Here is a 72,089-nt window from a genome sequence, read left to right on the forward strand (position 1 = left end):
GCAACAAGCAGTCTAAGAGAATATACCATGTATTTAAGCACCACTAAACTTGATTTTAAACATTTTTGCTGCTGTCGACTGTACTTTCTTAAGAAATTCAATGTCTTTGGCACATTATTTTCTAATTAATACTGTAGCACAGAATGACACTGTGTATATTATAGGATTCACATGTTCTCTCATTTCTCATTCGACTTAGAATTAGCAGTTGTATATTGATGCCGCCATTTTGTGTGAATGTTGTCAATATGTCTCTGATTTGCTTGATTGGATTTTTATTCACGTTTAAATAAAAATTTTTGTTGCTATTATATACATTAAGGGGTGTGTGTTTGATCTAGTATGCATTCAGTTTCATAGGTCTACTTGCACCCTGTTTTCATTGTTGCAAGGCAAGATTTGTATCCTGTTTCCAGTTGCAAAGACATACATAATCCCTCTACTTAGTATCATACACACTCACATCAGTATCCCCTCCTACACTGATGAAACACAACTCATTCTCTCCCTCACGGACAACACAACAACTATCTGGATCATATTCAATGCTTACATGACTGACATCACCCACTGGATGAAGCCTAGGGGCCTGATTACGACCTTGGCGGATGGAATACTCCATCACAAACGTGACGGATATCCCGTCCGCCTGATTACAAGTTCTATTATATCCAATGGAATTTGTAAAATGGCGGGTGGGATATCCACCACGTTTGTGACGGAGTATCCCATCCGCCAAGGTCGTAATGAAGCCCTAACTGTCTAAAGTTGAACAATGACAAGACCAAAATCATGATCTGTGGGAAGAGCACATCATAGTGGGACTCCACCTGGTGGCCAACAGAGCTAGGTCTGACAACTCCAACAACTCTGGATCATCAACACATCCATTTGTTTATCCAAGGAGTACTGGTGTTAAGCAGTGAAATGCTCACATCTGCATTTGTAGGGCTGTCTCTGCCCTCTCATCCAATGGGGTGCTTAATCCTAGTTTGCCTACAGGAAAAGAGGCAGAAAGTCAGGAACTACATTTTAGTTTGCATTTTTGCATTTTACAAGTCTGCCAGTTAGCAGTGTGACATATAATCCGGGCCACAGGAATTATGGGTTTGCTCAGCTGCAGCATTTGAGCATAATCATGGATTTTTCTCATTTGCTACATAATACGTCATTTGTTGTATAATTTGAATATTTCAACAAAAGTTTAACATTTTTCTAGGTCAGGCAGACCAAACATTGTTAAACAAATAGTTCTACGTGTAATTCTGAGAAGTGGCAGATCCTTTGTAAAGTTTAACCAGTCATCTTTCAGTTGCAAAGTTGTATGCAGGTGTTAAACTCGTACTAAGGTAGTGCAACTTTATCCAGACAATTTTAATAGCTGCTAAAATGACAAACTAAAAAATAGTCCTGCTAAAGATTGTGCCACATAATTGGCCTTTTCTAACTACATAATGTTGTCAACCACTGCAGCATAATCCCAGTGGCCCTTCATATTAATACCATCCTCCATTCCTAGCTGTCAACCCAACAGCATGATGCATGCTGGGCCTTTAGTTTAGAATGTAAAGCTGCATTGTGGGGTCAAAACCTTAGCATACAAAGAGTTATGGGTGACAATGCCAGGACTGGTCTAATGTATTATGCATGACATTAAGGCATTTATCATTTATGTTTTAAAGTTTTACAAAAGTGATCTAGTCCATTTCCAAAAACGGCTTCTTTTACACATAGCACCAAATATAAATTCTGCTCACATTTTGTAAGGGGTCACACTTTCATTTACATCATGTATTAAAAAATGCATTGGCAATGTGAATTGTGTTATCTTTTTTGCAGTGGGAAGTTTCATACTTTAATACTAAGCTTTACATCAGAACAATGGTACAGCACAGGTCTGCCCAAATCTAAATCCCATAGAAAATAATGGGATTTAGTTTTTGGCAGACAGGATATACATCACCGTTGTGACGGTGTAACCCTTCTGCCGAGATCTAATTCAGGCCCTAAAAGGCAATAACAAAAAAATGCCTCTATGCAGCTCTTTGGATCTCCCCTCTCAATTTCCCCTTCTTTCTTTCTATTTATTTTGAGGATTAAGTAGGCTAAGGGTAGAGTTTGTTCCAAAGCTATGACTGGATGGGTTTCTTGTTAGTTAAGTACCCTGCACGTTTTTCATATTTTGTTGGACCACTGCAAAACCTTAAACTTGAAATTTTGATTATTTCTGAAATATATGTTTTTAGGTGTGGCGTGTTTTTTGGTGCTGCGTGTATTTCTGATCCCTGTTTTTTATATCGTTAGTGGTCAGATGAAGTTGTATAAATTATGGGATTTTTTATGAATAATTGCTGCCCCTTGGAACCATCCTTGTAGTGAAAGGGATATACATTAATACATTTCGTGCAACAAAATCGAGGGATTAGCAGGCAGCAATATGTATAAGAGTTTTCTATAAACATAGTTACAAATTTTAGGGTGAATTGTACCTTTTTTATTGTTTCTAACTTCGTAGTTTTTATGGAATTGCTCGCACTATTAATAAAGGGCACTCACTCTGTATGTCGCTTTGTTGATTTTGACCAGAATAGTTATGTGATTTGTTTTAGAATAGTTAGAAGAGAAGTATTAATTTAATATGCCATTTTATTGATTTCAAGATTTTTTTAATTAAGAGAAATTATAAGGGGTTCAATTAATGTTGTATGTTTACGGACCACTGCCTACTCTTAAAAAATGAAAAGAAAGCTTTTCATTTTTCTTTTTTAAACGCATGCCGTTTTCTTTTAAGGAAAACGGGCTGCATTTAAAAAACATTTTTTTTAATAGATTGCTTTAATGAAAAGCATTCACAGACATGGTGGTCTGCTGAGCCCAGCAGGCCGCCATCCCTGTGATTGTGGTCATTCGCAATGGGTCGCAAATTGCAACCTACGTCATGAATATTAATGAGGTAGGTCCATTTGCAAGCTCTTGGGAATCGCTGAAATGAAACTCCTGGAGTTTCATACATTCCAATAGCGATTACTTAATTGTGATTCGCAAAAAACAAATCACAATTTGGTAATCGCTATTGAGAAACTTGATACATCTGGACCCAAATGGAGGAGGAGATGAGCAAAGGATGAAAAAAATAGTTCTCACTGGCACCTTTCACACAATCACATTAATGGGGCAATGCATGTCAACAGGATTATAGTGAACATAGAGTACTATAGTTATCAATTAATTTGTCATGCAGTTCAAAGTATTCACTCAAGTGGACATGTATAGATACACCCAAAAAGCAAATATCATTAATTAAGGATAAACACTCTACTAAGCAGAGCCAAGGCAAGACATGAAATCTTGTTGCAAAGCCTCAAGCACACTAAAGATTCCAAACTAGAACTATGTAAGTAATGATGAAATGTTATTGTGTAAGAAAAAGATCAGACTCCATTGTTTTCAGCAGAAACGTGTTAAGTAAAGGTGCCGGAAATGTGTGTTGTGCTACAGTGCAGAACTCCAGAGCGACAACCAGCACATGACCTATTGTTCCTGTGGGGCGCTTTGTGGACAACCTGCTTGCTGGAGATGGAAGCTCAGTGTCAATAGACAGAATGGACCAAGAAATAGAATCTGCAAAGTTAATGTGTCTCAGAGATACATATGGGTTAGAAATAAACAAAGTGCCTCCAAGTCAAAGTACAAATACCATGTGTTACTTATGCTTGGGCAATGGGCAAATCATTACAGGGAGTGCAGAATTATTAGGCAAGTTGTATTTTTGAGGATTAATTTTATTATTGAACAACAACCATGTTCTCAATGAACCCAAAAAACTCATTAATATCAAAGCTGAATATTTTTGGAAGTAGTTTGTAGTTTGTTTTTAGTTTTAGCTATGTTAGGGGGATATCTGTGTGTGCAGGTGACTATTACTGTGCATAATTATTAGGCAACTTAACAAAAAAAAATATATACCCATTTCAATTATTTATTATTACCAGTGAAACCAATATAACATCTCAACATTCACAAATATACATTTCTGACATTCAAAAACAAAACAAAAACAAATCAGTGACCAATATAGCCACCTTTCTTTGCAAGGACACTCAAAAGCCTGCCATCCATGGATTCTGTCAGTGTTTTGATCTGTTCACCATCAACATTGCGTGCAGCAGCAACCACAGCCTCCCAGACACTGTTCAGAGAGGTGTACTGTTTTCCCTCCTTGTAAATCTCACATTTGATGATGGACCACAGGTTCTCAATGGGGTTCAGATCAGGTGAACAAGGAGGCCATGTCATTAGATTTCCTTCTTTTATACCCTTTCTTGCCAGCCACGCTGTGGAGTACTTGGACGCGTGTGATGGAGCATTGTCCTGCATGAAAATCATGTTTTTCTTGAAGGATGCAGACTTCTTCCTGTACCACTGCTTGAAGAAGGTGTCTTCCAGGAACTGGCAGTAGGACTGGGAGTTGAGCTTGACTCCATCCTCAACCCGAAAAGGCCCCACAAGCTCATCTTTGATGATACCAGCCCAAACCAGTACTCCACCTCCACCTTGCTGGCGTCTGAGTCGGACTGGAGCTCTCTGCCCTTTACCAATCCAGCCACGGGCCCATCCATCTGGCCCATCAAGACTCACTCTCATTTCATCAGTCCATAAAACCTTAGAAAAATCAGTCTTGAGATATTTCTTGGCCCAGTCTTGACGTTTCAGCTTGTGTGTCTTGTTCAGTGGTGGTCGTCTTTCAGCCTTTCTTACCTTGGCCATGTCTCTGAGTATTGCACACCTTGTGCTTTTGGGCACTCCAGTGATGTTGCAGCTCTGAAATATGGCCAAACTGGTGGCAAGTGGCATCGTGGCAGCTGCACGCTTGACTTTTCTCAGTTCATGGGCAGTTATTTTGCGCCTTGGTTTTTCCACACGCTTCTTGCGACCCTGTTGACTATTTTGAATGAAACGCTTGATTGTTCGATGATCACGCTTCAGAAGCTTTGCAATTTTAAGAGTGCTGCATCCCTCTGCAAGATATCTCACTATTTTTGACTTTTCTGAGCCTGTCAAGTCCTTCTTTTGACCCATTTTGCCAAAGGAAAGGAAGTTGCCTAATAATTATGCACACCTGATATAGGGTGTTGATGTTATTAGACCACACCCCTTCTCATTACAGAGATGCACATCACCTAATATGCTTAATTGGTAGTAGGCTTTCGAGCCTATACAGCTTGGAGTAAGACAACATGCATAAAGAGGATGATGTGGTCAAAATACTCATTTGCCTAATAATTCTGCACTCCCTGTAGTTCCTGGAGAAAGTAACTGCATCTGACTCCTTTGGTTTGATTTGGACACGTCACTATTCATCCAAATCAGTCGGAACTGGTGCAGTTCTCGATGGTCTCTGTGTGTAGTAGTTTGTATTTCTCACCCAGTAAGTCACAATGCACAAAAGTAAAATTGGCAGAACTTGGCACTCTCAGAAGAGAGGGCAAAAAAAAGAGCAAGAAGGATCTTGCCTCTCAAAAAGCTATCAACTTTATGGGGTGTTTACTTCCATTTGCTCTGAACAAAGCAATTTTAACAGCTTCAAATACCACACCACCGACATTATGACATTCATGTCGACCGTATAGCTATTGAACGCATCTGATGGTAACACAACTCACCCCATTATGAGTGGCTGCAATCCTAAGGTAATAGCACATACAGTAATATTGCAAACCTTATTACTGACACGAGGGTTTCAGAAATATATTGGATTGTGATATTCGAGTAAACTGATCCCCTATTGGTCTTGAAGAAATTAGACATAAAATCACAAATCGGTAAGAAGTCTCTGATTTTCGCATGTAAATCTGTAATTCCAGATCTTTTTCTGAGCACTAATGGCCAGATGTACGAAAAGATTTTACCCATTCTGTGTCTATGGGAAAAAGCCTTCGTACATATGGCCCTAAGTACTTTAGGTTTAACCCAAAAAAAATGTCTTTGAAAATCAGAACATGAATACTGCGGGCTGATGACAATTGTTTTGGGGAAAAAAACATGCGTTTTCAACCTAAAGGTCTGTTTGACCAAACTCCGCCTAAAGAAAACTAGATAAAATAATGACCTATTGATTTTGAATTGTTCTATTTTATAACAAAACAATGTATTATTTTTGTTCTGAAACCAATATCAAATTCAACCTACTAGGGATTTCTTTTAATTTACTGTGGACAGTCTTACGGGCATTCAACCACTAGAGGGTAGTATAAGACTTTATGTAGCTTAGGCAAGGCACAGTCCTTCGAAAAACACCGCAAAATCTACAGATTTTAGGTAAATCAGCACTGTGCATTAACAGGAATAAACTCTTTATCCAGCCTCTTTCTCATTAAGTAAATAATGGCGGTCTCTCCAGGTAAACAGAGGGCTGTGACATAAACAAATTGTTATATTGTTCTTCGATTTCCTGAGTATTTTGGTCGTCACATACTTAAATATAATTTCTTCCGATTAGTTGTTCTTTTTAATGTGATTATACGGCGACTCTGGCTAGTTTTGACGGCACACTGGGGTGATGCGGTGCACAGATTGGGAACCGCTGTCCTATCTCTTTATTTTCCAAATAAAAAAATGTAAAAAAAAATTTTTTTCGTTTTGAGATGCATGTAACATTCTTCATAAAGGGTTGTTATCTTGAACTATCCTCAATGTGTCTGCTGAATTTCACCCTGCTTTTTGTGTACTCTATTACTCCTCCTGACCTTTCTATTAAGTGTCACTCCTAGGGAAACCCTTTCCTGCGCATGTCCTGACCGGCAGTCTAGAGATCATAGCTCCTGCCCTGAACTCCCTTTGCAATATCTTAGTTGCCTCATAAGTTCCTGTCAATGTCAAAACTAACAAATCTGTGGCTGTTTCTCTGCTCAAACTCAGCAGGCTCCAAACTTCTCTGCATCTTCTGACACCTCTTTGCTACACTTTTCTCGAATGTCCCATAATATTTTCATGTAAGAAGAAAAAAGCAGAAGCATGTTATGAGACCTCTTTTTGGGTCAGGGACAATAGGTGATTAATTGGCAGCATCTGTGGAGGATACTGTTGTTTATGATGGCTCTTTCAGAGCTGACTATTTCATTTGGTTAAGAGTTATTCCTTTTAGAAACTTGTCTACCAACTGTGACAATAGCGAGGAGTCAAAGCTTACTCCAGGAGGTGATGAAGGAGTCTGAGAATCTACGATTGACCGACAGGCCAATGACCAGGTTGTTTGCTGAGATGAGTTTATTAATGTAGATAACCTAGACTCCTTGCTTGGGCTGGCTTGACCGCTAGAGCACAACTCAAAAGGCTGCTGCAGCAGCCTTAAGGTTAGTGTGCACAGAGTCAGTCTGACTGTGCTCACAAAGCCAGCCGACTCATTGTCAGGTGCAGAATGACAATGGGCCGGCCTCAGCAAGTACAGTATGATGTGCAACTGGCTCCCAGTATAGCATTGGCTGTCTTTTTTCCCTGGTCACAAACAATTTTCCCTTTTTACCCATCTCCTCTGTAAATCTATAACTTAGTTTAGTTCTTTGCATCTGATAAAATTTAGTTTGCAAGTAATTGACCTGTTTAGGGGCTCAGTGTGTAGGTGTGGGCTAGCCTTTGGTGCTTCGTCCTGCAAATATATTAGCCACCCCCGTGTAACCTCTTCTTTTCACTTGGAATCTTCTTTCTATTTGCTGCAGCTCTTGCAGGCCACTCACTCGATGTAGCATTTATCTATTTGTGTTGATCCCTCATGCCTGCTGAAAACCAAATGCCTTATCTTCAACTTCACTGGTATAAAAAGAGCGCTGGGGAGTCACTTGAAGTCCCTCTGTATAATTCTGGGGCATCTGACTTGGAATTTTAATCATGCTGTAATCTGGAAACAATTAGTGAACAGCATAATATTCAGTTCAGTTCAGTTCAAAAACTTTATTCGGTTGCAAAGCAGCCATAAAAGTGCACACAAGCAATAAAAACATACATTATGATCCATATTTCCAGTACATTTTCAGCAATCAAACACAGTGCATAGATAATAACAGTCATCGTAAATATAATTTTTAAAAGGTGAAATATAACATTTAAAAAAGACTATTAATCGGGAGACATTGTGCCCCATAAGCGTACAGCGGTGCGTAAAAAAGAACTTCTAGAAAAACAAGCCCCATTATCAGGCAGCTGCTGTAAAAAAATGATACGTCTGGATGCAGTGCCTTAAATTTCTGGACTTCAAATAGGAAGTTAGAAACGATTTAGTAACTTTTCCTATAAAAGCCACCAAAAAACAATGTAACATGGATTGCCTTGAAATACCGTTACACGGGCACAAGCTAAATTCAAGAGTATTCTGAAAACCTAGTGGGAAGCTGAGCATGTATTTAATTGTGTCTGCCCTGAATCAGAATAATAAGGAGTGTTGGCCCCTAGCACTAAATAAATAGTTAGTGAAAAGGTTTTTGGGGCTCAACTGCAAATAGGCTCCCATAGTAGTTTTCGATGTTTCTGTTTAGAGTTTGACGAATAGGGTTAATTGTCACAAACGTGATGGATATCCCTTCTGCCATATTATGATCCCATTATATCCAATGGGAATCGTACTATGGCGGACAGAATATCTGTCACGCTTGTGGCAGAGTAACCTGTCCATCACACTCTAAATCAAGCCCTTAATCTCCTCACATGCTTTAGCAAGTAATACATTTTGGACATGATTCCTCCCTAAGTTGACAGTCAATGCTAGATTAGAGAAAACTTGGTGGAGGTAAATCTCATCAAAGGATTGCTTCACGAAGGCTACACATAGGATAGAGAGACCTCTGTCAAAGGCTAAGCAGTCGCTTATTATATCTCGGGGTAAGGAGGCCTCTTCAGTTTTCTAAACAGATACCCATAGCAATGGTGGATGGGATCGAATTAGATCACTCAAGTAGTTTAGGACTAGCCCCTTATGGCAAATAAAGTGGGAGGAGGATATGGAGTACAGGCAAACTTTTTCTGCAAAAATGAATTTCCTCTACTTGAATGGCTGAAGAATCCTCAATGCCCCAAATTTCTGCCCCACAAGATGTCACTGGGATGCACTGTGATTTATATATCTGTAGCAGCAATGCAAGGGCCCCACCTCCAGATGGAGATGAGAGGTTAGAGAGTGAGCCTACCTCCCTAGATACCTTCGCCCTTCGCTGACTTATACTCGGAGCCCATGTACCAGCTGCACTAAAAGTAATGCCCAGATAGGGGAAAGTGCTTGTGCTTAACAAACTATTAGTACCAACCACAAAACTTGAGAACTGAGTACTCTTATGGCCACATGTCATTGTAAATGATTTAGAAAAAATAGTTAATAAGTCAAGAGTGGCCATGAATTGCACAAATGAATGGGCTAACAAATGCAGAGCTTTAGGAGTATGGGCTATTAATACAGCATCATTCACATATAACAATATGGGAAGTGGGGGGCCTTTTATCCTAGGAACATCAAGGGTGCTGGAAGTCAGATACGAACTAAGGGGGTCGTTATGACCCTGGCGGTCCTGACCCATCACGCCGGCTGTGGCGGCCAGACCACCAAATTATGACACTGCAAGTGAACTGGCTGCATCACAGCCAGTTCACCACCTGTACCACCAGGGGGTGGGACCGCCTGGCCAAAGGTTGACCACCTTCGACCTGGCGGTCCACCTAACATGGCCCGTGGTATTTTTAGTATCCCTACCGCCAGGGATTCTGTGGGGGCAGCCCCGCCACGAAATCCCTGGCGGTAAGGATACTGGAGACCGGAATACTCATTCCTGTTGCTACTACAGGACTCCCCAACTCTCCCTCCATATAGAACCCACCCCCGACCCCATCAGAAGACCCCCACCCCCCAAGCAGTGATGCGACCCCCCACTCCCTTTCTGTACCCCGCACCCCATCCACACACACACACACACTTGCGTACATGCACGCACACACAACGCTCACTCATTCGCACACACATGCACACACGGCCTCGACACCCCCGCATACACACACACACATACTCCCCCACCCCCCGCATACACGCACACATTCTCCCCTCACCCCTGCATGCATGCATTCACACAAGCGCACAGACACTTGCACACACGCACAAAAACACACACAACACCCCCTCGTCCCCCTCCATTCACACACACACACCCATTCACGCACATGACACTCATCACCCCCCCCCCCTTTGTCGGTCAATTACCTTACCTGGTGGTTGCGGTGGTCATCCAGGAGGGAAGGGGTCCCATGGCGCTTGCTCCGCTGCCAGTGCCCCGCCAACACAACCCCCCCATGCCGTTTACAGTGCTGTAATACGGCGGACGGTGTTGTGGTCACCTGGCGATGGCGACGGAGCACGCTCCACTAGGCATCCAGTATGGCTGCTGGTGGCTTGCCCGCCAAATAGTGGCGGAGAGCAGCCAGCAGCCATAATGCGGCGGTCTGAAGACCGCCAACCCTGGCGGTCATGTGGCGGGTGTGACTTCGGGGGTTATAAGAAATAGACTGCCAAAGTCATGATGAGGGCCTTAGTTTATTAATATATGGAATAAACAGCAAGAGGGCAAGCACGCACCTTGTCGCACCCTACGCCCGATATAGATTTCCTTGGATACTTCACCTTTTTGGCCAAACCTAACCCTGGCCTTTGTGTTCTCATGCAGTGATGCCAAAAGATGGACAAAGGTCACGTCCAGCCCCATTTCCAATATTAGTGACGATCGTTTGGAGCGGTTGACGCAGTCAAAAGCCATGGGCAAGTCTATGAAGGCAAGGTAAGGTGGAGCCAGCTTACCTCTGTATATTTAGCTAGTATCAGATGTAAGTTGAAGCATTGCTCCACAATGTCTATTTAACTACGAAAACCTAATTGGCAGGCGTTTATAATATTATTTTCCTCCACCCTCTCAATAAGCCTATTAAATAGGACCCTTCCAAGAATCTTTTCCGGAATGTCTGTCAGTGAGATGGGCCAGTAACAGCTTGGCAGAGAGCACCCCCTCCCCTCCTTCTTAAAAATCGGTACAATAGTGGAAGTAGCCCAGAAGCTAGGTATGGGTGCATTTTTTCAGCTATTCAAAACATTAATCAGAAAAGGGGCCCAGAGGTTGATGTTACAATTAATTAGATCGATTGGCACACTGTCCGGGCCCACAGCTTTGCCCCTTGGGCTCTCTTGTATAGCTACTATAACTTCCTGCAAAATAACCTGCAAAGCAGGGTAAGGATCCATCCTCACAAAGTAAATTTGAGAAAAATGAGTCTCCCACGCCTTGCTGTTTTTGTGACAACTAATCAAGGTCACCATCAGTGTCCTTGTCGCTGCAGCCAGTAATGTTATTTTGAATTGCGACGGGTGGGATGAGTTTAATTAAACTAGCTATTTGAGCCTCCAGAGCAATAAGTCTCTCTTTGATAGGGATGAGTTGCTCATGCAGAAGGATAGAACATTTCTTACATATCTCCTCAGTATTTGGGAAAGCCATATTAACTTGGGCAATATTCTTCCAGGCTTTCGTCTGACTCTGTTGTAACTTAGGCTGAGGTACACAGCTACTGGTTTTTGCGCTTCACCACCTGTCCAGGAGAGTTTATATGTGCTGGGCTAGGTGACACCAGGCTCAAGTTTGCATTATCCTGGACAGCTATTGGGTTGGATTCAACATTGTCATTGCTGGGGCCCCTATGTCAGCCTTAGAAATTCAGTCTTCCCCAGAAGCTTGTTAGTTGCCCTAAGATTTACTGGGGGCATTAGATGAGGCCCCCTCCCTAATTCCATGGACTATGTCCGCTGTGTTAGGGCAATTTCATTGGTAACAATCCCTATGGCTCGTTCAAGCATAGTATCTATACTGGTCAACCTGCATGGACAGTAGTGCATCCAATAGCTTTGCGCTTGCCCATGGTGTATATAAAGTTTACAGTACTCACTCACAGCACTCCAAATGCTTAAAGAAGGCAGGAAAGTAATCCTCATCAGAGAGTGGGTCCAACCCAGCTGCAGCCGGCCACGGACAGGCACAGATGGGCCTGCTCTTGGCCCAGCCTTCACCGGGCTACTCACCTGGTCTAGTACCCAGGCATGTCCCATGCTGCAGGGCAGTAGCAGGCATTTATTAGCGCCTGACCTGTACTGTGACACGCCCCTGCCTCACCCACTCGCTGCTGCACTCTGGGGCATGTAGTCCTCAAATGCCCCTCCAAACAGAAAACTGTGCAAAATTCATCCTGCGCTGCGGGTAGTAGCAGGCCTTCAGTAGTGACCGACTGGCGCTGTGACACTCCCCGCCTCCCACCTCCACTCGCTGCCACACTCTTGGGTGTGCAGTCCTCAAATGCCCCTAAGGTAAAAAAACAGTGTGAAATGTGTTCCGCGCTGCGGGGTAGTAGGAGGCCTTTAGTAGCACCTGACTGGCACTGTGACACTCCCCCGCCTCCTCCACTCGCTGCTGCACTCTGGGGCGTGTAATCCTCAAATGCTCCTGCGGCCAGAAAACAGTGCAAGATGCGTCCCCATAATATTCCTATCAGTTCTGGAGAGGCCTAAGCCCAGCTTCTCCAGCCACTTTGATTAATGTAATTTATTGCTACGCAAAGCTGCTTTAAAATATATGTATATATTTCATTAGGATTATTCTGTAAATTTTTAGCCCTTTTTGTGATAGCCTCACTACATTAGTAGTTTCTTAGAAAGCGGCTTCAACAATGACAGAAAATTAATATTCAAGTATGTCACTTTCTAAACACAACTTGGAATGGCCTTGCATGTTCCTAGTCAGCCCAGAGTCCCACAAACCCCAGAACCGGTGCTGCTCAGTAACTATACTCTAGACAAGTACATAGGCATACATGCCCTCCTGATTCAGGTGGGAGACTGCCAATTTCAAGGCTAGTCTCCTGATTCCTACATGTAGAAACCCGATTTGGGGTTTTGTATAACTGCCAGAAATAAAATGCCATACACACTCTAGTCTCCCCTCCAAGAATTACCTCTGACATCAAAGATTAACGCTTTGTCCTTAAATCTTGGAGGGAGCGATTAGAGCATATAACAGGCTTCAGCATGTTATTTTTGGCAGTTTTACATAGCGCAAACAAAAAATGAGTTTAGAACTCTGTTTTTCTTTGTGATATGTTACTAAACTGCCAAAAATTAAATTCTGTTTGTCTGTCACCATAGATATCAATAGGCCCTATTCAGTCATATTGCCTCTGCTTCAATATGTCAGTGGGGAAAATGTAGATTTTCCTAGTAATTTAGGAAGGAAAGTCTTAATTTTATTAAAGACACGGAGTATTATGCTTTAGTCTTTTCTTTATTTTCAACAGCAGCTGCAGTCAAGAACAAAACTACTGATCCCATAAGGCTAAGGGAAAGTAGCCAATGAGGATCAAGGGGTAGTTCAAAGTAATGGACCAATCACTAACAATGCGTACTAATAATACCTATCTTGACTGGGAACAGCCCTCTTTTCTTGTGCAAGGTCAAACCGTAACAAACAATGGAATAATGAAACCACAAATACAAATAGCCAAGCAAAGTGCTAAAAGTTCTTGTAAAAGGAAAATCAGTCTTTGAACAAACCCTGGAAGGGTGTTCTGATCCGACGGTTAATTAATCATGATGGCAGGCGTGGCAAAGGGCGAAGTAGCCGTAGAAACCAAGGAATAATCCTTATGAAGCAGACTGTTGTCCTGATGTGGATGCTGTAAAGGGAGGGAAACAAAATAACAGAGTTAATCTTTGTAGAGGCGGGATAATACTCGCCTCCGTGTCTTTAATAAAATTAAGACTTTTCTTCATAAATTAATTATAAAAGACCAGAGGCTCCTATTATGCTATTTTAAAGCGTATTAATTACATTTAGAGAGGCTTGTTGAATCGGTTTGCAATAGAAAACCTTAAAAACATTGTCATTGGACCAGTCAGCTGACCTGAGAATATCCTCCAAGCGGGAACCGGCCCAAAAAGCTTTGGACGCCATGGCTCCCCTAGCCAAATGGGCCCCAAAGGCGGAGACTTCAATGCCAGCTAAAGACCTAACCCAACGGACCCAACGTGCTAAGGTTGGAGAGGACACAGGTTTGAAAGGTTTTCTGAAAGATATTAGGAGCTGGGTAGAGGAGGAATTCCTCAGACCGGCTGTCTGTTGTTCATAAACTTTTAAACATTGACCTATACAACGTTTAGGGTGATCTGGAAAAAAGCGATAAAAAAACTGAAGAAAGATTAGTTTTTGTACGCCTGAACACATTAAACACAACACCAGGGGGTGTAAACTGACGAGCTGTAATTTCCAAAGCTCTAACATCAGTTAAATGTTTGAAAGACACTAGACATAAAAGCATGGTCAGTTTAGCAGAAAGCTGTTTCAATGATAACAAAGTATTGTCCGGCCAAGACACAAACAGTTTTAGCACAGCATTAACATCCCATAACGAACTATATTTTGGTTTTGGAGGATTGGAAAATTTTACTCCCTTTAAAAGGCGACACACCAAGGGATGTTCTCCAATAGGTTTTCCCTGGAAAAAGGAATGTGATGAAGAAATAGCCGATCTATACAGGTTAATGGTACAGAAAGATTTACCTTTGCAGGCTTCTGCTGCCAGAAAATTAATAATCATTGTTATATTCACTGTAAAGGGATCAACCTGTTTTCCCACACACCAGCTATGCCAGAGAGCCCAGGCTGATCTATATGCTTTCCTTGTTCCTGGAGCTCTTGCCAAGTCCGAGAAATTTGAAGCTTCTGTCGAAATAGAAGCGCTAAGCTGGGATTCCCTGAGATTTTCCAGCATTCTGGAGTATTAGATTGTGGCATAGACTTTGAGGATTGGTTAAAAGGTCTGGGATCGGGGGAATCAAGAATGGAGGTTATATCGACAGTTCTAGGAGAGAGGGAAACCACACCTGGGAGTTCCAGAAGGGAACTATGAGTACTATTGAGGCCTGCTGGCGCCTGACCTGTGCCAGAACCCTGTAAATCAAAATGAAGGGAGGAAAGGCGTAATTGAGGGAGGATGACCAGTCTTGAGAGAAAGCTTCTAATCCTAGAGCTAGCGGATCTGGATGCCAGCTGAAGAATTTCGGGAGCTGTGCTTTGAGACGTGATGCAAAAAGATCTATGCCAAAGGGACCCCATTTGTGAAGTATGTTGTTGAAGACCTGCACATTGAGCATCCAGTCGCTGGAGTCCTGGAAATGGCAAGAGTACCAATCCGCAACAACATTGAGGTTGCCCGGTAAGTACTCCGCTTGAACGGAGATCCTGTTTTGGAGGCAGAATTCCCAGAACCCTTTCGCCAATTCTGCTAAAGGCTTGGATTTTGTGCCTCCCAAGCGATTGATGTAACGAATCGCGGAAATGTTGTCCATTCTGAGAAGAACTGAACAGGAAACTCTGTCTCTTGCGAGGCTTCTGATTGCAAAGGAGCCGGCAAGCATCTCTAAACAGTTCATGTGCAGTTTTGACTCCTCTCGAGACCATGAGCTTCCAGTTGAGATTGTACCACAACGGGCCCCCCAACCCAGAAGACTTGCATCTGATTCTAATACAAGATCTGGGGCTGATGCGAAGACAGTCCTGCTGTTCTAGGCATCTGAATGGTCTATCCACCATTGAAGTTCCGATCAAGAGTCCTGGTCTAGCGCTATGGAATCTGAATAAGCTAGCCCTCTTTGGAGATGACAAATTTTTAGTCTCTGCAAGGCACAGTAGTGGAGAGGACCCGGGAAAATAGCTTGGATTGAAGAAGAAAGGAGACCTACGACTCTTGCAAGGGATCTGAGGGAAAGTCGAGAATTGTGTAGAATGAGGAGAATTTCCGACTTTATAGTTTTTATCTTTGAAGATGGAAGAAGAAGAGTAGCCGAAACTGAATCTACCAGGAAACCTAGAAACTCGATCTTTTGGATCGGATCTAAAGAAGATTTTTTGTAGTTTATGATAAAGCCTAGATCTGAAAGAAGAGTGCAAGTGAAGTGCACCTGGGAAAGAAGAGAGGAGCGATTTTGATTCATGATCAGAATATCGTCCAAGTAGATAATTAATCTGACGCCTCGAGCCCTGAGAAAGGCTGCTACAGGTCTCATTGCCTTCGTGAAACACCACGGGGCGGAAGACAGACCGAAAGGAAGAGAAGTAAAACGGAAAGTCTGACCGGCCCATTGGAATTGAAGACATTTTTGGGAGTCCGGGTGTATAGGTACCGTGAGGTATGCGTCTTGTAGGTCTAACCTTACCATCCAATCTCCTTGGAGCAAGGTATCCCTGAGATGTAGGATGGTTTCCATCTTGAAGTGCCGATAAAGTACAAACTGGTTGAATTGTCTTAGGTTGATAACCGGCCGCATCATCTTGTTCTTTTTCTGGACCAGAAAAACTGAGCTGAGAAACCCTGAAGGGTCTAGAGAACAAGGGATTATCGCTTGTTTCTGTAGAAGAGATAGAATTTCTGAGGAAATTAAGTTCGTCATTTGGCGAGAGAATTGAGGGGGAGGAGGAAAAATTGTTTGAAAAGAGTTCTATAACATATCCCTGAACGGAATTTAGAACCCAGGGATCTGTCGTGAGTTCTTTCCATTTTGACAGGCATGCTGAAATACGACCCCCTAGAATAGGTAAAACAATCATTTGACTTACCGGCTTGTGAAGAGAATCTGGGATTCCGGTTCCCCTTGTTCCTGAAGCCCCTGCTCCTTTGGGGTTAGAATTGTGGCCTGTGTTGCTGTGTTGCCGTAGTAGCCACGGAAACCTTGGTTGGCATAGGTACAGCCGGCAAAGCGGTTCCTGCCTCTGCCGGCCCCGGCAAACACATGTGCTGAAAACATCTTTTTTTAAAGATTGCTGTGCTTTGTCGAGGGACGAAAAAGTAGCCACGTATTTGCTTAACTCTTTAATAAAAGAGTCACCAAAAAGCATACCCTCTGCTTTGACCCCCGGGTCTGTACCTGCCAGGTTGACCAGATTCGGATTCAGTTTGAGAAAGAGGCCCTTCCTATGCTCGTGCGTGATGGAGGAATTCGCATTTCCTAGTAAACAAATGGCCCGTTGGGCCCACGAGGAGAGTTCAGCTGGGTCAACCGAAGCTTGTTCCAAGCGAGCAGTTTCTGCTAAATCAAATATGCGGGTTAGGGGTCCCACAATGTCCAACAGTTTATCTTGGCAAGAAGACCAAGGTTTGTCGACACCCTTCCGTGGGTCCTTGCCATATTTGGTGAACAAGGTAATAAGGGAGGTGTCAATAGACAGAGTTGCAGTAATCTTAGAGGAAAGGGCGGGACGAGGACATTCAGATTTGAGCTTTGCTCGCACCTGTTTATCTAAGGGGGTGCGCAACCTGGCCGTCACATACTCTGCTACGTGGTCAGTAGGGAACCACTCCGTCGAATTAGGATGCTGGATGTTAGCCGGATCGAACATAGGCACCCCTTCAGCATCCAGTATTGTGCAAGAACCCGCAAAGTCTTGGGACCCAACTTTAGCTTTTTTGAGAGGAGGAGGGGAGATGACATCTCTGGACGGTCCCGACGAAAAGACGGCGGGTGAGGTGGTTGAGCTGGGGAAGGCGCGCGCTCCGGCAAAGGTGGCTGAGGAGCGGAGCTAGGATCTGTAGCGGGGGCGGTGAGAGGAGGAAGGCTGAACCCAAAGATTTACCCCTAGAGGGTCCTCAAATTGCCTCAAAGGGGGGCCTGGTAGGTCCTTCGGTGAAAAACATTAGTGAGCTCCCGATTACCAGATACTTCCAGAATACGACCCTTCCCCCGCAGGGCGCAGCAGACACTCGATCTTGTCTAGGTGGTCTGGGGTCAATTCAACAGCTCGCGGGTCCTGATAGTAACATGCTAGATCAAACAATTGAGGACTCTGTGGGACAAATGGAGGCCCCTTCTGCCATATCAATTTTGGCGGTAGCTGAGTCTACCCCTTCAGTCTCCCCTGTGACTCACAGCCCAGATGTACAGGAGTTGCTAATCTCTCTCACTAAAGAGATTAGGGAGAAGTTTGAAATCTCAGAAAACAATCAAGCCAAAATTCGGGAAGCTTGCGAGGTATTGGAGAGTAAAATTAACTTGTTGGCTGACAGACTGGGCAAGCTGGAAGCTGTGGTGGAGGACCAGGAGGAGCGGCTGTCGGTGCACACTAAGGATATCTCACAGCTAAAACTTGGAGAGAAAATGTTGCAGGATAAGTTGGAGTCGTTGGAGAACAATATGAGGAGGAACAGCATTAGGCTGCTGGGAGTTCCTGAGGGCTTGGAGGGGGAAGATGTTAAAGGGTATGCGATTTCACTGATTAGGGATGCTATTTCGAGTTTAGCCTATTTGAACTTGGAGGAGGACATCCAAAGAGTTCATCGGGATCCGTTTAGGAAGAGCCCCGGAAGGAAAACCCCCAGGAGGATTTTGATAAACTTTGCTACATATACAATTAAGGAGAAAATTTTGACTGAAGCCCTTAAAGTCGGAAGTTTTTCTAAAGGAGACTGGTCTCTTCGTGTAAGATCGGATGTGTCTAGAGCAACATTGGATAGGCAGTGGGAACTGGGGAATTTTATGCAAGAGCTTCGATCCCTTGGGGCCACAGTACAGTCAAGGTTCCCAGCTGCTTTACGTATTATGTGGAAAAATAAAATGTACAATATGAGAGATCCGGGGGAGGTTCGGACCTTTATAGAACAGATTAAGGCGTCTCAGTAGGAAATGGGAAGTTTTGCCAGACGGAGAGCTCAAATAGGGGTAACATGACGGTTATCCTAAAGGAAGTAGGGAGGGTTCCCCTTGGGTGGGGGTTTGGTTGGGTGGTTGGTTGTTGGGTGAAGGGGTGGTTTTGCACTGGGGGTGGGGGCATGTGGGTACAAAAAGATCAAAATAAGAGGGTCCTCATAATTTGTTTAGGTAGGAGGGAGGAGGGTAGTGCTCAGACTTTCTTTTTTGAAAATGGTTAAGTACGGAAGCTTACAGTTGAAGATTCTCTCATGGAATGTTAATGGTTTAAGGGTGATGCAAAGAAGGAGGAAGATTTTTGAGTATCTTAGATTTGCTGAGGAGGAGATTGTTATACTGCAGGAAACTTGTTTGCGGCGAGAAGATTGGGAGAGTTGGCTCAAGCAAATGAAATGGGTGATATATAGTGCGTGTTCTACTCAATCTTGTGTAGTCAAAGGAGTGGCAATCCTGTTTAAAAAGTCTATAGGGATGAAGGTAGGCAATGTGCAAGTAGACTCTAGGGGTAGATGGGTAGTGGTGAAAGTGTGTCTATATGGGTATTGGATCACAGTGGCAGGTTACTATGGCCCAAATATAGATGATCCGACACCGTTTCAAGAATTATATAATCTTCTACTTTTAGCTAGGTATCCGGTGGTGTTAGGAGGCGATTTCAATATATTGCTGGATCTCGCTCTAGATAAATCTACCCCTTGGGTACTGTTAACTCGCCTAAAACCCGGTCACAGGTGAAGCAGGCCATGTTAGATTTAGGATTGGTAGATATTTGGCATTGGAAAGGGGGTGAAGGATCCAGATATACATTTTATAATAAGAAATATGGTCATAAATCTAGAATAGATTTATTTTTAATACATAAGAGCCTGTGTGGAGATGTGATAAGGGTAGCTCATGCCCCAGCACACCTTTCGGATTATTCAGCTTTAAAGTTACATCTGAGTATTAGGGTGCAGGGTCCCGGTCCTAGGTGTACAATAAATTGTTCTTTACTTCTAGATGATTCAATAGTGGAGGTGCTAAAGAAAGATACAAGAGAGTATTTTGCTTTAAATTATGGATCAGCTAGTTTATGGTGTGTATGGGATGCTTACAAGGCATATATTAGAGGGAGACTTATTAGTTTGGTGGCCTACAGGCGTCAAGAAGAGAAAGAGAAGTTGAGAAGTATTGAAACATCAATAAATGCCCTGCAGGTATTAATGTATAATGCATGAAGGGAAGGGAAGGAAGGGCAATTAGAGAAATTGGTGCGTCAAGAGGAAAAAGCGTGGTTGGAGTTAGACTTTCTTCTGGAGAACCGTAATAGGTTAAAATGGGAAAGTAGCCGGTATGCACATTATGAATACGGGGAAGGGTGCAGCAAATTGCTAGCATGGAAGGTTAAGTCAGACTACTCAAAAAGGTACATCTCATCGATTAAATTGGACACTGCTAGTCAGCCCTGTATGGAGCAGTCAGAAATAGAGAAGGCCTTTGTGTCCTTCTTTCAAGCAATATATACAGAGAATCTTGAGAATTCAGAGGAGCAGATTAGAGAATTTTTGAAAGAAGTTCATCTCCCTGTTTTGGATGACTCGGCGAGGCAGTTGCTAGGTAGTAAGATAAGGGGGGAAGAGCTAGACAAAGTTATAAAGGCTCCGAAGAAAGGGAAGGCATTCGGGCCTGATAGCCTACCAAATGAGTTATATAAGGTACTGGGGGAGGAACTTACACCCATTTTATTGGAATTATTTAATTCTATGCTTTTAGAGGGGGTACAAGTACCTAAATCATGGAATGAAGCTATAATTTGTTTATTGTTAAAACCAGGCAAGGACCCAATGTTATATTCTTCGTATAGACCCATTTCACTACTAAATTCAGATTACAAGCTGTATACAGGGATTCTTTCCAGAAGATTGGGGAAAGTTATAGGTAATTTGGTTCATCCAGATCAGAAGGGTTTTATAAAAGGTAGACAACTCTATGAGGTAACTCACGATTTACTTGCCGCTGTACGTTTGGCTTTACAGGAGAAGGCTCCCTTGGCAGTTTTGACTTTTGATGCAGCTAAAGCATTTGATCGTGTAAATTGGCTCTTTTTGCAGGTTGTGATGGAATTAGGTGGACTGGGAAATTCTTTTATTAGAACTATCAGGGAATTGTATAGATACCCGACTGCGAGGATCCTGGTTAATGGTTTGCTGTCTCAAGAATTCAGGATTGGTCAGGGTACTCGACAGGGCTGTCCTTTGTCACCTTTGCTTTTCAACTTATATATTGAGCCTTTGGCAATTTTGCTACGGGCTTGCAGGGATATTCTCCCTTTTCGAAGTGGGGTTTGGGAAAAGAAAGTAGCATTATTTGCAGATGACCTGATGCTTTATACTAGTGATGTGGTGGGTTCCCTACCTATCATTAATACATTGATGGAGCAGTTTGGTGGAATGCCAGGTTACAGTATAAATACTGTGGAAACGGAAATCATGTGTTGGAATATGGCCTATGTTTCTCCGTTAGTTAAACGGGAGATTAAATACTTGGGAATCCAGTTTACGGCTAATCTCAGTGATGTGGCAAGGGTTAATTTTGACAGGGCCTATATGGAAACTAAAAAACTTCTTAAGGCATGGGCCGTTCTCCCTCTTTCCATAATCGGCAGATCTACTATTTTCAAGATGTGTATTCTTCCAAAGTTTACTTTCCTATTTAATACTATCCCTTTGGAGTTTAAGTCATGCTGGTTTCAAAAACTACAGGGTGACTTATCTACATTTGTTTGGACATCCAAAGGAGTAAGGATAGCATGGACAAGTTATGTAGAAAGAAGTAGTGGGGGGCATAGCATCCCCAGATTTTTATAGGTACTATCTGGCATTCCAACTAAAGAACATTAGAGTTTTACTGAATAAGAAGTTAGAATACTCTCCGGTTTGGAGAGCTTTGACGGTGCATCTTGCGGAAGGAGCTGATAATTTTCTGTATAAATTTGGGCACCCGAAGTTCTTTAAGAAGGTTCGTTTGAAGATTCCCAGACATGCTTGTAAGGTCTGGATGCAATTTCGTAAGGTGTTAGGGATAGCTTATTATTGTAGCTCTGCGCCCATTTGGGATTCACCAGGTACTCCTGAATGTCTTACTGATAAGCTATCTATTCCACTGAAAGTTAATGGCGTGGTAAGATGGGGGCAGATTATAGAAGACTCCGAATTAATGTCTTGGTCTGCATTTCAGGAGTGTATAGGTGAGACAATTTCCAAGTTTAAGTATTACCAATTATCTAGCTGGGTCAAGTCCCGTCAAGTAGGAGAAATTGGGAGGAGTTCTTGGGAGGGAAAATTAAATCAGACATCCATTAATAAGGAGGTTGCTTTTTGGTATCATGTGCAGCTGGATGCAGCAGAAGATGTTTTGTCTCTCCCGGTGTTGAAATGGGGGAAGATTTTTCCTACTTTAGATATTATCTCCCTATGGCAAAAGTCATGTTCTAGGTTGTGGTTTACTATTAAATCGGCGGCAATGAGGAAAAACCATTTGTTTACTTTGCATAGGGTATATTGGTCACCAGCTAGATTAATGGCCATTGGGAAATCCAACAAAAATTGCCCGCGATGTGAGGATGTCAATGCGGATGATATCCATATGTTTTGGCAATGTCCAAGTCTGAGTAAGTACTGGGAGGATATAGGAAGTATCCTTAAGGCAATTGTTTGTGACAATTTAAAAATAAATCTTTTAATGGTAATGTTTGGGGTATGTGATACAGAATTTATTGGTCAGAAAGTGTCTGTGCAGCAAGAGCACTTGTTGTTCATATTAATGCTTTTGGCTAGAAGGGAAATATGTTGTAAATGGGTGAACTCACTACCTCCCATCGCTCAGGACTGACAATCATCAGTAATACGGTTATGCAATATGGAACAATCTGGTCCTCTTAGTAGAAGAGATGATTTTTGGGTGGTTTGGGAAAATGTTTACCAGTGTTAAATATGGTTGGAGTGTGTTAGATGTTGATTTTTTGACTTTTAGTTTTTTTCTCCAAAATTAAGTCCAATGATTAAAACTCCCTCTACCTAATGGGTGTCGCTTTGGTATGACCGCAGCCTGAGTAAAACGGTAAGGTGTGGCCAATGGCATATGTGGGAAAACTTGGTACGTGCAAGACAGGTGGTGTGGCCCATTGGTATTGTGGGGTCTACTCTTGGATGCATAGACCAAAGTTTTTTTTTTTTTCTCTCTTACCAAAGCGAGGGTTGTGGGATGAGGACAAAAAAAAAAAGGGGGAATACCAAAAATTGCCAGAGGAAAGGGTTAAAATTCTCACCTAAGTGAGAATGAGGAGAGAGCCTCGCCCCTGGGTTGATCAAAAGAGCTGCCAGAAAAAGAAAACCGGAAACCTCCACAGCAACGCGGAGTCCGGCGCTGGGAGGAGGTAGGAGAAAGAAGAGAGACCGGCAAAGCGGTAAGCAATAAACGCACTGAAGCGTGTCACTAGACACGCTAGAAACCGGGAGAGGCAGCAGGTAATGAGGCGTGTTGAAAGGCACTCCAAACAAACACCGCGAGCGGCAGAAACAGTCTGAAACAGCTCTGGAAAGGACGCGCTCTGCGAAGCGTGTCAAGCGGTAATGGAATTCTCCTCAGCGGGCGGCTGAGATAACGGTGCGCGCTGAGGAGAACCAAAATTAGCTGTAACGGCAGAAAGCGGCGCCCGCTGCGTGCCACGCAAGAAAGAAATGGCATGCGGCTACAAGCCGACTTTGATAGAATAAAACATAGAACAATGGCATATAAAGTGCAATTCAGATAACATTTAACTAAAATAAACATGTTAAACGCAAAACATGTATTAGGAAATCAATGTATATAAGAGGAAATAGTACTTATCTTGACTGCGAGCAGCAAGAAAAGAGGGCTGTTCCTAATCAAGATAGGTATTATTAGTACGCATTGTTAGTGATTGGTCCATTACTTTGAACTACCCCTTGATCCTCATTGGCTACTTTCCCTTAGCGTTAAGGGATCAGTAGTTTTGTTCTTGACTGCAGCTGCTATTGAAAATAAAGAAAAGACTAAAGCATAATAGGAGCCTCCGGTCTTGCCATAAAATACATTTTCCCAACTATGTTTTTAATCTCCCTCTTGCCTGCTCTAAAAGGTTGGTATGTATTCCTAAGTGCCAACCTCTCACAAATTGCTCGAGAGCTCATGTCTCTCTTTAGGCTGCAGCTGTTATCTGTCCGCTGCTGGCCTCTCCAGGCCTGAGAAATGTCCGTGGCGTAAGTGAGGGGAAGCCTGTTCTTCCTTGCACTACATCAACGCTTTATTGCAAGTTGATCGCTTTGCCCACTGGGGCCTTAGTGGAGCACACCCCAAGGCCTCGGATGTGAGCGTTGGCAGGCGTATGGTTGCAACTTGCTGATTTTCGCTAATAACTAACGGTGATTTCGGAATGTCGGAAAGATTGCGCCCGGGAGCTCCGGACAGATGATTATGCTGCTTTCCATGTACTGTTCCCCCAGGGACCATGGTGCCTGACCCCAAAATGGCGGCGGAACGACGTCGACGGACTCCGGGCTGGGGGCTCCTGAACACGCCGACAATGTAGGTGGTGTACGGATCAGCGTGAATTTGGGTTGATGGTGCGAGCGGGGTTATCGTGCTGGTTATTGGAGCCAGGAGTTGCGCAGGCCGCAGATGCCTACTTTGCTGCACGGGCGCTTCGAGATATGCGCGATTGTGCTATCACAATATATATGAGGCTGCCTGTCTTTTAATTTTAGCTTTGTCAGACCCTCTGATCCTTGGGTATCAGTTTCTTCCTTTCAGTATAGAGACGCACTGATAACAGAGGCTACCTGTCTCTCCTTGCTGGTGATTTAAAGCCCAGGACTGGAAACTTAATATTACCTTTTAGAGTCACGTTTTTCGAACATTTATTCAGTGGGTTGTGTGCACTTCAAAGACTCGAGTTACATCACATGACGGAGGAGTCATATCCCTCTGAATGTAATGCACAAAAGGAATAATTCTTACAGCAAAGTACTCAGCCTCAACATCATTTTGATTTCCATTACTGGAAATGACTTCTATTTTGAGGGACTAAAGTCATCAATTATTTTTCTCTTGCCTGAGACATCAAGGTCACATCTTTCTTCTATACTTCCCTGAAGAAGTTATCTGGACTATATACGGTACTGCACGAACCACGCTGGTTGCTTTTTATGCAACACCAATAGAAATTGAAGATAAAGGACTATAAGAAATGTTAAAAGACTGAATAAGTTCTTTTTGTTCTAGTCCGCTGCTCTATATATAAAGTAAGCTGGAGACAATGGTGGGAACAGCTGCACAATAAGAGCAGATAAATCCTCTCCCAACGGGTGAACTGACGAAAGTTATCCTCCTCTTGACTCTTAGGGCATCTGGAGGTAGTTCTGTCTGAGTTAGGAGTGAGATGCACTCCTTGCACCATTTCTTCACAGCTGTGCAGCACTTAGTGCCAGTTGCAACGTTTAGGTTTGCGCAAATACGCACGCTGGTCTTTCGCTGCATTGGCAGCAGCCCCGACATTCTGGAAACAGGGCATTTGAGCCCCTTTGAGTTGGCCAGTTGACCAGGGGGTCCTGGTGGTTTGTAGGGCGCCAGGCCCCATTGTGTATTTGTGGTGCTAGGAAATGTATTTCTTGTAGTTTGATTGTCAGACCCTGTTCTGGCTACCTCTAAAGTGTGTTTTATAATTTTGAGGTCGTCTTGCATACTTTGGGTTATGCTAGTGAAATTATGTTCCACCCTGTGCTTTTTGCCCATAATGTTGGTGATACTTAGGAGGTAAGTGTCTAATATTAGACTGTTGAGATTTTGGGCGTACAATGCGTTTGATACCTATTGTGATGCTGTGCTATATGTGGTTTATATCTCAGGATGATAAGTACAGTGATTTTCCTCTTACACCACTCCATCTTCAGTCCTATCTTGTTGAATCAGCCCTGTTCTGAAGTAACAACCTATCCCTAATCGCCTCACTTTCCTGTCTCCACAATAACTCAGGTTCCTTCACCCGACGTCTGGATTACGTTCCCCCTTCTTGCCCTCATACTTCTCCCCACCACCACCGTCCTAATTACACCCTTCCCTTATCCCCACCACCCTCCTCCTCCACAATTTCCCAACATGGCCACCGCTCGAATTAAGTCTGGAATTAATTGCTACAAAATCATCTACCCTTCTAACCTGACTAAAGCTGCAGCAAAACGTTTCAAGCATAACACCATTGAATGTTTCCCCGATTCCCTTTTTGTCGATCAGTTTTACAATGGTCGGTATGGGGGGCTCAAAAACGATCTAATTTTTTTCACGCACGACATACCCTCTTGGTCTACCAGCTTTTACAATTCCTTTAACGTCACCTCCTCCTCCTCTATCCCTCATGGGAAACAGCTAAATATTTCCCCCTCTGCGGGTTTTAACGGCTCCCTCACTATCTCACTCTATAACAACGGTACTGTTATGATCCAAGCCAAAGACAACGTTCTCTCTCTCTTTGACCGCCTCTTCCCTTCCCTACTCCCCTCCCCTGCGACCGGGCTATCCCTTGACTCTCCATCTAGCTCCACCAATTACTCCCCTTCTCCTCCCTTGACCCCCCCCACTCTACAATAGGCTGCACCCTGGGGAGGCTTAGGTCGACCCTCTTCTCTCCCCTCGGACCTCCCCTCCCATTCCTCCCCCTCACAGTATGCCCCTCCCCTCTTCACTTCAGCCCTACCTCTAGCTAACACGCTCCTTGTCCATTCTGCACCATCCCGGCACTCCATTCTCTTCCCCTCCCCCCTATCCCTTCCGGCCACCCCCCTTAGACCACCTCTCCTCCAGCCCTCTCCCCTTGTCTATGTTCCCTACGTTCCCCTTGTTCCCTCCTCCTCTCTGCTTTTCCGCCCACTCCTCCCCTCACTATGTACCCCGATTTCCCCACAAATACATTCCATCTCTCTCCCTCCCCACTCTCCTCCAGCAATGCTGTGCTACCCCCTTCCCTCCCCTGGTAACCCCTTTCCTCCCTCGGACCGAGCAGAATCACTTCCTTTCTTCAACTTCCCTTTCTCCCAATCCCCCCCACTCTGCCTGATACCCGCTCCCTCACAGCCACCTCACCTAGCTACCAGGACCTATCCAACCCCCTCCCCTCCCTTCCTTCCAAACCTCCCTAATCCCTATGACTCCTCACTCTCCTCCCCTCTCCTACCGCCCCACCGCCCCAATCCCATCCTATCGCCCCCTAATTTTGCCCTTAATTCCTATCCTTCTTGCAACGCCAACAACGACAACTCTCCTCTCACCCCTGGCGCACCAACTCCTGCTCTTTTCCAAAACCTTTCCCTACCCCTGAACCCTTTACCCCTACTCCCCTCCCATTCCCCCACCTTTCCCTACCGTACACTGCCTAGTGCACCCCCTCCTGTTTCCATCGAGCCACCCAACATGCTGTGCTCTTCCTTACTCTCTCTGGAAAATAAGCTAGGCTCTCTAATCACCGCCATCTCCCAACTTGAAGCTACCATTTTAGTTTTAAGCTCCAAGATCTCGACTTTTCCACACACCTCAATTCCTTTGGCAAACACTCACCCTTCCACAAGATGCACCTCACCCCCACACCCCAGTATAGCTAAGCATAGCCTGTCGTCTGCAATTCCACACAAGCACTCAAACGCCACCCTTCCTTCACTTCCACTTCCCAGTAACCCTGTTATCTACACTATTCCGACCATCTCCTCTGTCAGAACCACTCGCCCACCTAAACCCTCCCGAGCGCCCTCATATAAGTACAATATCCCTATCACCCCTCATAGCCCAAGTGCCCCGTCACCAAAACAGTTGCGTCAGAGCTGCCCTGTTTGCTCCACAACTGCAGATCTGCAATAAAACACAAACTTGAAATCTCTGATACCATCAACTTGCACAATATTGAAATGCTCTTCCTCACAGAGACCAGGTTCAACGATACCTCTCACTCTATGTTTGATCTCCTTGTACCCACAGGCTATTCTATACTTAGAAATGACAGAATTGATAAAGTTGGGGGAGGTGTTGCAGTCATCTTTAGAAACTCCCTTCAACTTAAGGCGCTTCCTAACAGCTCCTTCCACACTTTTGAATGCCTATCTCTTGAGCTTCAATTGCACCACCACTCACCTCTCAGATTCCATGCTATTTACCACCCGCCTGGTAGCAGCCCTTCGTTTATGGAGGAACTCACGGACTGCATCCGCGACCAATACACGCAAAGTGACAATCAGATCTTCGTGGGTGACTTCAATGTCCACTGTGGCTCGCCTCAAGACACCTATGCGAATTTGCTGGCCACCTTCCTCTCTGCAAACGATCTTATCCAACACTGCACAGAAACTACTCACTCTAAAGGCTCAATCCTGGACCTTGTTATTTCTAAAGCAGGCTTGCTGACTATCGCTACCCCTATTCATGTAGACTGGTCGGACCACCTCCTCATCCCATTCTCTCTTCACCTATCACACTCTATAACTCTTGGCCAGCCTAAGAGGGCTACTTCCTGGTTCCGTGACACGAAAAATATTGACCTCAGTACCCTCTGTGATTCTGCTTTGCTATCACTTCCAAGGCTAGACCCGGACCTAGATGTTAACAAACTCACCTCCCAATGCCTCACAGTCCTTGCAGTCGAAATCAATAATGTCGCTCCTCTCCAAAGCAAAAAGAAAAGGCCCACTCCTTCAGCACCTTGGTTCAACAAATCCCTCTATGAAGAAAGGAAGTTCCTAAGAGCCCTTGAGAAACAATGGAGACAAGCGGCCTCCACTGAAAATTTGGCCACACTTCGTTCCGCAAGATCCAAGTACCACAAGCTCATCTTCCTTGGAAAAGCGTCACACTACAAATCCCTCCTTGACTCAGCCAAAAATAGACCCAAAAAACTATTTGACCTCATCAAGAACCCAAGCAGCTCTCCCCCTACCTCCAAATTGGAAGATTCCACAAAGAAAGCAGTGAAATTCGCTGTTTTCTTTGACGAAAAGGTAAAATCACTTGTAGATCAGGTCATTCATCCTACCCATACATAGGAGCGCAAATCCTTAACCATTTGGCACAACTTTGACCCCATCTCTGACGATGCTCTCCTTAAATGCATCCTCGATACAAAGCCCTCTAACCATTCTCTTGACCCCATCCCTAGTGCCATTGCCATTGACTTCTATACTAACTCTCTTTCCTATTGGACCACTTTGGTCAACCTCTCCCTCAGTCAAGGCTCCCTTCCTGTTTCCTTCAAAACTGGACAGGTCACCCCTCTGCTTAAGAAGCCCACCGCTGATGCGAACGACCTCAACAACTACCGTCCCATCACTAACCTACCCTTTCTTGCGAAAATCACAGAAAAATGTGTAGCGAAACAACTTTCTCGCCATATCAAGGATAATAATCTTCTTGACAATTTCCAGTCCGGCTTCATTCAAAACTGCAGCACTGAAACAGCCCTGCAGCTAGTGATTGATGACGCGCTGCGGATACTCGATTCAGGGGAGTCTTGTCTTCTAATTCTTCTTGACCTTTCTGCAGCCTTTGACACTGTCAATCACAACACTCTCCTTAACACTCTTCAACAGAGAATGGGCATGGAGGGCACTGTGCTCAAATGGTTTGCCTCCTTCCTCTCTGATAGATCCCAAATGATCAAAATAGCGAACAGTCTCTCAGCTCCTTTAGCGGTCAGTCAAGGTGTTCCTCAAGGCTCCATACTTGCACCCACACTGTTCAATCTCTATTTAGAACCGTTGGGAAATCTCCTGAGTAAATCCGGGATCCACTATCATCTATATGCGGATGACACTCAGATTTACCTTAAGGTGGCCTCCAATCACGATCTCTCCTTCCTTAGCTCTACTCTCGACTCCATTCAAAACTGGATGTTAACTCATCAACTGATCCTGAATCCCTCCAAAACAGAATTCCTCCTCCTCTCCTCCTCACTTTCTCATCCCCCAGTGCAATCATGGATGGATCAGATCAATCTAATGAACAATAAGCCCATCATTGTCGAGAGCGCAAAATCCCTTGGTGTCATACTCGACAAAAAACTCAATCTACTCTCCCACATCGACTCCATTGCAAAGTCTGCTCGACACCAACTGCGCCTTCTTTGGGGAATTCGTCGCTTCTTCCCAGAGCACGACCTTAAAACCCTGGTCCAATCGCTGGTTCTCTCCAGATTGGACTACTGCAACTCTCTTCTTACTGGCCTTCCCAAATCCCACCTTTCCCCCCTGAAATCTATTCTCCATTCAGCAGCTCGTTTCATATATGGGGCCAAAAGAAGCGACCACATTACACCCATTTTATCCACCCTCCGTTGGCTTCCCATAGAGGCAAGATCTATCTACAAAACTGCATGTATCACCCACAAAGCCTTGCACTCCTCCTCCCCTCGCTACCTGGTGAATAAACTGAAACTCTCTGGGGGCTCCAGACCATCACGTAATGCAGAAAAGGTATTGCTTGAACCTCCCATTTTCAAGAAGGAAAGATCGATGGCCCAATCCTTTTCAGGCAACGCGGTGAGAATCTGGAACTCACTTCCGCCTCAGCTTTGGACCACCACCTCTTCCCAGGCCTTCAAAACTGACCTCAAAGCTCTCCTTCTTCAAAGACACTTCCAAACTTAATTCAAGCCCTCTATTTTCTGAAGGAAGTCCTTCCATTATAGGAAATTCTGTTCTCCATGCCTATAGAAGTGCCTTCCCAGGGTGTTTTTGTGTTTTGAGTGTCTGCCATTTAGTGCAGTTTTATACCTCTACATGTATTTTGTACTCTTTTGTATCATGCACACGGCACCTTTCCTTTTACAACGTATCATTTGCTACCTCTTTTATCTTGTTTGCTTTTGATACATGCACAACGGCCACCACTGCCTCATGTAACGTAACTATTGTTTTAGTGTTTTGAGTGTCTACCATTTATTGCTATTTTTTTCTTTTTCTTTTTTTTTTTTTTCCTCTACTCGTACTTTATTTGCTCTTGTAACCTGCACACGTCACTTTCTCCTTTCGTATTGCCTCATGTAATGTAACGTTTGTGTTTGTAACAGGCTCACTTGTAATTCCTCTCCTCTTGTATCTTTACTTTGCCTATTGTGAAGCGCTCTGACACCTTCGGGTAAAGTCCGCGCTATATAAAAACGCATTAAATAAATGCAACAGGTGCTGTGCAATCCCATCTTTGGTGTTGCACTGGTCAAAATGTTGAGGGAAACCACTGATTAAAAGTACTTTAGTTCTAAGTATTCAAGACAGTTGTCTAAGTAAAAGCATGGTGTGTTTTTTTTCTAGCGTGTAACTGTACACAGCCCAATCCATTTTACTATGTTCTAGTGGCTGCCCATGGAATCGCAGGTTTCCTAAACTATCCTTCTAGAAACGTGGCGGCTGTTCCTTGCCCTTTTCAGTATAAAATTACGTTCTAGATGTGCACTGGGCTGCCGCCTCCGTTTCCGGGCAAGTGGGCGGGTCACAGTGTGCGCCAATCCTGAAGCAGGGGGCAGGGTTGGGCTAGTTGCCAACCTGTCTCTCTCTCTCTCTCTCTCTGCGCGGCCCGGTCACGTGACTTTTGCCGGGTAAAAGTCAGAAGTCACTTATCTTTGACAGAGGCTGGTGCGGGAGGTAGCAGCCATGAAACGTGCTGTGGCGACCCTACTTTTGGCGGTGCAAGGATACGTGAGCTGTTGGGACCCGGCTGGATACCTGTTGTACTGTCCGTGCATGGGTAAGGCGCATACAAGTTATTTTAGTTAGTGGAAATACCTGATCGCACCCCACTTCACCAGAAAAACACCGATTAACAGCATAAATGCCTGTATGGTGGCCGCTAAGGAGCGATCTTACGCTTCTCAAATTGTGCTTCCCTCCTTTTGTGCCTTATACAATTTTTTTTTTTTTGCCTATTTTTCTTTTATGGCTACTTAGAGATTTACAGGCACACAATCTGAAAATGTATTCTCCGTTCTGATGATGGAACTATCAGATGACTTAGCGGCGGCCTTTCTGCTGGTAGGTCTTTGTTTCGTTGGAGGAGAAGGGGCTGGCGGGTTAATAATACAGAGGATAAAGAAATCGCCTCTCCAAAGTTGGAGGGTGCGTTTTTTGGGAGTGCGGCACGACAAACCGATATACTTCCAAAACGAGAAAGTATTTATTGTCTTCCAATGTATTCGTTTTGAAATTAGACAAATCGTCATACCACGAACTGTGAATATGCAACGTATAAAGCAATTGTACAGTGCACAGCCTTGAAGTAACTCGATAACATTTTGTTGTTTACCTCGTTTCTCATTCTGCGGCAATCTATTTTTAATCAGAGAGCCATGTTGATTTAATAACAAATGCATACCACAAAAAGAGGTAATATTGAGGTTATTATACTCGGTGTCGTTCACTCAACTGTTTGTGCAGCAGGTGAATTCACCCATCAAGCTTTCTCACCGGCATTGTGAACTATCCCACCCTCACGCCATGTACTCTAGCGCAATGACAACAACAAAAATCTATCTTCCTTGGCTATCATAGCAATTGCAGCCTGAAAATGTCCAGTGTGTGTTCTGCTCCCAGATCTATTAACGGTGTTTTTCAACGGGTGTTTTTCAAAGTATTTAATATTGCTCTCCTACTGGCATTGTTAAACTACACCTCCCTCCCACATTTTCTGTTTCTCACACCATCGTTTTTAGTTGGCTACAATGATGTGATTGAGATTGCTTCTAGCCCTTTAGATCCCCCCCCCACCCCCAGTCTAATTTGCAGAAATACTTCCCTGAAAATACTCTAACATACACAACCACCAATCACTAGATAATCCCATAGCATTGCTGCCCCTAGCCCTTTGGGATGTGAGAACCTTATAATTACAACTACACAATGCATACAACATAATAATTGACAGTAACACTCTGTGGATCAAATATGTCGCAAGATTATTGATTACACAGGTTGGTTTAGTTTACAGGCAATCCAGGTGTTGACGATGAGTTCTTTGAACAGACGTCACCCATCCTGAGAAAGCTAGAGCTGTCCTGTTGGTGTTTTTAGCTCCTAAGCACTTATATTCTTTACAGCTCATTTATTTACAGTGGGTTGCCACCTCTGCTCTTTACTATTGTGTTATACTCCTGACAAGTCGGAGCGAGACCCCTATGGTTTCCCCATGTGCTCAGCTTCCATCCTAGCAGGTAAGTAACACTAGGATGCTATCTCTGTCGCACTGCTTGCGACATGTCCAGGACCAGTTCCAATATACATTTAAGGCCTGACCTATCCACTAGTGAAAAATAGATTTGGCCCAATCCTAGAATCTTCTCTGTAGTTAGCCTTTTGTTTCTACCTGATACCTCAGTGTTGTCTTCCTCGCAGTAGTTGCCGCATACAACCAATTTCTGCATAAGTGACTATCGCTAGATACTGGAAACTACACTTCTCTTGAGATACAACCAAGACTCGAAACAACCTTCCACAAATGCATGAGGGAACGCACACTCGCTACGTTTACACAGTGGCACGCACCTTCAAGCCTCCATGCTCCACACATTCATTGGCCTCTCCCATCCTACATACTCATGGCACTTCTAAAGTAACTGTGTGTTCCAAGATACTCAGTATCTGTTGTGTCTTTATTTCCCACAGATTGTGCCTCCTCTGTGGGTATAATGAGTTCCAGACCTGACTGTCCCTTGGTATACCTGACAAGAGATCCCCCATACTCCCTCTACAGTTTACCTTGTGGGCTTTAGCTTCCTTGTCACCCAGATTAAACTATCTTTGTTTATCCTCTTTCAAGACACTACACCACACTCTTGGCTATCTTGCAGGCCATGCCATTTCTCCCCATGTCAGTCATACCCCAGATTGGCGCACTCTCCCATGAATCCCTTGATTTCCATTATAAAATCTCCTCAATTTTCAGAGCCAAAGAATATACAGGAGTCTGGGTCTGCATAGAGCAAATGCTTGCCCACTAACTTCTCCGATTTCCCCCCCCCCCCTTTTTTTGGGTACAAACGTCTCTTCCTAGATGTTGTTAAAACAACTCCTCTTACTCTGTTGCCATAGTTCCCCATAGGTAGATACTCCATAGAAGTATCAGATCATCTCCTGTCTACCCAACAATCCCCGCACTTGGATGCCTTCGAGTGGTGATACCTTATGCAGAAGTCTGAGAAGCAAGAACTTTGTAAATAAACAATAACAAATCCCGTTGAAAGCCTCCACCAAGATACTAGACCCCAAAGATGACCTGAGCCCTTTGTTGACTTACTCTCCATACCAGGGTCCTATTTTGAAATACCCCGTAGCTCCCGAATAATCCATAGTTTACCTCCTAAATGCTTGACAGATTGGCCTCCACCTTCTGTTTCCTCGACTGGTGCACCTCCTAAATGCTTGTCTCACTTTACCTCCTAAATGCATGGCAGACCTGGCTGTTACACCTAAATGCATCTCTGGTCTGGTTCCACCTTAAATGCTCCCAAAACCTGCTTACTTTCTAAATGCTGATGCCATGTTTCCCCAAACATGCTCCAATTTCAGAATTGTCCCCAGACATAATTCCTCTCCAACCTTAAATAGTCCCATGGCAGGAAATCCCATCCTAGTTGCTTTCTAAGCATCCCTAATTTCTGGTCCTGAACCCCACCCCTTTTCGAAAATTACTCTTTCTATTCCAGATCCCAGTCAAAACGCGTCTTTGTGTATAAGAAACCCATGTGCAACAAAATCCTAATCATTCAAGAACTTTAGGGCTGACCTAAACCCTGTTTGCAAATCCAGTCACCTACTGTCCATTGAAGACTGTCTGGGACAACGTCCTTTCCATTGTCTGTTGAGCACTGCTATCCCACTTATCCTTTCTCTGCTAGAGATAGGGCTGCGCAGGAAGGCTATCCCTTCCTCTCTAGGCTGGTTATTCTTTCAGGACAATTGTAGTCGCTTGTACTCACTTAGTTGGCCATTCAAGGGATAACTTGGAAGTCTTATGACCTTGATCCTCTTCCAATGCCCGACACTGTATCTGAAGGGCGAGCCAGGACCTTAATTAACATTCTGGACAGTTGCAGTAAATGCTATTAGACAAGCATTCTGAATCTCCCACCCCTTTTTTTACAACGAGGTTTCCCAGGAAATGTCTCCAGCCGTCACCAGGCCTTGAACCACCAGCTGAGACTTGTTTCGTTTCATTTCATTAATCATTCTCTTTGTTCACTTGTTTTCATTCTAGGTAGGTTTGGAAATCAAGCGGATCACTTCTTAGGATCCTTGGCCTTTGCAAAGATGGTTAATCGCACATTGGCAGTGCCACCTTGGATTGAGTATAGACACCACCGTCCTCCCTATACCAATGTGAGTGAAATGTCACGTTTTTTGCTCTAGGTCAAGGTTACATATGTTCATGTTTCTTGAGCTTGCCCCTTTCTTATCTATCCTGCGTGTTGCATTAGTCTTGGCATCCAGTGTATACCTCTCTTCGCGCTTTTCGGCTGCTTTGACTCTTCAGCAAGAAAGTCCAGCTACACTTAACGGACATACTAGCTAGATGCATCCTGATAAAGTAGTGTTTCATGCAGTCAGCAGACGTCTTGACTCTTGACAGAGCAACAGAAACATCCCAAAAGAGTGAATTTGTAGAATGTAAGTGAGACCAGATCAAGGTACACCAGTAAAGAGAAATTGAAGTAAAAAAGGTTGGATGAAAGAAAGACAGGAAATAAAAAAAGAAGAGAAAATAAAATATTGGGATCAAAACAGTACTATAAATGTAACTCATATAGGTCAAACTAAATCATGAATCAAATTCTAGAGCGTCATAATAGCATTGAGATCTTTTCAGAAAGAGCACTTCTAATTTCTGAACATGATCACTGAATATAAGATGGCAGATATTTGTAAGTTGTGAAATTGCTTGTATTAGTGTCCCAGCCTTCGATTAGTGGTTCACCGGGGGCCCACAGAAGTCAAAAGGGTAGGAAGCTCTGGTTTTATCCAGGGTAGTAATGTGGGGTATGGCAGTACAGGGGATGGCCAACATCTCTCATTAAGGATCGCTCCTGGGGAATCTTGAATCTCCTCTGATGTGACTGTTCCTGGTCCAATATGGATCTTCTGTGCAACAGTTATTGTGGTGGCCTAGAAGAAGTCCATTTGCCAAGATGGTAGGGTTTCCCTATAAAGAATTTGGTACATGATTTAGAAAAGTTCCTGATCAGAGGCATTTCACAGTGGCAAACTAAGGTCTCCTAAAACATACCCCAGCTACGGCATGAAAAGATATTGAAAGGTGCTCAGGAATCAATGGACTATATTTAGGATTGGGAAGGCTTGCTGGGTGGTCTGGAATTCACAGGTGGACCTCAGAAGTGACGTAGAATTATAACAAGAGGGGTAGGATAAGGGAATAGGTTACAAGCAGTTCCTATCTGGACCCAAGCTTCACATAAAAAGAGCAGTCACTTGACAGCTATGCGGTCAGGCTCCGGAAGAACAAGAGCACATAGGCATAGTCAAAACAATATAGCCTGAGGTCCCTTGACTGTAAGTTTACTTCTAAGGGGACATAATCCAGCAGCAGTAAAAATAGGGAATAATGTACGCCAACCTCACTTGGAAGGTGGTAAACGACAAATTATGGAATCAAATACAGTAAAGGCCAACAGATTCAAAGTATACGGAGTCCATTGTATAGAGGATGTTTCAGATACAGAGGGAAAGTTGGGTTGGTTGGTGACCCTCCCATTCAGATTGTCTAGATGGGCAACAAACAGACCTGTTCTTTGGACAGGGTGTCTTGGTAATCTGGCGCTCTGTCCTATTCAGAGAACCATGATGTCTGAAATAGTAAAGCACAAGAAAAATATAGAACCAAAAAAAATGGTCCAGTGAAATGCAAATGTTGCTTTACCGGATCTGTGTAAAGATCCAGGTGATTGAAGATTGCTAAGTATTTAAAACAAAGCTCTGGTTGGAATGATTGTGTGGATTTGTTATGAACAACAAAGTAGGCTACCAAGATTATTGTTGGCAGTACTTTGGAGTGGATGTGCCTGCAGAAAGAGAACGTTTGAGGAAGTTTAACAGTTTGTGATCTAGTTGTGCATTGGCAGAGGCTGACTGCTCTCTTTTCCTCAGGTTCATGTTCCATACAAGGAGTACTTCAAGTTGGAACCGCTCAAGGATTTTCATCGGGTGATTAGCCTCGAAGAGTTCATGGAGAAGTTGGCACCAGAGCACTGGCCTCCTGGTAAGCGTGTGGCATTCTGCTTCGAAGCAGCAGCACAGAGAAGTGCTGATGGGAAGACGTGTCCAATGAAGGTACGCTGGTCATGTGGAAAAAATATTTTTGTGTAGGGTAACAAACTGGTAGACTTTCTATGTACCATTCAGCCTATTTGACTGCATCACCACTTTGCATGTTTCTGTGGCTGAGGCTTGTTTGGCAACCTCTTTCATTACATGTGTTGGTGTAGTATGCTATTTATTATTAAGTTATGATGCCCCTCCCCTCCCTCAACACTAGTGATGAACCATAGATAACCCTCTAGGGATCAGGATCAACATACATGCTTATGCCATCCTGCCAACTTCTAAACACAAAATCACCATGCTTGAGGAGATTGCAAGGCCTTGAGAAGGAGGGTTTATTGCAGAGCATAGCCTGAGGCACTTCTAGCTGCCCAAAACTCCTTCACTACAGCCCCCCTCCCCTCATAAGGTAACTAACTTGCGCCTTCACCATGCACAGCTTATTACTCCACATATATCATTGATGACATCTTCTATGGCATCTTTGATATTGTCACTGCAACATTTGCAGTAAAATATTAATAAGAACAACTGCATGGCGAGGGCACAAGTTATAGTTATCTTAGGGTGCGAGTTATAGTTACTTGAAATAACTAACTAGAACTGCTGAATTTCTATGGTTTTGTATGAGTAAATTCAGACCCTAACTATAACATCCCTGTAAACTTTGTTTTTTTTCTCAGTGTGAATATATATATATATATATATATATATATATATATATATATATATATATATATGTATGTTTGATGGCATGTGTAGCTGCAGATACACATGCTTTGCACATCCCGCCATCTAGTGTTGGGCTCGGAGTGTTACAAGTTGTTTTTCTTCGAAGAAGTCTTTTCGAGTCACAAGATCGAGGGACTTCTCCCCTTTCGGCTCCATTGCGCATGGGCGTCGACTCCATCTTAGATTGTTTTCTTTCCGTCATCGGGTTCGGACGTGTTCCTTTTCGCTCCGCGTTTCGGTTCGGAAAGATAGTTAGAATCTCGGAAAATTCGACGGTATTTGCGTTCGGTATCGGGTTAGTTACAACAGATCGACACCGAATTTTGAAGAGCTCCGGTGGCCTTTCGGGGTTTTCGATCCCCCGTCGGGGCCTGGTCGGCCCGACCACGTGTCTCTTCAAGGCTAATGGAACGGACCCCATTCCGCTTCTGCCCCAAATGTCACAACAAGTATTCTTATACAGATCAGCATCTGGTCTGTAACTTGTGTTTGTCTCCAGAACACAAAGAAGATACTTGTGAAGCCTGTCGAGCGTTTCGGTCGAGGAAGACATTAAGAGACCGAAGAGTGAGATGACTACAGATGGCGTCGGCACCGACAGGACAAAAACACTTGGAGGAGGAAGAAGAAACCTTCTCCATCGAGGATTCGGACGAGGTCGATCCCGAACAGACGCTGAAAACCATGAGTAAGACGTCGACACACAAAACTCACGGAAAAACCACTAAAGCCCAGGGGACGCCAGCAGGCCATGGCTTAACCCAAAAAATAGGTGACCGATCATCGGCACCGAAAAAGGGCACGCATGTATCGAAGACATCCGACTCCGGTCGAGATACCGGCACAGAGCAGACTCGACCCCGAGACAGCGGGTCAGAGCAAGTTCGGCACCGAGGGGGCGGCACCGAAACGAGTCGGCACCGAGAGACCGGAACGCCAAAAATTAAAAAGTGTCATCGGAGCTGAAAAAGACTGCCGAAAAAGTTTCCAATCCGAAACATCCGGCCTCGGAACCGAAAACAAGTTCCTACACAGAGGAACAGGGACTGTCCTCACAAATGCAAGGACATAGGTTCGGACAAGAACTAGAGTCAATGGAGCCAGACTACACTCAGAGAAGGCTCCACATCCAAAAGGACACAGGGAAGATAAGTACTCTTCCACCAATTAGGATGAAAAGAAGACTTGCCTTTCAAGAAAAAGACAAGCAGCCACAGGCAAAGGTGGCAAGACAAGTAACACCGCCACCACGCTCAACGCACACATCACCGGTAGCCACTCCACCACTGATGCAGTCCCCAACTCATACTGGAATGAGTCAGGATGATCCCGACGCATGGGATCTTTATGATGCGCCAGTATCCGATAACAGCCCAGACTGTTATCCAGCGAGACCGTCGCCACCTGAGGACAGTACAGCCTACACACAGGTGGTGTCAAGAGCAGCGGTGTTTCATAATGTCACCCTGCATGCAGAGCCTATTGAGGATGACTTTTTATTTAACACACTATCCTCCACACATAGCCAATACCAAAGTCTCCCTATGCTACCTGGAATGCTAAAACACTCCAAACAGGTGTTTCAGGAGCCTGTGAAGGGCAGGGCCGTAACTCCAAGGGTGGAGAAGAAATACAAGCCACCGCCAACAGACCCTGTATACATCACGCAGCAATTAACACCAGACTCTGTGGTAGTAGGGGCAGCTCGCAAGAGAGCGAACTCACACACCTCAGGAGATGCACCACCTCCAGACAAGGAGAGTCGCAAGTTCGATGCTGCGGGGAAAAGGGTTGCAGCACAAGCGGCCAACCAATGGCGCATTGCCAACTCACAGGCATTGCTGGCGAGATATGATAGGGCTCATTGGGATGAAATGCAACATTTCATTGAACACTTACCCAAGGAGTTCCAAAAAGGGCACAACAGGTGGTGGAGGAAGGACAGAGTATCTCGAACAATCAGATACGCTCGGCAATGGATGCAGCAGATACAGCTGCTAGGACAGTAAATACAGCAGTGACCATAAGGAGACACGCATGGCTGCGTACATCAGGATTCAAGCCGGAAATACAACAAGCCATGCTGAATATGCCATTTAACGGACAGCAGTTGTTTGGGCCGGAGGTTGACACTGCTATCGAAAAACTTAAAAAGGACACTGATACGGCCAAAGCCATGGGCACACTCTACTCCCCACAGAGCAGAGGCACATTTCGTAAAACACAGTTTTGAGGGGGGTTTCGAGGACAAAGCACAGAACCCTCAACCTCACAAACAAGGCCCACTTATCAGAGCCAATATCAGCAGGGAAGTTTTCGGGGACAACATAGAGGGGGCCAATTCCAAAAGAGTAGAGGCAAGTTCCAAAGTCCCAAAACTCCTCAAAACAAGCAGTGACTTCCACGTCACAAATCCCCAACACATAACACCTGTGGGGGGGAGACTAACCAAGTTCTACAAACAATGGGAGGAAATAACAACAGACACTTGGGTCCTAGCAATTATCCAGCATGGTTATTGCATAGAATTTCTCAAATTCCCTCCAAATGTTCCACCGAAAACACACAATATGTCAAAACAACACATGGATCTTCTAGAACTAGAAATCCAAGCGTTGTTACAAAAAGATGCAATAGAACTGGTACCAATTCATCAGAGAGGAACAGGAGTTTACTCTCTGTACTTTCTCATACCCAAAAAGGACAAAACTCTAAGACCTATATTAGATCACAGAACATTAAATACCTACATCAAATCACTTTCACATGGTGACATTACAGGACGTAATCCCATTGCTCAAACAACAAGACTACATGACAACACTACACCTAAAGGATGCATACTTCCGTATACCGATACATCCTTCACACAGAAAGTACTTAAGGTTTGTATTCCAAGGGGTACAATACCAATTCAAAGTGTTGCCATTCGGGATAACAACTGCGCCAAGAGTTTTTACAAAATGCCTGGCAGTAGTGGCTGCACATATCAGGAGGCAGCAAATACATGTGTTCCCGTACCTAGACGATTGGTTAATCAAAACCAACACGCGAGAACGGTGTTCACAACACACAAAGTATGTCATAGAAACCCTCCACAAACTAGGTTTCTCACTCAACTACACAAAGTCACACCTTCAGCCGTGTCGAACACAGTAATACTTAGGAGCCACAGTCAACACAACAAAAGGGATTGCCACTCCAAGTCCACAAAGGGTACAGGCATTTCACAATGTAATACTGTAGGAAAGTACCATCTTGCCTGGCATGTTACCCCCATTTTTCACTGTATATATGTTGTTTTAGTTGTATGTGTCACTGGGACCCTGGTAACCCCGGGCCCCAGTGCTCATAAGTGTGCCTGAATGTGTTACCTGTGTAGTGACTAACTGTCTCACTGAGGCTCTGCTAATCAGAACCTCAGTGGTTATGCTCTCTCATTTCTTTCTAAATTGTCACTAACAGGCTAGTGACCAATTTTACCAATTTACATTGGCTTACTGGAACACCCTTATAATTCCCTAGTATATGGTACTGAGGTACCCAGGGTATTGGGGTTCCAGGAGATCCCTATGGGCTGCAGCATTTCTTTTGCCACCCATAGGGAGCTCTGACAATTCTTACACAGGCCTGCCACTGCAGCCTGAGTGAAATAACGTCCACGTTATTTCACAGCCATTTTACACTGCACTTAAGTAACTTATAAGTCACCTATATGTCTAACCTTTACCTGGTAAAGGTTAGGTGCAAAGTTACTTAGTGTGAGGGCACCCTGGCACTAGCCAAGGTGCCCCCACATTGTTCAGAGCCAATTCACTGAACTTTGTGAGTGCGGGGACACCATTACACGCGTGCACTACATATAGGTCACTACCTATATGTAGCTTCACCATGGTAACTCCGAATATGGCCATGTAACATGTCTATGATCATGGAATTGCCCCCTCTATGCCATCCTGGCATTGTTGGTACAATTCCATGATCCCAGTGGTCTGTAGCACAGACCCTGGTACTGCCAGACTGCCCTTCCTGGGGTTTCTCTGCAGCTGCTGCTGCTGCCAACCCCTCAGACAGGCAGCTGCCCTCCTGGGGTCCAGCCAGGCCTGGCCCAGGATGGCAGAACAAAGAACTTCCTCCTAGAGAGGGTGTGACACCCTCTCCCTTTGGAAAATGGTGTGAAGGCAGGGGAGGAGTAGCCTCCCCCAGCCTCTGGAAATGCTTTGTTGGGCACAGATGTGCCCAATTCTGCATAAGCCAGTCTACACCGGTTCAGGGACCCCTTAGCCCCTGCTCTGGCGCGAAACTGGACAAAGGAAAGGGGAGTGACCACTCCCCTGACCTGCACCTCCCCTGGGAGGTGTCCAGAGCTCCTCCAGTGTGCTCCAGACCTCTGCCATCTTGGAAACAGAGGTGCTGCTGGCACACTGGACTGCTCTGAGTGGCCAGTGCCACCAGGTGACGACAGAGACTCCTGCTGATAGGCTCCTTCAGGTGTTAGTAGCCTTTCCTCTCTCCTAGGTAGCCAAACCCTCTTTTCTGGCTATTTAGGGTCTCTGTCTCTGGGGAAACTTTAGATAACGAATGCATGAGCTCAGCCGAGTTCCTCTGCATCTCTCTCTTCACCTTCTGATAAGGAATCGACCGCTGACCGCGCTGGAAGCCTGCAAACCTGCAACATAGTAGCAAAGACGACTACTGCAACTCTGTAACGCTGATCCTGCCGCCTTCTCAACTGTTTTCCTGCTTGTGCATGCTGTGGGGGTAGCCTGCCTCCTCTCTGCACCAGAAGCTCCGAAGAAATCTCCTGTGGGTCGACGGAATCTTCCCCCTGCAACCGCAGGCACCAAAAAGCTGCATTACCGGTCCCTTGGGTCTCCTCTCAGCACGACGAGCGAGGTCCCTCGAATCCAGCGACACCGTCCAAGTGACCCCCACAGTCCAGTGACTCTTCAGCCCAAGTTTGGTGGAGGTAAGTCCTTGCCTCACCTCGCTGGGCTGCATTGCTGGGAACCGCGACTTTGCAAGCTACTCCGGCCCCTGTGCACTTCCAGCGGAAATCCTTCGTGCACAGCCAAGCCTAGGTCCACGGCACTCTAACCTGCATTGCACGACTTTCTAAGTTGGTCTCCGGCGACGTGGGACTCCTTTGTGCAACTTCGGCGAGCACCGTTTCACGCATCCTCGTAGTGCCTGTTTCTGGCACTTCTCCGGGTGCTACCTGCTTCAGTGAGGGCTCCTTGTCTTGCTCGACGTCCCCTCTCTCTGCAGGTCCAATTTGCGACCTCCTGGTCCCTCCTGGGCCCCAGCAGCGTCCAAAAACGCCAAACGCACGATTTGCGTGTAGCAAGGCTTGTTGGCGTCCATCCGGCGGGAAAACACTTCTGCACGACTCTCCAAGGCGTGGGGGATCCATCCTCCAAAGGGGAAGTCTCTAGCCCTTGTCGTTCCTGCAGTATTCACAGTTCTTCAGCCTAGTAAGAGCTTCTTTGCACCAGCCGCTGGCATTTCTTGGGCATCTGCCCATCTCCGAGTTGCTTGTGACTTTTGGACTTGGTCCCCTTGTTCCACAGGTACCCTCAGTCAGGAATCCATCGTTGTTGCATTGCTGATTTGTGTTTTCCTTGCATTTTCCCTCTAACACGACTATTCTGTCCTTAGGGGAACTTTAGTGCACTTTGCACTCACTTTTCAGGGTCTTGGGGAGGGTTATTTTTCTAACTCTCACTATTTTCTAATAGTCCCAGCGACCCTCTACAAGGTCACATAGGTTTGGGGTCCATTCGTGGTTCACATTCCACTTCTGGAGTATATGGTTTGTGTTGCCCCTATCCCTATGTTTCCCCATTGCATCCTATTGTAACTATACATTGTTTGCACTGTTTTCTAAGACTATACTGCATATTTCTGGTATTGTGTGTATATATATCTTGTGTATATTTCCTATCCTCTCACTGAGGGTACACTCTAAGATACTTTGGCATATTGTCATAAAAATAAAGTACCTTTATTTTTAGTATAACTGTGTATTGTGTTTTCTTATGATATTGTGCATATGACACTAAGTGGTACTGTAGTAGCTTCACACGTCTCCTAGTTCAGCCTAAGCTGCTCTGCTAAGCTACCATTATCTATCAGCCTAAGCTGCTAGACACCCTATACACTAATAAGGGATAACTGGGCCTGGTGCAAGGTGCAAGTACCCCTTGGTACTCACTACAAGCCAGTCCAGCCTCCTACAAATACAGGCCATGTATCCAAAACAGAAGATACAAGTCAAGATGGTGATGAAACTACTAGGCATGATGTCCTCATGCATAGCCATTGTCCCAAACGCAAGGTTGCACATGCGGCCCTTACAACAGTGCCTAGCATCACAATGGTCACAGGCACAGGGTCAACTTCTAGATCTAGTGTTGATAAACCGCCAAACATACACCTCGCTTCAATGGTGGAACAATATAAATTTAAACCAAGGGCGGCCTTTCCAAGACCCAGTGCCTCAATACGTAATAACGACAGATGCCTCCATGATAGGGTGGGGAGCACACCTCAATCAACACAGCATCAAAGGACAATGGGACACTCAGCAGAGACAGTTTCACATAAATCACTTAGAACTACTGGCAGTATTTCTAGCGTTGAAGGCATTTCAACCCATAATAAGCCACAAACACATTCTTGTCAAAACAGACAACATGACAACGATGTATTATCTGAACAAACAGGGAGGAACACAGTTGTGTCTCCTGACACAGAGAATAAGGCATTGGGCGATTCACAACCACATTCGCCTAGTAGCACAGTTTATTCCAGGGATTCAGAATCAGTTAGCAGACAATCTCTCTCGAGATCACCAACAAGTCCACGAATGGGAGATTCACCCCCAAATACTAAACACTTACTTCCAAAGATGGGGAACACCACAAATAGACCTATTTGCAACAAAAGAAAACGCAAAATGCCAAAACTTCGCATCCAGGTACCCACAAGATCAATCTCAGGGCAATGCGTTACGGATGAGCTGGTCAGGGATATTTGCATACGCTTTTCCCCCTCTCCCACTCCTTCCGTATCTAGTAAACAAATTGAGTCAAAACAAACTCAAACTCGTACTAATAGCACCAACCTGGGCAAGACAACCTTGGTACACAACACTACTATACCTCTCAGTAGTGCCTCATATCAAGCTTCCAAACAGACCAGATCTGTTAACTCAACACAAACAACAGATCAGGCATCCAAATCCAGCATCACTGAATCTAGCAATTTGGCTCCTGAAGTCTTAGAATTCGGACATCTAGACCTCCCACAGGAATGTATGGAGGTCATAAAACAAGCAAGGAAACCAACCACAAGACATTGCTATGCAAATAAGTGGAAAAGATTTGTTTATTATTGCCATAATAATAAAATTCAACCATTACACGCATCTGCTAAAGACATCGTAAGCTACTTACTGCATTTACAAAAGTCAAAGCTAGCTTTTTCATCCATTAAAATACATCTTACTGCAATTTGAGGTTATCTGCAAATTACGCACTCAACTTCGTTATTTAGGATCCCAGTCATAAAAGCATTTATGGAGTGCCTAAAGAGAATGATTCCACCAAGAACGCCACCAGTTCCTTCATGGCACCTTAACATTGTCTTAACACGACTCATGGGTCCACCTTTTGAACCCATGCACTCATGTGAGATACAATATTTAACATGGAAAGTAGCGTTTCTCATTGCCATCACATCTCTAAGAAGAGTAAGTGAAATACAGGCATTTACCATACAAGAACCCTTTATTCAAATACACAAGCATAAAGTAGTTTTACGAACTAACCCAAAGTTCTTACCAAAAGTCATATCACCGTTTCACTTAAATCAAACAGTAGAACTACCAGTGTTCTTTCCAGAACCAGATTCTGTAGCTGAAAGAGCACTACATACATTAGACATCAAAAGAGCTTTAATGTACTACATTGATAGAACAAAACAAATACGAAAAACAAAACAACTGTTCGTTGCTTTTCAAAAACCTCATACAGGGAATCCAATATCCAAACAAGGCATTGCCAGATGGATAGTTAAATGTATTCAAACCTGTTATCTCAAAGCAAAAAGAGAACTGCCTATAACACCAAAGGCACATTCAACTAGGAAGAAAGGTGCTACTATGGCCTTTCTAGGAAACATTCCAATGACTGAAATATGTAAGGCAGCCACATGGTCTACGCCTCATACATTCACCAAACATTACTGCGTGGATGTGTTAACAACACAACAAGCCACAGTAGGACAAGCAGTACTACGAACTCTATTTCAAACAACTTCAACTCCTACAGGCTGAGCCACCGCTTTTGGGGAGATAACTGCTTACTAGTCTATGCAAAGCATCTGTATCTGCAGCTACACATGCCATTGAACGGAAAATGTAACTTACCCAGTGTACATCTGTTCGTGGCATGAGATGCTGCAGATTCACATGCGCCCACCCGGGAGCCTGTAGCCGTTTCAAAGTTGATCTTGAACATTTGTAAATATATCACTTTAAACACCATTATGTACATACGTATTTACTCCATTGCATGGGCACTATTACTATAATACACAACTCCTACCTCACCCTCTGCGGGGAAAAAAATCTAAGATGGAGTCGACACCCATGCGCAATGGAGCCGAAAGGGGAGGAGTCCCTCGATCTCGTGACTCGAAAAGACTTCTTCGAAGAAAAACAACTTGTAACACTCCGAGCCCAACACTAGATGGCGGGATGTGCAAAGCATGTGAATCTGCAGCGTCTCATGCCACGAACAGATGTACACTGGGTAAGTGACATTTTCCATATATATATATATATATATATATATAATATAATACACTCCTCCCCTAATGTCAATGTGCCTGCAGAGTTAATCTTGTTGATGTCCCTTATCCCTTTCTACCATAGTCGCCTAAGACATTTACATGTACTCTTTCCGGTTTTGTACTTTTGAGGGTTTTGTGGGCTGTCCCTTCTTTCTGACCGATTCTTTTGTATGTTACATGCTATTCCATGTCTCCCGTGTGACACTTGTTCTGTTTCTTCTGTGACCTTTCCTATTTACTTTGTGATTTTCATGTGTTTTTGTTTTTGTTTTTTCTATTGCACAGGATGGAAGCCCATTTGGCCCTTTCTGGGACAACTTTGCTGTGGATTTCGACCAGTCAAACCTATTTGGGGGCATCTCGTTCAGTGCCTATTATAAAGATGAATGGTTGAGGAGGTATAAAAGCCCTGTGGCCATTTCTCAGGAGCATGTGATGGACACTGAGTCCATATCGGGGGCAGGTGGCATAAGGTTAAGCCGAGAGACTGCAAGTTGGATTTGCATGTAGAGGATTTGGTTCTTAGGCCATTGAGACTTAGGGGTGTAAATCCAGATATCAAGTGATTATTGTTGAATTGTTAATGACTGACTAAAACTAACCAGTGATCACAACTGGGAACATTTGTGAGTTCTTATGGTGTACTATTGTTTGAATGGAGGTGTTAGGCTTTGGGAAGATTATCGTTCGTGATTTGGATGTGAATAGTTGTTGGGCTATATTGTTGAATTGGAAATAAACCAATAGGTTTAATTGGTCTGGTAGAGTCCGAAATAGAGTACTCTATCTAATTTGGTACATGGATTTTGCTTTGTAGACTCATGCACTTGACTGATTTATGATGAGCACTCTTTACATGGGCTACTGTTTGTCTTCAGTGGACGATGACCTAAAACGATCTTGACGAGGATTAATGGACCCTGCATTAGATATCTTATGCTAGGCTGGTAGTCTTGCTGTTTAAACAATTTCCTACCTTTCTGGCCACGATGTTCGGTATTAGTGTGACATTTTTCTTCTTCTAGGTTCCCATCATCTGAACACCCAGTCCTTGCCCTTCCCGGTGCCCCTGCCCAGTTTCCAGTTCTAGAGGAGCATCGGTGGCTCCACAAATATGTTGTCTGGTCCGACAAGATGATGCAGGAAGGGAACGATTACATTCGTTCTCTCCTTGTTCGGCCTTTTGTTGGAATTCACCTGCGTATTGGCTCAGATTGGGTAAGTTACTTGTAATAGACTTCTTATTGCGACTCTTACGGCGTGAAAATAGCTAACGCTCAGGAAGACGGCCCAGGATACCATGCATCTTTTTATCTTCCAACATTTATTACAATTTACTTTTTCATATACCTTTCTGACATCTGTGCATGTTCCACCCATCTTGTAGGTAGCAGTATGGCATACATTCTGTAGCCTCTCTTTTCTGGCCCTCCAGAATTGGTCCTCTTGCGAGTCCCTCAGAGTCTGGAAGTGGCTGTATTTGCTACTTTTTGCTACGGATACTTATCTGATTAGACTGCAAATCTGCAAAAAGCTCCCAAAAAAATGTTCTAAAGTGACTTGAAGAAAGAATAGTGAAATTTGCCTGCATGGTAAAGCTCTGGTCTTGTGGGGGAAATTATTTACCTCGGTCTCTTAATAGCCAGGCCAAATACTGTAGTGTGCCAACATATCACACACTTTAAAAAAAAAAAAAAAAGCGCTTCCACCATGGCATTGCTCACTCCCCTATTGTCAAGTCTAGTTGTCAGTTCATTCATATCCCAACATATCTAGCTGCCACTTAGATCTTGCAGGTTCTCCGGTCCTCCAATTTGGACATGCTAATTTGCAAAAAGGCTTTATGAAATTATTTTAAGAGGCTGGTTCTCACTCTCTTCTCCTTGTGTGCACCTCTGTATGAAATTGTTCTTTTAAAATGAGTGGTTACTTCTAATATGCATATATAATCTAAGAATATAAATTCAAACGTAGCATCATGGTGGCTATTGAGCTTTTTGCCATCTTTGACAAGAACGTGTTTCCTTTCAGATCCTGGGCTTCGGTTTTGCTTAGAAGTCGTCTAAGTTTCCCCTTTACCAGGCAAGAAAATTACTGTAGTGCTTCTGATTCCACCAGGAAGCCTTGGATGGTATTTGCCATGAAATGAGGAGTTGCTTGTTCAGTCTAAACTTTGTTCTATGGTGCCTCAAGTAACCAGGAGCAAGTGGGCCATGCCCTGATGGACTGTTTCAATTAATGTATTAACAAAATTCCATTAGAGCTTGCACATATTCCCTAGCTGTAAGAGAAGATGGCTTCTTCAGGTCTTTCAGAGAACACTATTAGCAGAAAATTGTAACTTAGGAACCTGGAAGCGAGCCTACCTTTTCATATTTATTTCTTGAATTCCGATGCAGAAGGTGAGACGCATGTGAAACAGAAGTACTTTCGAAGTATTAAAGAAAGTTTGTTTCCCTATTGCTTGAGGTTGCTATATTCTAAATCATAACTTTATGTAAGACTTTTGCTGAAAAAGTACTTACAGGTCCTTTAGAAGTGTTTTCAAGCAAGGATTCCCCCACCCCCAAATTCATAGGCAACCTTCTTTTCCTCCACAAATACACACTCAAATGATGCACCTAAGAACTGTGGAAAGCTGATATCCTCATGAACTGTGCACAGAACCAAAACACATCAAAGCTACAGAAAAAATACCCTTTCTCTGAGTATTCACAACAAAATGTTTATATTTTCTGGATATTTGTAATTTGGAAAAAAAGTTTTCCACTCAGAAGGCATTCCTTCTTCCCAGGGAAAGTGGGTATTGCGCACCACTGCCTAAAATTCTCAAATTCACTGTTTTGTTTTGGCAAAACACCAACTTCCCATGACACCATGCCTTAAGTTCTAATATTCAGCCTGTTTTGGACAAAGGAAGTGGCAAGAGGATTAGTTAGCTACAGAGTCTCAGGTAAAGCAAGCAGTGAATTACATCATGTTATTTATACCCCTTCCAGCAGATTGTAAATGCATCTTCTATAAATGTGTCAAACCTTTATTTTGACATGAACGTTTGCTGTTGCTTGCAAACATTTGTAATTTACCAGTGTTTTTGTCCTAAGGACTTTTCCTCAAGACTTCGATCAAAACTGGTGGTGATGTGTATGGAAGCTGGGCCATGTGTGGCAGGTTCCGTGGTTTTTGGCTGTGTGTGGAAATGTCTCAAGGGTAGCTCTGCTTGGTTACTGTTCAGGTTAACCATAAGAGTGCAGTGGGCCATATGCAAGAGAAACCACTAGTCGTGTCATTTTTTTTTTCTTTCTTTTTTTACAGAAAAATGCCTGCAAAATGGTAACCGATGGCTCTGCGGGGCCTCACTTCATGGCCTCCCCTCAGTGTGTTGGGTACAACCGCCAGAAGGCAGCGGAGCTTACCATGGATATGTGCCTGCCAGACTTTGCTGAGATCTCACGAGCCCTGAAACTTTGGGTGCAGGAGATTGGGGCTCTATCCATCTACATCGCTACTGACTCGGAGTCATACAAAGAGGAAATACAGCAGCTCTTCCATGGAAAGGTATTATGTGTTGCTGGGTTGTCGTTTGTTTGATTGCTAGATGCTCATGGATGGTACTCAGTCTGTGAAAGGAGGGTGGGATAGGAGGGGGGAGCAGGGTCTTATAAGCAGTTATTTCCATACTGGTTATCAACACCGGTCCGCTCCACATGCTGCTCTTGAACATGTAAGGATCCCGTGGCCTCTGTTTTTTCTTTTTTTTTAAACTGGATTGAACTGAACACAGATTCCACCCGCTTTCCCAACCTTCAGACTCTTCCCACACTGCTACCTTTCAATGTAGACTCACTTTTAAGTCAGCTTGTTTGTACCAGCGGGTTCCCCCTTTAAATGTGTTTTGTGCCCAGCTCAATTTGTTTTTGTATTTTTAAGTCAAGCATAATGAATTGCCTCTTTGTAATTATGGATGAGTCAAGAAATAAAAAATAAAAAAAAACTTGGAAAATTCACACAGTGTTAGTGTAGGTAATACAGCCCTACCCACAATGTGGTAAATATTGAGACTTAGGGTATTCAAATTAAACAGTGCATGGAGTTGAATCATTGAATGTAATGATGTCCCATATAATCCTTTCTAGACTCTTCCCCTCCTCTATTCCCCCCCCAACCCCCTCCCAAAAAATATTTTACTACTACAGTCTCCCTAATAGACGTTTCAAGGCTCTCCCTCCTTTGAGTCATCCCAAACCTCAACTAATATGATCTCCCAAATAATAGTATCTGGACTCTGACCTTCTCTAGCCCTCCTTTATTCTGTTCAGTCACCCTACCAGACTCGCGTGCCTGCTGCTCAGATTAACAAATTATATTCCCTTATACTAACCCACCACTAATCCTTTGGGTCAGCTAAACTGATTAAAGTATTTAGTTTCATTTTTGTGAACCCTAATTGCATCAGTGTTGCATTATCCTGTACCCCACTTTTTCCAAAACACTGTTGCAAGCCTAATTATTCCAGTTTCAGGGAGTTTTTTTTCCACCCTGTTCCAAATAATTGGATACAGGTGATTGACCTGAGAGAATTACTTCATGTTGATAAGTGGATGATACTCAAATTCTCCGAGGGGTACTGTTTTGCACTTTTCTGTCGAGGTTTCTTTCTAGAGCAGTAGATCTTAACCTGGGGTCCGCAAAACCTACTCAGGGTGTCCACAACTGTTTTGAAAATTAAATATTAGCAGATTATTAAAATATGCCTACAGTTTCCTTAGCTTGGTTCGAGGGAGATGCTCAAGTACAGGGGATAGTAGTATGGACAGTTGGTGACCTCGATTAAACCACTAATATGCACCAACGCAAACCACACATTACGAGCAAAAAGGATAAAGCAACATGATAGAACCTATTGTATGGCGTTGTCTTTTTTTGTTTTTTAATCGAGAGTTTGAAACACTGCAACCTTCCAATTAAAATGTCAATTTTTATATATCTTGTCTGTGTACTAAACTGAATTATTTCATAATTTGTTTTTTATATTTGTTTCTGTAGTCTTGTGTATTGTTTTGTGGGTCACACCATAGAAATTGCTTAGCTGGGGATCCCCTGTCTCCATTAGTCATTCATTGAGGCCTCCAGAAGTCAGAAGGTTAGGAACTGCTGGTCTAGAGTTTTACACAAAGTTCAGGCAAGTGGCTGGAAACCATTTGGTCTGCTGAGACGGGAGGTTGACTTTTATGGGGCACACTTTTTTGCAGTTCCATCTAATAACCTTCGTTCTGTTTCAGGTGAAGGTGGTGAGTCTGGAGCCTGATGTGGCTCTTGTAGACCTATACGTTCTGAGCCAGTCGGATCACTTCATCGGGAACTGTGTTTCCTCATTCACAGCCTTTGTGAAGCGGGAGAGGGATGTGCATTGGAGACCTTCCTCGTTCTTTGGCATGGACCACCCCCCAGCTCCCCGGGATGAATTATGAAAAACAGACACCTCTTGAAAATTCTGGAGCCAGGACGGGTTCCAGGGTTTGTCTTCTGGAACACAGTGGCAAATTGTTATTCAGTGACACCAGGGTCTGCGCTGCACACATTGTGTAATTTGACAAGCCTTCCTGAACTCACTTTGCTTGCTGGTTCATCAGTTGTTTGGGTCACTTGTGTGTTTTAAAGGTATCTGCAATCTCTTTGTATAGGGTAAGGCAAGTGTTCAGACAACAACATCGCCTTTCAGTCCCTTTTTATTGATGCCTTGATCTTCACACAGTGGTGTTCCGTCCATGTTTACCAAATATGCAAACACCACCCAAGATGTAGGAATTTCAGATACTCTGTAAAAGCCATTAGAGAGTCAGTGAAAATGCCAACACTTTCTGAAATGAAGCACATTCTCCAGGCTTTTTACATTGGTCCTTGGAATGTCTGTGCAGAAATGCTGCTTGTCCTGGTTTGTTTTACATAGATTTTTAATGATTCTAAAGTAACAAGTACCGCCCACTGAGACTGTGGAACCATGGTAGATAAACTCTCCTCCAAATTTGGGGTCATGTGCACTTGATCATTGCAATCCATTCCCAGCAGCGGCTTCTTCCAGCCGCCTTAATTTTGAAAGAATGAGAGTGGTTGAGGTCTATGACATATCATGGATCCTTCACCTTGTGACGGTGGGAGGTGCAATGGAGCTTCAGAAATGCAGGTATCCTCTCCTGCGGCCCTGAGAAAAGTGAGAGCTTCAGGATTGCAGCAAGATGGCTGCAAATTGGAGCAGATGAACATTCCTCCCTGGAATCAAACCTGGTATGGTAAGAGAGTCTCCTCATATAACAGGTGCCTGACAAGAATGACCTCTCATGAACAAGTTCCTCTTCTCTTAGAGATGGTTGTTGTTGAAATAATGTTCTGTAATCTAAGATCTTTGTCATAACCCAGCTAGGAAGGTGGAGTGTTACTGGACTTTGTTTCGGTTATCCACCCCTTCCTGATGTGTAGTTGACCTTGAAGAATTGGTGGCTCTTCCAGGATGTTGGAATTCATCAGAGTGTCCTTGAAAAGAACACACACACACCCACCCCTAAACCTAGAAGAGTAAGATGCGTATGTGCATTGCCAAAAGTTTGAGTAAATGCATTTATTCCCACCAGACCTTGGAGGGAGTAATCTGTATGACAGGGCAGAGGCACACGCTGGGTAGAACACACACTTCTAAACCTAGAAGAGTAAAAATGTATTTTGCACCAGGTGAAGTCTGAATAAATGCACTTATTTCCACCTGAAACCCTGAGGAGGGAGAAGTGTGCGGATACATTCCCCAATTCTTGAAAGGTCCAGATGCACATATTTGGGCAGAAGCAGGCAGATGTGCATGGGGGACATTAAATAAATGTATCCTTGAATTATTTGTTTTTTTAATCACATGGCCAAGATTTGGGGGTCAGATAACATGTGTTAATCGTGCTGCTGTGACCATTTTATACAAATAATCTTGCTGCTGTGGCACCTGCTTTATTGAGCTTTTTTTGATAATGTGAATTATTTTTCTCAATAAATTTTTTACATTGAGTTGTTTGCGTTGAAGGAAGGGCCTTAACACAAAGACATGGTTGAAACGCCAGTGATTTATGCTCAAGCCATGCTGATTACCCAAGGAAATATGTAGATGTGAGGTAAGTCCTTATAAAAAAAAAACTGACATCATCGACTTTCTGGAAATGGAGTGAGATTCACTTGAGTGTGTTATGTTTGTGTACTGGCTAAAGGTTTGAGTGAATTTAGGACGGTTTTGTACTCTTACTCACAATCAGTGAGTGACTTTTCACCACTCAGGGGGTCATTGCGACCCTGGCCGTCTTGAGCCCACCAGGGTAGTAGTGGCTGTCTGACTGCCGCTAAATCGGTGGACCAGCTGTTTTGGTGGCAGTCTGAATTCCACATTATGATTGTGGCGGTTGCACCACGGTTGGACAGACAGTTTACCTTCACAGGAGGGACTGGCGGTGATGGTGATCCTAATCCTAATCCTCCAGGGCAGCGCTGCAAGCAGCGCCACCCTGGGGATTACAACTCCCCTCTCTGCAAGCTTTTACATGGCGGTAGCACCCTGTGCAGGGGCTCCCATGGCCAGCCTTGTCGTGCTGTCACTAGTGAACAGCGCGACAGGTGCTGGTGCACCCTACGCACTGCAACATTGCCACTGGCTCTGTTTTGTAGGCTGTTACCGGCTGGGCCAGCGTCAGTGTTGTAGGCTGTTACCCACTGGGCCAGCGGGCGGAAATTCCGCCCATCGACTCGGCAGGGAACTCATAATGGAGCCCGCGGGAAGGCTGATGCACTGACGGCAACCTGACCATGGGAGTTTGGCAGACGGCCTTTTCCGTCCATCAAACTCATAATGACCCCCTCAGTGTGAGTCCAGTGATAAAGTGATGGATGCCAGGTATCCATCCAATACAAACTAGTGGACCACAGAAAAGGAAAGAGAATACTTTTTGACATCTTCAAGAATTAGCTTAAACTCTACTTGTTTGAACACTTCCTAAACTGAATTCTTTATTCATTCTGGACTTATTGACCCAGCAAGTTCCTGGTTGTATATATACTTTTTTTTTTTTTTATTACTATTACGTAGACAGGTATTGTAGGCATACAATTTGGCCTTCTGAATTACTTGTTTGTAAGAACAATTCTAGGATGTGGCTACAAATGTTAACATGCAGACAATAATAATGATGATCATGTGTAACCAGCACTCATTTACCCAGGAAGTGTTTGTGTTGCTCAATGGCCTTTTTAAGTTTGGTGTTGACAAAGGTTTCTTATTTATTTTAAAAGTGGAAAAATAGAGCTATCCATCAATCCGGAATTTGTAAAGCGCACTACTCACCCGTGATGGTTTCAATGCGCTGGGGGGGGGGGGGGGTGGTGGTGAGGAGAGAGGTGGTGCTGCTGCTCGAACAGCCAGGTCTTGAGAAGTTTCCTGAAGGTAAGGAAGTCTTTGGTCTGGCGCAGGTGGGTGGGCAGAGTGTTCCACGTTTTGGCAGCTAGGTGCGAGAATGATCTATCGCCGGTTGTAGTTCTGCGGACGTGTGGGATGGTTGCGAGGTCGGCGGAGCGGATATGCCGGGTCGGGGTGTAGAAGGAGAGCCGTCTGTTGAGGTATGTAAAGGAATTATTTTTCAGTCAGCTCTCTTCCACTGGTTTCTTGCAGTGTCCTTCACATTTTACTTCTGTCCACTACAGCATACACATGGGCCAGTGGGTCAGCTACCTTAGTTTTCCTTTCTCTCATCCATGCAGATAGAAGACCTTTGCAAAGTCATGGCTGAATGAGTTACTTTATTAAGTTTCTTTTTTTGTTTTCTTGGTGAGGGCCCCACAGCTTCTCCAATACTGCTACCAGTTCACTTGAGTGCCTTCATATGCTGCATCATGTATGTGCTCAGTTGTTTTTGGACAAACAAAATTTCCAGCTCCCTGCATATACAGGTGCATCTTTTCATGTACATGTACGTCCATCTGTGATTAATTTTTTATTTTGTTTTTGTAATATCTTACTGCAAAAAAAAAAAAACAACAAAAAAACTATCTGTGTTTTGTTTATATATGTAAATTCTAACAACCACTCAAAGGAAACAAGCACTGGCAAAGCCAGTGGTTCGCCAGCCAACACCTGACATATTGGCTTTGTCCGTGCTTATTTAATTTGTTGACAATACCATGTGATTTTACTTTGATTAAACACTTTTGGGCCTGTAACATTTTGTTATCCTTTGAGCTATGCTAAACAAATGCACTATGAGCAATACAAACACCACGTCATTTTTTTAAATGGGCGATAGTTGTGGAAAATACCTGCTCTGAAACGGGTGCAGTTTACTCAACACTAGATGCAGGTTAGAACGGTTTGGGATACTTGTATAACTGAGGCGCCTCATATTATACCTGCTAGGCCCAGGTGCCATTTTTTTATGATACACGTTTTTTATGGGACTAACGCACAGAGATAAATCATGTCCTGAAGAAGACAAAGCATAGTATTTGGTCAAAACTTATCAAGGTTATGCAGCATTTCCTGTGATAAGACAGTAGTGGCTGGACCTGTTCTATGACGTCTCAACAAAGGCGCAGATATAAAACCCATTCCAGGGTTTCCAAAAACCTAGAGGGTTCTTAAAAATAAAACTGAAAATGTAACAGATATCTAAATATTCGCCAACATTGCCTCATTTTGTCTTGCATGGAAACATACAAACACCATTTCATCAACTCAGTTTGTTTTACTTCCCTGAGCTAGAAAAAAAGAAACAACATACAGCGATGCACTAGGCAGCATACACGTTTGCTTGTGCATACTTCGTGCAGTAAAATGTGCATGTATTTTATTCTGCTCACATTTTTTCTGCTTCAAGATGTTTGAGCCTGTCCTAAATCACTTTTAACAAGACCTAGTGGTAGGGTCATGCAGTGCGGTGTTGACTGGATACAAAAAAAATCAATATGTTGGCGCTAACTTCCTCTCTTACAAAAATCCCCCACCCACCCCGCAAAACACGATATTACCTGCGTTTTTCTCGAGGATGTACTGCAATACAACATAACTCAATTCATCATTGCATAACACAAGGATTCCTTGTGTACCTCTATACTTCTGGATTGGTCGATTCCCCTCAAAATTCTTAGTGGTTAAGAAGGTTTTTTTGTTGAGAGGATGTTGGCAGTCAGTGATGTAGCAGCAAATCACTGGACTGTGGAGGACTGTATTAAAAAATGGCATAACTACTGAGGACTGCAATGGCAACTGGTAGAGGTTCAGGCATCCAGCAGGAGTTGCCATCCATAGAGAACTAGGTGGCTGCAATTGTTGTCCTTGAGATGGTTGGTGGAATTGAGGGAACTGACCATGCCAACCTCAAATACACTTCATCTCAGGGTAAGTTAACTGAATAATCCAAAATGTTGTTATGTTCTCATGTTCATTAAACATTTTTTGTTTACATATGAGACTGAGTAAATTAATTTTGTATCTTTGTGAGACTTTGGACACATGAAGCAGATAGTGACTTGTAGGTGTTAACCATGGATGTTGTGGATCTTTGTTCTGAGATTGGTCCTGATATGGCTTTGCTAGCATGACTACGCACAAGCCTTTCAGCAATTTACTATCCTAGGTAGGAAAGAGAATTTTTGTCTACCGTCTTAGTGAGTTATTTTTTTACAGGTTCTGCAGCTCAGGACTTAATAACCCAGCAGCCTAATCCACTGTGTATATTTAAAAATAAAGATAAGTGATGGAACAATATAAAGCAATAGTAAACAGAACTTTAGTTTTGTCGTGCACTGTCTGGTCCTATATCTACAATGGAGTTTACACTTGCTCCCCGTTTTCTTAATGGGTTTATAAAAACCCCTTTACAATTTGGTATTTGTTTCTTTATTGCTTGTGTGCACATATTCATTCTAATGCCCTTCTACTCAATCTCGGTTCAGTCGTTTATAATTTAACACCTAAAATGAACTAGTGCGGTGTCCAGCCAAGTGTCATACTTCCCATTGCATTCACCCTTTATCTCGCTTCTAAGAGATGTTATACTAGTGGAGTGTTTGCTTGCCACTTTTAGATGCTGTAGCATTGCTTTAGCACCATATTTAGTATTCCTGCATGTCAACACACAAAGAGGTACATTCAAATGTAAGGAGCTCGGTGCACACCTGTTATTTCACCAATTCCACACTGTTGCCAGGGTGCAACCACAGCCTTGCTAAAATATCTTGGCTCATCGCAACTAACAACTGACTGCTGGTCCCTGGTTTTGGAACCATGTAGGAGTGTATCTCTTGTTTTAAGAAAATGCACAGTCCAGTATCGCTAAGGCCCAGAGACTTGGGCCTGAGTGATCTCAGTCTGAATAATTTTGTTTCTTGATCACAACCACTAAGTAAATATTTAATATCCCAGAATTAAACAGGCTCTGCAGGTTACTCTCTTCTTTCTTGTCTAATTGTCCGGAACCTGGTGCACCTTAGTCCTCTAAACAGACACTAATGCAGTGTTTTCTGGATCATTATTTCATTGCAACCATTCAGACTTCAATATGATCAATGCGTTCTAAAGCAATTGCAGCAGAGGATTCAAATCTTGGGTTGAATTAAAACCAATTTTTAGCAAATGGATGTCATGCAAACATGCTCTGGTGGCACAGTAGTTAAATAAGTATGTGTTAAACGTTCATCGTTTATTATATCAGACTTTTAATGTCCCAGTTTAGAAACACAATTGTCTGACCTTATTTTAAAATCGACTTTTCTGAAAATATTTAAGTTGGTGTGATTAGAATTTTGATGTTTTTATCGATTGCTAACAAAAGGAAAACTAGCATAGTTCCTTGAAGCTTTTTATACTGGAGTTGTATCCCTTAATGGGGTAATAGTTTAAAAAAAAAAACTTTATAAACAGCTTCTCATCCACACACCTGAAAGAATACTGTTGTCAAGTGTTGAAGTTTAGCCCTCAACTAAAGGCTTCTGCAACTTTCAGATCATTCTCATTTCTCACCCCTGAGGCCAAATGGTAGTGCTCAGAAACGATAGTCACCATCTACATGAAAAACAAAAGGGCTTCCTCCATACCTATAGAAGCCACGTTACACATTCCCTCACTTTGGAGTTTAGGTGTATTTATTCCAGCTTCCATGGCGTCTGGGAAGACTTTGGGACTGGATGACCTGCCTGTGGAGTTCTAGGATGCGTTCTCCGGTACTCTGGCCCCAGACTGGAGGCCTTGTATGCAGAATCCTTCAGATTGGGCGGGCTGCCTGCCTGCGTCAACCTAGGACGCTGTGGTGATACCTCTTTCCAAGGTTTTAGATAAAGATGCTAAAGCATTGAACTTCCACCCTTTATCCATGTTAAATACCGATTTTAAGATTCTTAGTGGGATCCTGGCCCTCTGACTGCTCCCGCATATGCTGACCCTTATCCACAGTTTATGGGTTTATCATGGGAACAGAACACATATATAGGCTTCACCATGATCTCCATCACCCTGAAGTCATGCAGTTTCCTAACACTTTTGTAATGTAATTTGATCTGGCTTTTGATTCAGTGAGGTGGGATTTTCTTATAGAGGTTATGCACCGGGTAGGAGTGGGTGAACACTGAGTGGGATGGGTTGAATTGCTGTACTCCGCCTCTACTACTTCGGTTAAGACTGGCCGCACAGTTTCTTCACAATATGATGTATGCTGGGGCACGAGGCAGGTATGTCCGTCGTTGTTCCCCCCCCCCCCCCCCCCCCCCATCCCCCCCTCCCCTCCTCTTGTGCACTCTGGCTGTTGGCAGAATCCCTTCATATAGAAGGAGGGGCTTGGGGCTGTGGGAGGAAGGGAACATGTCATCTCCTTGTAGGGGGATAACATATTGCTCTATTTTCAGAAGGGCCTGGCGGGAGCGTGGGAGGTGATGACCTTAATGGGGGAATTTGCCAAGATCTCAGGCCTTCAAGTCAATAGGTCCACGACGTACCTCTTCCCCATGATGTCAGGGATGCAGAGGCCGGAGGACATGCAAATTGATCTGAATTGGGCTCCAGTGACCTTTGCAGAAGTCTTTGAGGGAGAGTAACTTGGGGAAGGCTCTACAATCTGTTAGGATGTGTGTCCCCTTTTGAAGATACCTGAAGCTTCTTATCATGGCAACGATCTCATTGTCTAAAATGCTGCCAGGGTTGCTATATTTCTTTATTAATCATCTGATTACTGTGGCGAGCTCTTGGTTCTGGCAATTAGACTTTTTGCTGAGAGAGTTGCTCTGGGACGATGGTCATAATAAGAGTCTTGCTGGACACCCTCCAGCGTCCCCCCGGAAGAGGGAGGCTTAGGAGACCTGTTTTTTTTAGCTATACTATATGGCAGTGCAGCTCTAGTGGATGGCTTGATGGAGCCTAGCGGGAGGAACTCGGGCAAGTCGGACTGCAAGCGCACCAGGGAGTACTGTTAGCCAAGTTACTCGGTTCGGCTGTGGAGATAACCCAGCCACCTTTGTTGCTGAGGGTGGCACTTGACTGATGGAGATGATATGTGCCAATATATTTGGGGTGCCACGCTGTGACCCGGACATGCCACTGTTGGGCCTCTCACATGATCCCCCTTGCCTTCTTCACTGAAGCGCAATTGACAAGATGGGATAATTGCAGGGGCTGCCTGCTTCCAGATGGGAACATTAATTGCGCTAGAGGACCTATTGGCCTACTGTGTCCTTTGGAGACCTGTGGTCATTGGGCAAGGGCGAACCACCGACACACGTGGTGTTACAATTACTGGTGACTATCGACAATACACAACATTTAGTGAAGTGGTTCTATAAGGTGCTGACTGAGATGGTGCAGAGGCTGTTGATGGCATTCTGGAGCAACTGGGAGGCCCTGCTTGGAAGAGAACTCACTGACTCAGACTGGGGTAAGATACTGGCATATCCCAAACATATCTCCAGAAACAAAAGACTAAAATATGTCCACATGACATATTTGATGCCACATAGAGTACAAGTCATATATGGAGGAAGCCCAGGCCATACCCAAGATGTGCGGAGCTAGATACTGATTTTGGCCTCATTACCTGGAATTGCCCATGCCTACAGCGCTTTTGGGAGGTAGTGGTGCAGACACTAAATGCTACCTTGGGGCACCCGCGTGCCTGCTCCTTGGAGAACCTGCTTATTGTGGTTATTTCCAAGGCCTCACGCATGGAAAGTGTTAAATAGGTTTTTAGACCTGGCACTGGCTAAAAGGCGTATAGCAATGATGTGGAAGTCTGAGACTGGGCCTGCGAGTGTGTGTGAGAGCTTAATGGAGGATCCTGCACAGGGAGGAGACTTGGGGAGTCCGTAAACACCCTATTGCAGGATAGTGGGCTGAGGTTCTAGAAACCTGGGAGCATCTGGTGGGAAAGAGGGGATGCAGGTGAGATCAGGATGCATCGGACATTCCAAATACATTGGCTGACACGGATATTAATGATATACAGGCTGGAGGGGAAGAGGGGCTGTTTGTAGGTATGTGACTTGATGGGAACAAGAACCCTGAGGTCCTTCTGCGTGAACCTCACACGATGTTGTGTGTTCACCCACTTCTCAGAGACTGGCTAGCATGCAGCCACATCACCACTATGATGAATCGTGGGTAATGGGAGTGGAGCAGGGTCCCCCTTCACCTTTTCTATTAATGGGCATCCTTCTCTTTTCCCTGATGCATTCTCCCCCTCCCCCTGCTGTGGGCAACTTGGAGTAGTATAGTGTGCCCCGCGCCCCACCTAATGGTATCTGATGATAGGAATAGTCGCCCAAAACAGGTTAAATAGTTGATCAGTTACTAACATACCAGTTATGTGCATATATGCAGAATGTTAAAAGGGCTCTCATTGTTCTCGTTATCCACTGATTATGGTATCTTTGCAAATACGTCTGAGGGCTTTCAGAACCTGGACCTGTTTTTGTGGGACACATAGGGCCTGATTACAACTTTGGAGGACGGTGTTAAACCGTCCCTAAAGTGGCGGATATACCACCTACCGTATTACGAGTCCATTATATCCTATGGAACTCGTAATACGGTAGGTGGTATATCTGTCACTTTTGGGACGGTTTAACACCGTCCTCCAAAGTTGTAATCAGGCCCATAGTCAGTTGCATGCCCAGACAGTACAAGACTGCAGGTACAGACTAGCAACTTGGAAGATAAGTTTCACCTCCTCCCAGTATGCCGAATAATCCATAATCTACAGGAATGGTGTACTGAAATGCCTCCTTGGCATGGTTACCCCCTGACTTTTTGCCTTTGCTGATGCTATGTTTTGAATTGAAAGTGTGCTGAGGCCTGCTAACCAGGCCCCAGCACCAGTGTTCTTTCCCTAACCTGTACTTTTGATTCCACAATTGGCACACCCTGGCATCCAGGTAAGTCCCTTGTAACTGGTACCCCTGGTACCAAGGGCCCTGATGCCAGGGAAGGTCTCTAAGGGCTGCAGCATATCTTATGCCACCCTGGGAACCCCTCACTCAGCACAGACACACTGCTTGCCAGCTTGTGTGTGCTGGTGGAAACAAAACGAGTAAGTCGACATGGCACTCCCCTCAGGGTGCCATGCCAACCTCACACTGCCTATGCAGAATAGATAAGTCACCCCTCTAGTAGGCCTTACAGCCCTAAGGCAGGGTGCACTATACCATAGGTGAGGGCACCAGTGCATGAGCACTGTGCCCCTACAGTGTCTAAGCCCAACCTTAGACATTGTAAGTGCAGGGTAGCCATAAGAGCATATGGTCTGGGAGTCTGTCAAACACGGACTCCACAGCACCATAATGGCTACACTGAAAACTGGGAAGTTTGGTATCAAACTTCTCAGCACAATAAATGCACACTGATGCCAGTGTACATTTTATTGTGCAATACACCCCAGAGGGCACCTTAGAGGTGCCCCCTGAAACCTTAACCGACTATCTGTGTAGGCTGACTGGTTCCAGCAGCCTGCCACAACCGAGACATGTTGCTGGCCCCATGGGGAGAGTGCCTTTGTCACTCTGAGGCCAGTAACAAAGCCTGCACTGGGTGGAGATGCTAACACCTCCCCCAGGCAGGAGCTGTAACACCTGGCGGTGAGCCTCAAAGGCTCACCCCTTTGTTCCAGCACCGCAGGACACTCCAGCTAGTGGAGTTGCCCGCCCCCTCCGGCCACGGCCCCCACTTTTGGCGGCAAGGCCGGAGAAAATAATGAGAATAACAAGGAGGAGTCACTGGCCAGTCAGGACAGCCCCTAAGGTGTCCTGAGCTGAAGTGACTCTAACTTTTAGAAATCCTCCATCTTGCAGATGGAGGATTCCCCAATAGGATTAGGGATGTGACCCCCTCCCCTTGGGAGGAGGCACAAAGAGGGTGTACCCACCCTCAGGGCTAGTAGCCATTGGCTACTAACCCCCCAGACCTAAACACGCCCTTAAATTTAGTATTTAAGGGCTTCCCTGAACCTAAGAATTTAGATTCCTGAAACTACAAGAAGAAGAAGACTGCTGAGCTGAAAAACCCCTGCAGAGGAAGAACAGAAGACACCAACTGCTTTGGCCCCAGTCCTACCGGCCTGTCTCCTGCCTTCCAAAGAAACCTGCTCCAGCGACGCTTTCCAAAGGACCAGCGACCTCTGAATCCTCAGAGGACTGCCCTGCTTCAAGAAAAACAAGGAACTCCCGAGGACAGCGGCCCTGCTCCAAAAGACTGCAACTTTGTTTCAAAGGAGCAGATTTAAAGACCCCTGCAACTCCCCGCAAGAAGCGTGAGACTTGCAACACTGCACCCGGCTACCCCGACTCGACTGGTGGAGAACCAACACCTCAGGGAGGACCCTCCGGCGACTCCAAGACCGTGAGTAACCAAAGTTGTCCCCCCTGAGCCTCCACAGCGACGCCTGCAGAGGGAATCCCCAGGCTCCCCCTGACCGCAACTGCCTGAACCTAAAGTCCTGACGGCTGGAAAAGACCCTGCACCCGCAGCCCCCAGCACCTGAAGGAACGGAACTTCTGTGCAGGAGTGACCCCCAGGAGGCCCTCTCCCTTGCCCAGGTGGTGGCTACCCAGAGGAGCCCCCCCCCTTGCCTGCCTGCACCGCTGAAGAGACCCCTTGGTCTCCCATTGAAACCTACAGAAAACCCGACGCGTGTTTGCACACTGCACCCGGCCGCCCCCGCGCTGCTGAGGGTGTACTTTTTGTGCTGACTTGTGTCCCCCCCGGTGCCCTACAAAACCCCCCTGGTCTGCCCTCCGAAGACGCGGGTACTTACCTGCTGGCAGACTGGAACCGGGGCACCCCCCTTCTCTCCATTGAAGCCTGTGTTTTGGGCACCTCTTTGACCTCTGCACCTGACCGGCCCTGAGCTGCTGGTGTGGTAACTTTGGGGTTGCTCTGAACCCCCAACGGTGGGCTACCTTGGACCCAAACCTGAGACTTGTAAGTGATTTACTTACCTGCTAAAACTAACAATAACTTACCTCCCCCACGAACTGTGAAAATTGCACTGTGTCCACTTTTAAAACAGCTTATTGTGATTTATGTAAAAAGTATATATGCTACTGTGATTATTCAAAGTTCCTAAAGTACTTACCTGCAATACCTTTTAAATGAGATATTACATGTAGAATTTGAACCTGTGGTTCTTAAAATAAACTAAGAAAATATATTTTACTATAACAAAACCTATTGGCCTGGAATTGTTTCTGAGTGTGTGTTCCTCATTTATTGCCTGTGTGTATGTACAACAAATGCTTAACACTACTCCTTTGATAAGCCTACTGCTCGACAACACTACCACAAAATAGAGCATTAGTATTATCTCTATTTGCCACTATCTTACCTCTAAGGGGAACCCTTGGACTCTGTGCATACTATTCCTTACTTTGAAATAGTGCATACAGAGCCAACTTCCTACAAATGGTTATTTTGTTAATAAAATGCTTGCATATGAGATTGTTGTATAATGCGCAAAATGCCAATAAACATGTTTTTAAAACTACATTTGTTAATTGATGTGTTTGTTGGTTTTACTATTAATGTTTAGGTGCATAGAATGCATCTAATGAACTCAACGCTCATGAAGACATATTGGTGCTATCCCTGATCTCCATGGATGAAAGTGTTCTCTACAATGTCATGGATGATTTGGCCAATACACTTTATTCATGGCAAGGGAAGACAATGTGATAGTGTTTTTGATACAACAAGCCCTTTCTTCCAAACAAAGGAGACAATATTGTGATCCTGTGGATGCGGAAGATCCGTCAGTCAACTTTGAACTGCACATCCGCAGGAGACCACTGTCTCCATTCCCCCCTCTTCATTTCTTCAACAATTTCTGGTACTGTAGAAGGAATGTGGAGATGTCTGAATGCTGACAAGAACTTTGCAAAACATCCAATATACCCATATCTAGATGCACTGGATAGATGATTATCTTACAGTTATTGTAGAGAACATGAAACAAGGGTTGCATGTGCCATGTATCAAATGTTAACTAACCCACATTAATAACAATTTAGAAAAGAAAAATCAACAATCAGTTTTCACCTAGAAAGTAATATGCTCTCCTTAAACATTGGGTGTCTCTTCTAGTGTCCCAACAAAGCCCTTGCCAGGCATATACTTGCAGCCTTCAGTCAACTGACTGATGTGGAAGTCATGCAGCCTACACTTTTGGTGTCTCCACAACACAGGCACTTACAGCTGTGTGTAATCCTTCAAAACACATCATGGAGCATGAGGAATCATTGGAGATGACCAGGACATGGAATTGCTTTGTCACAATCTTTAAAAAATGAAAGCATTGGTGTAGTTGTTCTATTCATATTTCACCTTAGTTTATATATATGTATTTTTTTATCATGTCACTTTTTTCTCCCCCCAACTAACACCACTGACTTGTTATATTTCATTAATACTTTGTCAGTGGTGTTCTCAGTTGGAACAGCCTTCTTAGCTTCTCAGTAGTTAAAATCTTTTATTATATATGTTTATTTAAAAAAAAAGAATATATTGAAAATGAACCTCCTAGTTGGTAAACTTAAAGTTCCAGTCTGTTCTGGAAGTTTAGTAGTGTACTCCCAATATGACACTGTGACTGGGCAACTCTTCTTTTTCTCAGTAGCTTATAATTGATTGAGTTTTAACCATATGCTTGAGTCTGACAAGTAAATACTGTGAAAAAAGGTGAATTACTGTCATTCTTGCCAATGTACATTGTGCCATTTCTTCTCTATGTTGCTTTATCCAGCTGGCCTGGATGCTCATCCCATCATTCCCTCCGGCTGCTTTGTTTGGAGGGAATTGTACATCATTGTCTTGTATGTGGTAGATAGGCCCTCCCCCCAGTCTGCTCCTTGTGCTTTTGGCTTACAAACATCAGGGAAGCTGCCAGCTCATATGTGTCTGGCATCTAAAGCATGCCTAAGCTGAGAATAAATAACTTGAATTATTAACAGCTGCCAGATATGTGGCTTCCCTCCTGCTGGCAACAGACCATCTGGCAATAAACAAATCCCGGCATCCCAACACTCATAATGACACAACAGTGGAACTTACACTGAAGGGATAACTTAAAGTCATAACACATTTCCCTTTCTTACAATAATAAAAATAACAATGTAAACGAAAGAATAGAGACACCATCATAGGAACAAAAAATATATAAAGAAAACATAATGCAAAACTATAAGAAAACTAAAAATGAATATCAATCCAGATGTGAAACTAAAAATGATTATCAATACTCAAGTCCTGAATACTAAAGTGAAGTTGCAATGTTTCCATGTTGGCCCATCAAGTGTATTTTTTCCATACAGAATAAATTGAAAGTCACTTCATTACATAATCTTTCAGAAACACAGGTGGTCTGAGACTTCTCTGACCCTATTCACCAGACCTTCACCGCAAAGACAACCAAGAAAGTATCTTGGTACCCGGTTTGCTTCCCCTCACTATCAAATGGAGAAATTTTTGTTGCTCCATTTTCTGTGGTGCAATGTGCTCACACTAATTCTTCCACCATTCTTTCCAACTCTTTGCCACATCGGTGTCCCATCAAGATGGGACCTTTTGACTAGCCGGTTAGCCTTCTCTACAAGACCATTCCATTGTGGGTTGTTAAGTGAGATGCTTGTGTGTTTGATACCACATTTTGTTAAATATTCCTGCATTTCAAACAAGGTAAGCTAAGTGCCATTGCCCGTAATGAGTAATTTAGGAAATCCTTCCTCCTGAAACACTTTTTCTAAAACCACAATGGTATTTCTCGTCAGCTCTCTCATGAATTTCACTACTTCCCATTTGGAATGGACATCCATCATTACAAGGGCATATTGCAATTCAGATCTCCATTGATAGGTTCAATAAAATCTATACACACATTACACCATGGTTTCCCTGGATCTTTGATGTGTCCACCTTCAGCCTGCACCTATGTTTTAATTATTTTTTCACTGTCTTTACACTCTTGGCATCTCAACACCCAACTCATTACATCTGTAGGAAGTTGGCTCTGTATGCACTATTTCAAAGTAAGGAATAGTATGCACAGAGTCCAAGGGTTCCCCTTAGAGGTAAGATAGTGGCAAAAAGAGATAATACTAATGCTCTATTTTGTGGTAGTGTGGTCGAGCAGTAGGCTTATCAAAGGAGTAGTGTTAAGCATTTGTTGTACATACACACAGGCAATAAATGAGGAACACACACTCAGAAACAATTCCAGGCCAATAGGTTTTGTTATAGAAAAATATATTTTCTTAGTTTATTTTAAGAACCACAGGTTCAAATTCTACATGTAATATCTCATTTGAAAGGTATTGCAGGTAAGTACTTTAGGAACTTTGAATAATTACAGTAGCATATATACTTTTCACATAAAACACAAATAGCTGTTTTAAAAGTGGACCCTTAGTGCAATTTCCACAGTTCCTGGGGGAGGTAAAGTATTGTTAGGTTTTGCAGGTAAGTAAACCACCTATGGGGTTAAGATTGGGGTCCAAGGTAGCCCACCGTTGGGGGTTCAGAGCAACCCCAAAGTTACCACACCAGCAGCTCAGGGCCGGTCAGGTGCAGAGTTCAAAGCGGTGCCCAAAACGCATAGGCTTCAATGGAGAGAAGGGGGTGCCCCGGTTCCAGTCTGCCAGCACGTAAGTACCCGCGTCTTCGGAGGGCAGACCAGGGGGGTTTTGTAGGGCACCGGGGGGGACACAAGTTCACACAAAAAGTACACCCTCAGCGGCACTGGGGCGGCCGGGTGCAGTGTAGAAACAAGCGTCGGGTTTCCGATGTAAATCAATGGGAGACCAAGGGGTCTCTTCAGCGATGCAGGCAGGCAAGGGGGGGGCTCCTCGGGGTAGCCACCACCTGGGCAAGGGAGAGGGCCTCCTGGGGGTCACTCCTGCACTGAAGTTCCGATCCTTCAGGTGCTGGGGGCTGCAGGTGCAGGGTCTTTTCCAGCCGTCGGGATTTTAGAGTCAGGAAGTCGCGGTCAGGGGGAGCCTGGGGATTCCCTCTGCAGGCGTCGCTGTGGGGGCTTAGGGGGGGACAACTTTGGTTACTCACAGTCTCGGAGTCGCTGGAGGGTCCTCCCTGAGGTGTTGGTTCTCCACCAGTCGAGTCGGGGTCGCCGGGTGCAGTGTTGCAAGTCTCACGCTTCTTGCGGGGATTGCAGGGGTCTTTAAATCTGCTCCTTTGTAACAAAGTTGCAGTCTTTTTGGAGCAGGTCCGCTGTCCTCGGGAGTTTCTTGTTCCTCTTGAAGCAGGGCAGTCCTCTGAGGAGTCAGAGGTCGCTGGTCCTTGAGAAAGCGTCGCTGGAGCAGGTTTCTTTAGAAGGCAGGAGACAGGCCGGTAGGACTGGGGCCAAAGCAGTTGGTGTCTTCTTTCTTCTTTCTGGATTTGAAGTGGGATCTTTGGTTTTACCCTTATCCCCATGCTTATCTTGAGATTTTTCACCATCTTTCTTCTTATTGCCATCTTTGTCACCCCCTGTATGAACTTTTCTGTTCACTCTTGTTATGACCCATTTGTCTGCCTTCTTTCCCAATTCTTGGGGAGAGGTCAGATCAGAGTCTACCAGGTACTGGTGCAACAAATCAGACACACAATTATTAAGTATATGCTCTCTCAGGATTGTGTTATACAGGCTGTCATAATCAGTAACTTTACTGCCATGTAACCACCCCTCCAAGGCCTTCACTGAATGGTCAATGAAATCAACCCAGTCTTGTGAAGACTCCTTTTTGGTCTCTCTGAACTTTATCCTGTACTGTTCAGTGGTTAAGCCATAACCATCCAGGAGTGCATTCTTAAGAACTGTAAAATTATTGGCATCATTTTCTTTCACAGTAAGGAGCCTATCCCTACCTTTTCCACTAAATGATAGCCATAGGATAGCAGCCCACTGCCTTTGAGGGACCTCCTGTACAACACAGGCCCTCTCAAGAGCAGCAAACCACTTGTTAATGTCATCCCCCTCCTTATAAGGGGGAACTATCTTGTGCAGATTCCTGGAATCATGCTCTTTTGCAGGATGACTATGGGGAATACTGCTGCTGCCACCATGGGTATCTAAACCCAACTTCTGTCTTTCCTTGTCTAATTCAAAAGACTGTCTATCCAAATCCAGCTGTTGCTTTTTAAGCTTCAGTCTGGTTTGTTCCACCCTCAACTTATTGAGTTCCCTCTCTAACATTCTGTCATCAGGGTTGGTGGGAGGGACATTTCTAGAAACAGAGCTATGATGGGAATGAACAGAAGGAGACCTGTCCCTTACAGGAGCCACCCTAACAGCTTGGTTTACAGAAACATTACTACCAGTATGGTGAGAATATATGCTTTTGCTATGATGTGAGACAACACTATTTCTATGGTGTGGCTCATCATCATTACCATCTATGCTAGACTGTCTAGTAATGGGCAGGCTAGGAAGTTTCTTTCCTGAATCTTTTCCTGGGGGAGTCCCTGAATCAGATTGAGAACTATTAGGTACTTTTTCAACAGATGGGGCACTTATGGCCTTATCCTGTTCTCTAAGCATGTTAAGTAACAGTTCTAAGGAAGGATTTTTCCCTACACTCCAACCTCTCTCTATACAGAGACTCCTTGCTCTTTTCCAGCTAAGGTTGTCATATGCAAGTTTGGACAGATCAACACTTTGGCCTGTGCCAGACATTTTTTAGAGAGAGTTAAAGTGATAGAAAAAGAGAAAAAAGTTTTCAGAACTTTTTGGAAAGACAGAAAAAAACTTTTTAAACTTTTAAGAACTTTTTGAAAGTTTAGGAGTACTTTTCAGCACTTAGAAAAGAGTGAAAAGAGGAAATGCAAAACTTTTTGGCTATGTGTATATACACTGACCTTGTTTTGTATATTTTTCTCTTATGAAAAGTACAATGACAAGAGTGGTAAGTAGTCTCAAGCACTTATCCCACCACTGCACAACCAATGTAGGAGGCTGGACTGGCTTGTAGTGAGTACCAAGGGGTACTTGCACCTTGCACCAGGCCCAGTTATCCCTTATTAGTGTATAGGGTGTCTAGCAGCTTAGGCTGATAGATAATGGTAGCTTAGCAGAGCAGCTTAGGCTGAACTAGGAGACGTGTGAAGCTACTACAGTACCACTTAGTGTCATACGCACAATATCATAAGAAAACACAATACACAGTTATACTAAAAATAAAGGTACTTTATTTTTATGACAATATGCCAAAGTATCTTAGAGTGTACCCTCAGTGAGAGGATAGGAAATATACACAAGATATATATACACAATAGCAAAAATATGCAGTATAGTCTTAGAAAACAGTGCAAACAATGTATAGTTACAATAGGATGCAATGGGGAAACATAGGGATAGGGGCAACACAAACCATATACTCCAAAAGTGGAATGCGAACCACGAATGGACCCCAAACCTATGTGACCTTGTAGAGGGTCGCTGGGACTATTAGAAAATAGTGAGAGTTAGAAAAATAACCCTCCCCAAGACCCTGAAAAGTGAGTGCAAAGTGCACTAAAGTTCCCCTAAGGACAAAGTAGTCGTGTTAGAGGAATAATGCAGGAAAGACACAAACCAGCAATGCAACAACTGTGGATTTCCAATCTAGGGTACCTGTGGAACAAGGGGACCAAGTCCAAAAGTCACAAGCAAGTCGGAGATGGGCAGATGCCCAGGAAATGCCAGCTGCGGATGCAAAGAAGCTTCGACTGGACAGAAGAAGCTGAGGTTTCTGCAGGAACGAAAAGGGCTAGAGACTTCCCCTTTGGTGGACGGATCCCTCACGCCTTGGAGAGTAGTGCAGAAGTGTTTTCCCGCCGGAAGGACGCCAACAAGCCTTGCTACACGCAAATCGTGCGTTTGGCGTTTTTGGACGCTGCTGGGGCCCAGGAGGGACCAGGAGGTCGCAAATTGGACCTGCAGAGAGAGGGGACGTCGAGCAAGACAAAGAGCCCTCACTGAAGCAGGTAGCCCCCGGAGAAGTGCCAGAAACAGGCACTACGAGGATGCGTGAAACGGTGCTCGCCGAAGTTGCACAAAGGAGTCCCACGTCGCCGGAGACCAACTTAGAAAGTCGTGCAATGCAGGTTAGAGTGCCGTGGACCCAGGCTTGGCTGTGCACGAAGGATTTCCGCCGGAAGTGCACAGGGGCCGGAGTAGCTGCAAAGTCGCGGTTCCCAGCAATGCAGCCCAGCGAGGTGAGGCAAGGACTTACCTCCACCAAACTTGGGCTGAAGAGTCACTGGACTGTGGGGGTCACTCGGACAGAGTCGCTGGATTCGAGGGACCTCGCTCGTCGTGCTGAGAGGAGACCCAAGGGACCGGTGATGCAGCTTTTTGGTGCCTGCGGTTGCAGGGGGAAGATTCCGTCGACCCACGGGAGATTTCTTCGGAGCTTCTGGTGCAGAGAGGAGGCAGGCTACCCCCACAGCATGCACAAGCAGGAAAACAGTCGAGAAGGCGGCAGGATCAGCGTTACAGAGTTGCAGTAGTCGTCTTTGCTACTATGTTGCAGGTTTGCAGGCTTCCAGCGCGGTCAGCGGTCGTTTCCTTATCAGAAGGTGAAGAGAGAGATGCAGAGGAACTCGGCTGAGCTCATGCATTCGTTATCTGAAGTTTCCCCAGAGACAGAGACCCTAAATAGCCAGAAAAGAGGGTTTGGCTACCTAGGAGAGAGGATAGGCTAGCAACACCTGAAGGAGCCTATCACAAGGAGTCTCTGACGTCACCTGGTGGCACTGGCCACTCAGAGCAGTCCAGTGTGCCAGCAGCACCTCTGTTTCCAAGATGGCAGAGGTCTGGAGCACACTGGAGGAGCTCTGGACACCTCCCAGGGGAGGTGCAGGTCAGGGGAGT

General features: G+C 44.3%; 1 protein-coding gene across 1 annotated transcript; it reads left to right on the forward strand.

Annotated features, from left to right (window-relative positions):
- Positions 1-31,286: 31,286 nt before the first annotated feature.
- POFUT1 (protein O-fucosyltransferase 1) lies at positions 31,287-53,748 on the forward strand. Its single transcript, XM_069243384.1, has 7 exons — positions 31,287-31,534; positions 35,036-35,157; positions 36,940-37,122; positions 46,987-47,099; positions 47,727-47,919; positions 50,017-50,259; positions 51,984-53,748. The coding sequence occupies exons 1-7, from the start codon at positions 31,441-31,443 to the stop codon at positions 52,170-52,172; spliced, it is 1,137 nt and encodes a 378-aa protein (XP_069099485.1). The 5' UTR covers positions 31,287-31,440; the 3' UTR covers positions 52,173-53,748.
- Positions 53,749-72,089: the final 18,341 nt, after the last annotated feature.

This window comes from Pleurodeles waltl, chromosome 7 (genome assembly GCF_031143425.1).
Source record: "Pleurodeles waltl isolate 20211129_DDA chromosome 7, aPleWal1.hap1.20221129, whole genome shotgun sequence".
In the NCBI taxonomy this organism is placed as follows: Eukaryota; Metazoa; Chordata; class Amphibia; order Caudata; family Salamandridae; genus Pleurodeles; species Pleurodeles waltl.

Coding starts and splice junctions, on each gene's coding strand:
- POFUT1 (XM_069243384.1), top strand. CDS start 31,441: ATGAAACGTGCTGTGGCGACCCTACTTTTGGCGGTGCAAGGATACGTG. Junction 35,158..36,939: donor ACCGTCCTCCCTATACCAAT/GTGAGTGAAATG, acceptor TCTTTTCCTCAG/GTTCATGTTCCATACAAGGA. Junction 37,123..46,986: donor GGAAGACGTGTCCAATGAAG/GTACGCTGGTCA, acceptor TCTATTGCACAG/GATGGAAGCCCATTTGGCCC.